This window comes from Lactuca sativa, chromosome 7 (assembly GCF_002870075.4).
Source record: "Lactuca sativa cultivar Salinas chromosome 7, Lsat_Salinas_v11, whole genome shotgun sequence".
NCBI classification, from domain to species: Eukaryota; Viridiplantae; Streptophyta; class Magnoliopsida; order Asterales; family Asteraceae; genus Lactuca; species Lactuca sativa.
This window is the reverse complement of record NC_056629.2, coordinates 48,426,996-48,499,084: the sequence shown is the minus strand read 5'-3', so window position 1 is coordinate 48,499,084 and position 72,089 is coordinate 48,426,996. Positions and strand designations below refer to the sequence as shown.

Here is a 72,089-nt window from a genome sequence, read left to right as displayed (position 1 = left end):
TTTTCAGAGATGAGAGATGCCTAGGTGCTACCAGAAATTTAAAACCCTAGAAGCAAACAATAACTCTGATAAGAAAAACTCATGATATAGTTATTTTGTATTGAGATGGAACTGTGAGGCTGTGAACCAAGAGCTTGAAAAGTATATTAGGCATGGATGGCGTGTCTTTTTTTGCCATCCACTTTTCTTCTTGTCTCCTTGTATTCTTCGACAAGTCTCCTCGTATTCTTATGCTGCAAAAATTAGGCGTGCGATTTTACTTATAAGTTTGCTTGAATTCCCGCTTTCACCTCCCCCCTTTTCATAGAATGGACTTCATTATGTATCTTGGATCAAACCCAAATTAAAGAATACTAATAACACATTCTAAAAAATTGATGCCTCTATTTTTTTTTTCTGCCCTGGACCATGACCCAGCCCGCCCTGAGTTTTGACCGGCCCTGGTTATGTGTTATTTTAATGTATTTGGATTGATCTACAACATATTTTAATGTGTATTTTTAAATTTGAATTTGTAGACGTCAAATTTATGATTTATGTATGAATGTTTGTGTAAGAAGTTAGGGAAAAAAATGAAAATTAGAGAAATTGGTTGACCCGACGCTCGAACCGGTTAAACCGGGAACCGATCACCTTACCAACTCAACTAAAAAAACATTTTTTAAAACATTATAAAATACACTAAAACATAACATATTATTACAGTTTTATCAATTAGGTCTCTCAATCCTTTTAACAATTGAATCCTTAAACTTGATTAATTGTCGAATTCAAAAGTATATGCATTTTACCGATAACCGGTTATGTGGGTATAATTACGTAATTTTCGGAGAGAAAAAAGTTTAATCATTAAAATAAGTTGAAAGACTATATAAAATAGTAAAATACACTATCTTTTTCTTTATTTTGATCTTTATAATAAAATGAAAATCTAGATTTAATTATATTTATTTAATTATTTTGGATCAAGACATAAAGTCAATTCTTTATAAAATAAAGTTTTGCTTACTTTAAATTTATATAATGATAAAATTAAATGCTATAGCCTATAAACCTAGTGTTATTTTCTTTATTTATAAAGCAGCTTCAATGTTTAAACATTATATACTAAAATATGTTGTTGTTCAATGATTTACCCCTAAGTAATGAGTAAGAATAAATTGTTGTTTGGATAACTAATTTTTAAATATATTTAAGAAAATTAGGATGTAGTTGAAAAAAATGTGATAAAAAAATAACAAGGCAATTTATGAAGTGCTAATATTTAATGGAGACAACCTTCTTTCCTTAAACCTTTTTATTAAATCATTTACTATATTAAGTGGAAAATATAGCTATATATAACATAAATTAAATTCTATCTCCATTAAAATGGGTGTTTGACAATTTTTATTTATTTATTTATTTATTAACTTATAGTTTGTTAGCTTATTGACTTATAAGATAATAAGTTAGAAAAAATAACTTATGAAAAAAAATCTTATTAACGATTTCCTATCAAAATAAATTATTTTTATTAAAATATTTTTTTTAAAAATGTAAAACCACTGTTAAAGTTTAATAAGTTATTTTAATAGCCAAACACCTCGTATAAAAACAACACATTAATTGTTAAACTTTGAGGACAGGGTTTTTCTTTGATGCACGATGGTTTGGCCCACATTGTTACGTCGATGGTTTTGTAAACTTTAGCTTACTTTTGGTAAAATGACTTTACAGTTTACATCTCCACCAATCTATAAAACTTATTTTTCATTCCATACAGATTTTTATTTTTTCACTTTTTACACGCATATCAATAAATTTATTTTGTATGTTTAAAACATTATTACAGGTTATTATTAGTCATAACTCATACGAGTATTTTTTAAACATAAAAAACAAATTCATTAGTAAAAAATATATAAAAAATAATTAAATATGAACAAAAATATAATTCGTTATCTTCATATTTCATCATCCCTTTTTAATATATATAATTCTTTATTTTAATTTTATTATAAACTCTATGAATCTATAAATATTTATTTATTTATTTTTTAAATTTATTTCATAAATCCATTTTTAATCTCTTTCTTATATCCATCAAATATAATTAAGCAATTGAATGTAGTTTTTATTTTTATTACAAACTTCATTTTTTTTTAAAAGTTTTTACAACGAAGAATGTCAAGTGGATAGAAACATCAAACACTTAAAATAATTAAGCAATTGAATGTAAGTTTTAATTTTATTACAAACTTCAATTAATTTTTTTTTAAAAGTTTTTACAAAGAAGAATGTCAAGTGGATAGAAACATCAAACACTTGCACCAACATTTGAGTGAGATATAAGTTATAAGAGATAAAAAAACCGTTCTTAAACTTTTAAGATTAAAGAGCCGATGATTAATGTTCTAAGAGAGAACAATATTGTTCTTAAACTTTTATGTATCACTCAAATGTTTGTGCAACTCTTTGATGTTATTATCCACTTGATAATCTCAATTGTAAAAACTTGAAAAAAATTGAAGTTCTAAGTGAAGATAATATTCATCAGATTAATTTTCATTTATAATAATTACGATGGTTGTTAACTCATATTTTAACGTTTAATTATTTTTGGTCAAGACAAGGAAGAGATTTAAAAAATAAAATTTTATGGAAATGAATATTTTACAAACTAATAGTTTTTTAATAAAATTAAAATGAAAGATTAAGAAGGAATTGCAAATTTCTTTTTGTTCATATTTAGTTATTTTCCTTTTTATGTACATAATTTATCAGTAAAATTATTTTTGAAGTTTAAAAAAAATACCCTTATGACATGCAATAATCGGTAATAATAATATTTTTTGAACGCAAAAAACAACTTCATTGATTAATGATAAATGAAAGTGACTAAATACCAAAAAAATAATACTATTATTAACTCCAAAATGGAATAGAAATCATTATCCTTTCCCAATATGCACTAATACTATTATTAACTCCAAAATGGAATAGGAATCGGTTTTAGTTCCTGCCATTTTACTTTTATACTATTTTAGTTTTATTTATTTATTAGTATAATAATTAATATTTACAATATCATGCTATATTAAATGATGTTAATTAATAATAAATATAGATTTTGATCTTAATTTATTTATGTATCGAATTCATATAAAAGCTTAAATGAATTTGAATAAATTAAAACATAATAACATATTTTTATAAAACCTTATGGGAAATTTAATCTAATGGATAAATATGTATTAAGTTTGTCAAATGTATTTGTATTTTTTTTTTTATAAATGAATATATAATGTTTATTTAAAAAGTTTTTATAAATATAATTTTATTTTATTTAATAATTTTTGCTTTAATAAAGTCATATTTAATTATATACGAATAATTAATTTTGTTATAATTTAGTCTTCAAATCATTTATAACATTAATGCAATAAAAAAATGGAATACATATTTGTTAGAGCTAATTAATAAAAGGGATTTTTTTTTGACTATTTATATGATTACGCAAAATGAATATACTAGGAATATATTCTTTTGTGATAAAAATAATGTGAAAAATTAAGTAGAGTTGGAAATATGATTTACACATCATTTTTTTTCTCCATTTTGGTGGTAAAAAATAGAAGTGGGTTGAAAATGATTTTAAGAAAATGATAAAGGGGCTATTTGATAAGTTTTTTTAATGGAACTATCATGAATCAACTTTTAAAAGAACCATTAAGAGACAACCTCAATGGTTTAACATTAAGATTTTCATGTTAAAGATTTTTTATCACTTAATTTGAACCATTCATGGAAGAAGCCTTTCTTTGAACCATTCATTTGTAGAAAATTTGTGCAACTACCATCCTATCTTCTATTCTCTATTTTATCATAATTATATATAAAGAAAAAAAACCTTTCCCACTTATAAACCCCTCCTCTGCACTTACTGCCGGTACAATATCACCTCCGGTGAACAACTCCTCCCGAATCTCCATCTCTTCATGTCCTATGAGGTAAGTTTTTTTTAGTAGAATAAAACTCGTTAATCTTCGTCATAGTTTGAGGAAAAATAACAATCATTATAAAGTCGATAGGTTCATCCGTACCCTTTTGGATCACGCTTCTTATAAAATTCTCTATGCAAGATATAATTGCCTTCTCCGAATCATAAACCTTTTTTTTTCCCGAAAAATCATAATATTTATGATAAATTTGAAATTGGTTTTGGATGGTATATGAAGAATCGATTTGCAAAAGACAAAATTGCAAGAATGGTCCCTGTGATATGTCCAAAATTGCCACTTTGGGCCAAACAAGTTTTGACTAGCAGGTCCAAAAGTTTTCATTTTGTTGCGATTTTGGTCCATTTTGGTTTGATATTTTATAAAATGACGATTTTGCCCTTTTCTATTTGTTTTTTCTTTTCTTTTTGTTATCTAATTACTTTCCTAACTAAAAAATAAAAAATAAAAGAAAAGAATCTCTCTCTCTCTCTCTCTCTCTCTCTCTCTAATTTTCACATAGAAAAAAAATACCACCACAACCACCACCTGTCGGAGTTATAGAAACCACCATGACCACCGATCAGTACCACCACCGCCTTCAGTCCCACCATTGATATGAGTTACATCTCCCGACCACCGCTGGAGAATCAGAACGTCACCGTCACCGTCACCATCCTCAGCAAACCCATTTCACTTTACCTTCTTAAGCAACCATCTTCCTTAGCAAACCCATCTTCCTAAGCAGATCCTTCGATTCCGACCACGATCTAATGGGTGTTGCAAATCTGTAAGGAGGAAGGCTACGAGGTCTGAAGTCCGACGAACATAAAGACGACGAGACTGAGGAAGATGAGACGCCATTTTTTTTTGACAAAAGTGAACTTACCAGGTCTAAAGTCCGACGAACAGATCAAAACTCTTGTTAACGATGAAATGTCGGAGATGGAGAGAAACGAAGGCGACGGCGAGCTAGGGTTTGCTGACAAAGATGGCGATGTTGTTGGTCCGACGACATACGCCGGTGACAAACAGATCTAGTGGCTAAAATCCAAATCAATCAAGATGACGATGTTGTGGTTAGGTGGGAATCCAAATCAATGAAGATGATGGCAGTTTCAAGATGAAGAGAACACAAGACCTAGCACCACCGGAGTTCGTGGGTAATGAGGGTTTGCAAACGAGAGTTTCAGATCTGCCGCCTCCTGAGAATTGATAAGCTTCGTCTTTTAGGGTTAGGGTTTCGGTGCCAGAGCTTTGACCCGGTGGTATTCATCTTTTCTGCCAGTGGTGTTCATCTTTTTTGTCGGTGACGTTCATACATTCCAACGAGAGTGAAGATTAGGGGTAGGAGTAAGGGTGGTGACGTTCTAGTAGAAAGAGTGAGAGAAAGAGAGAGAGACTCTTTTCTTTTCTTTTTATTTTTTTATTAGGAAATAATTAAATAACAAAAAGAAAAGCAAAAGCCAAATAGAAAGGGGCAAAATCATCATTTTATAAAAAATAAACCAAAATGGACCAAAATCCCAACAAAATGGAAACTTTTGGACCATTAGTGCTAGTCAAAACTTGTTTGACCCAAAGTGGCAATTTTGGACATACCACAGGGACCATTCTTGCAATTTTGTCTTAGCAAAATTTTGTGATGGATTTTCATTTCATAACATTGATTTCTTATAAGCCGTTAGGATTTAACGATGTCTCTCGTTCTTCTTTAATAAGGCCCGTCCAACAAGAACATCATGTTAAATCGGGAGAAACTATAAACCAACTAAGAACATACACAAATCATCATGAGATAAACATCATTCTTTCCTTCTTTCTCTTGGTGATTTCATCCAAAGAATTGTTGCATGAATATTTCTTAATTCAAAATTGGCGTATTGGTCTTGAATTCAAGAAATATGTAATTTTGGAGATTGAGGGGTTTGTTATGGGTTTTGAAGATTAAGGAGTTTGATGATTTGATAATATGTTTTGTAATTTTTTATTTTGGATAATATGTTTATTTGTGGTTGAATTTATTAATATGGGAACTAAATTACTAGTTTGTGCTCCTTGAAAGTGTTTTTTGTTAGAAGGTTAAAATATATTTTTATTCGTTAGATCCGTTCAACAACATTACCAAACAACACTGAATGGTTAGTGACTCTTAAAAGTTCATTACTAAATCATTCAAGTTCAAAACCTATTAAAAACATGATTAAGTTACTTATGTTCACTTTAATATTTACCTTTTAAGCATAAAAATAAACATTTTCAGAAAGACATAACATTTATTAGTTTTTATCTTTTATTGCTTTGCAACATATGATATATGCTATCTATAGGTTTTTTGTATCCGTCTTGCTCTTAATGTTGGGTAGTGTGTAGTTGCTCTTAATGTTGTGTAATGTATAGTTTGCTTGGGATATGTTAATTTGAAAAAAAAATCATGTTTCATTGTTTATTTATATATGACGATGTATTTAATCTAAATCCAGTTTTATCTTTAAAATTAATTTCTTTCATCCAAAAAACAACATTTTAACTATAAATTGATTCAGAAAATATAACACATTGATTCTAACTCCAAAAAACAACATTTTAACTATAAATTGACTCAGAAAATATAACATAATGATTCAATTATTGATGAGTCTCCAAACTGATATATGTTGTTTCACTGTTAACACGAGAGAGATCTATATCATAATGTTTTCACTTTTCAGGTCTCGTTTGATAGTTGCTATCTGGGAAAGTGTTTTATGGGAAAATACTGTCCGCAAAAGTTTTCTGATTGGGAAAAAACCGTGTTGTTTAATTGTGAATGTGACTGACTGTGCTAAATGATTAAAAATAACCATATTATCCTAAAGATCTATATTGTGATGGATAAAATTGTTGAATAATTAAAAAAACATACAAATTGTCATACAAAATCAAAATTACACAATAATCATTTAAAAATCTAAATACAAATTGTCATAGAAAGTAATTAAACACAAATTAATTAAAATCCAAAAAGACTATCGATTGGGTTGTTTTTAGTTTATTATTTTTCTAGTTGAGTTACGTTGTTATTTTTTCTAGCTATTTTAGTTTTTTTTTATAGTCCAATGTGTGATTCTTGACCCGGTTTATGTCCGATAGCGGAGTGATGAATGAGATTTTTTAAAATAAATTAGGTTGGTGGTGGTGTTGCCCAAAAAAAAAAAAGAATTCATCCAATAAAAATGAATTAAAAAAATTAATTAAAAGAATTTGATAATCCAATAAAATAACATGTATTAATATATAAGTATTATATATTATAAATAATATTTATTAATATATAATAATCCAGTAAAAAATAAATTAAAAAAAATGTTTTAAAAAATTAATAATCCAAGAAAGAAAGAGACGAGGTTTGAAACATAATTGTCTTTCAAGTCCATTTAGCCAAAAATATATGGTTTTATGGCTTTCTTAGAAAGACATATCATATGGAAAAGACCTATTTTTATTCAAATTACACAGTTTTTTCGGTCGATTCAATCAAAAATATATGTTTAGACCTAGAAAGATGTCTATCAAATAAGACCTAAGATTTATGTTGCACATCTTTGAATGTAATAGCAATCATGAGAATAAGAAGCTCGTTGAACCAACTACGAATTAACGTCTACAATGACATGAATATGTATAAATCATGATCATGAGATATTAAAATCATTTGGAAATAAAGAATATTATTAAATAGTACTTAGGGACACCTCATCAATAAACAAAAAGAAAGTATCTCACAAGTTTAATTAAAATATTAATCAACACAAAATATGTTACAAGCTCTCCATATTGGTGGTCATTACTCATTATTGTGAAATTACTATATAGGATACCGTTTATCAGAAGTTGTTCAATTGTGGATTCTAGATTTTAAAAGTATCAATTTTGTACTTAAATCATAAAACATTTGCAGTTTAGTCGAGTTAGAACATAGTTTTCTAATGTAGATGATTTAGTCTATTTTATCTTATGGCTGAAATATTTGTTTATGAAATTACAGTTCTTTCTTTCTTTACCTAAATTTATGCTCGCATTAACTTATTTGTGGTCTCGTTTGCGTTTTTCTTGGATTTAAAAACTTGTTTTTATTATACTCATGTTTTTGCCTTACGATGCACTTTGTCTTAATACTCATGTTATCTGTTTCACCCATGCCAAATGTCTAATACGTGATGCATTCATTTTTGGAGGCACGAATGCCCACGTCTACCTCCCCATATCCCATTCTAATGCGTTTCAAAATCTTTTGTAAAAACGATTGAGAGATCGTCGTGCAGTACTTTATGATGAAATTTATACAATTCCATTTTTACTCGTATATAATAGATGCAAGTTTTTATGAGTTCTTCAGATGCTTACCGACTCCATAACCTACACAATGAGTGTAAAGGGCTTACACCATTGATCGTAGTTGAGGCGTTCGAGGTCAAGAATTAAGGGAACGAACACACAAATGTTGAGTCCGTATGTTTTTAGATGCAATTGATGCAACATTGGGGTGTTTGTGTACATGGGTCGGTTTATGACTAAAACCAAACCAAATCGTAGAAAGTCGGTTTTTCGGTTTTTAAACCCATATAGGTTCGGTTTTTCAGGTTCCGGGTTGGGTTTAGGGGTTTTTAGTTTTAAACTGTGAGTTTATGAGCTCTTATTTTTTTTTTCTAGTTTTTGGGTTCAAACCCAGTAAAAATACTTTGCGATAAATAGTATTGTATATACTTTAAATACTCTAAAATAAAGAGAATGTATTATAGTATTTTAAAAGCATAAAAGTGTTCAAAAGATCAAAGTTTAACACCATTAATGGCTTGTTGAAAATAAACATAAAATACTAAAGAGATAAAGTTTAAAGTCTAAAACTAAAAGTTTAAAACATAATAAATAATATATATGTTGGTTGGTTCAGTTTTTATAGTTTTTATAGGCAGTTTTATATGTGAAAATCGAACCAAACCGTTATTTTTCGGTTTTTGTAAAATTCAAATCTAAACCGTCGGTTATTGCTTTGGTTTTGATTTTTCGGTTTCGGTTATGTTTGTTTTTTCAGTTTTCGGTTCGGTTTTTGCTCATCCCTAATACCAGTCATCGAAAGCAACAAAAAGAAAAGAAGAGGCTGACGACCGCAAGTTAGATTTAGGGTGAAATAAAGGCAAGATATGTGACATATATTATTGGATAAGGTCTAACACCATGATAATGTATTAGTTCCCATCAAAAGATTTCATTCTTTTATATATATATATATATATATATATATATATATATATATATATATATATATATATATATATATATATATATATATATATATATATATATATATATATATATATATATATATATATATATATATATTAAATTCTAAAATTATTCTTAACATGATACATTTCATTCTTAAAAGAACGTAAAAATTATGGGATGACATCAAACTTTCATGATAATTTTTGTAACCAGATTAGTCGCAATGAACTTTTTCTATTCTCAAAAGAATAAGGTTTTCATCATGTAAGAATATGAGCTTTTTGTTCTTGTAAGAATAGAAATTTAGGCTCACATAATTTCTATTTTTATATAATTTTTTAACTCATATTTCATTACGGTAATGATGATTTAAAATAAAAAAAATTACAACGGAACATTTAAAGATTTATTCTTTAAGAATCATATTTCATTCTAGCAAGAATGAAAATAAATGACACTGGAACATATAAAAAGAATTAAATGATTCTTTAGGATATATTTTTAAAAGAATTACATAAAAGCAAATGATGAATCTACTAATTTGTAAGCATTATGAAAAAATTACATTTCGTTCTCGAAATAATAACATCATTTTTCAAAGAATAACATCAAAACTATGAACCATTTACTAAAATATAACAATTCTTAAATAAAGTTTACACATCATTATTGAGAGAATAACAACAATTTTTTTAACAACCCTAAGCATGCTTCCTTTTGCTAATTAACGTGTAAAAATTCAATTTCGCACCAACACTACTTTATTCTCTATGTTTTCGTACATGAGATTTTAATATTTTCTTTCTTTTCAGAATTTAGTCCCATGATAACGTAATTTGAAAAAAACATTCTTTGATTGCATCCCCCACCCTTTGTAGTTTTTGATTCAAAAAAGAATCGAAATCAATAATGGCCTCAAAAAATCAGAAACAAGCACCCCTTCCCCCATTTGATCTCTGATTTGCAGAATCTTCTTGCTGATGGTGGGGTTGCATACCTGATAGCGATGAATAAAACATGAGTAGATGACACACGTGAGAATGAAAAGGAATTATTACATAATAATTTGAGAAAACTTCATACCTTAAAAAGTAATAAAACATGAGTAGGTGACACATGTGAGAATGAAAAGGAATTATTACATAATAATTTGAGAAAACTTCATACCTTAAAAAGTTCAAATCTATGATGAGATGGAGAGTGCAAGAATATGTCATGTGATAAAACAATTTGGTTAGCTGATGAATTTCTTGAAAAAAAAAAACCAAGAACAAGGTCGACAACTAACATAGATGATGATGATGATGATGAGTGGGGAAGGAGGCGTAACCGAGGGGGGGGGGGGGGATACGAGTTTATAGAGAAAGAGAAAGAGGGAAGAGGGTTCGTTACCATATTAATAGTCTCATTTTTGGTTATTTACATAAATTAGTTGATTAATTCAAAATATAACTTATTATTTATTATGTTAATTTACCTTTATGTCTATATCGAGGTTTTTTAAATGATTGAACTGAATTGAGTTACACATTGACACAATAATTGCTACAGTGCTACTTTACACAATAATCCAGGATCCTCAAAACATAATTATTTCTCTAGTGTGTACAATCGAGCCGGTGCCTTCCCGTGATCCTGAGAAAACCTGAAACACATAACACATAACACGGTAAGCACGAAGCTTAGTGAGTTTCCCAAAATACCACACACATCTCAGTAGCCTGTCATGGCTATACTCAGATAAGACCCTCCGGTCAATGTGTCTCAGTAGGACCCTCCGGTCCCGGAACTCAGGTGGACCCTCCGGTCCAAACTCAATAAGCTCATAATAACAATACCCAACATAAATCACGGAGACATAATGCAGAATATGACAATGCACAAATAGGCACATAAGACTTCTCAGTCACACAAGGATACCACTCATGGTTAGTATAGTGAGAAGACTCACCTCGAATGATGAACAACCCCTAAAACACTGTTGCCACGCACTAGCCTCTAACTTTGATCCAAATCCACAATTAACCCAATTAGGAACTAAGTCCAAACTCTCACTCATTAGGTCTACAGGAGGTCCACTAACCAGAATATCAACAACCTAGGACCCGTTTGGCCCACCAAGGCCCATTAATAAATGGGCCCTCCTGAGGCCCAACTCTCAAGTCTAAAAGGCAAGCCCAACTCAAGGGCCCAAAATGCCTATACATAATCCTCTGGTCCGAAACTCTATTTCAACAAGCCCAAACTCAGACCTAACACTCAAGGCCCAAAATGAGACGTAGCCCATAAGTCTACAGTGAGGTTACGCGGGGCGTACCTCTCTTGGTACGCTCAGCGTACTCACGAATCTAGATTGGCCATAGGGACACTGGGGCAATATGCGGGGTGTACAAGAATTATGCTTAGCGTACTTCCTAGAATTACTCTTTCCACTCATTTGGTCTTAATCAGTTAAGACATCACCTCAAATCCCAGATCTGGACTCCCTAATGGCTCTTACTCCATAAAGTCAGTAACTTTAAGCCTTTGCATGGCTGAGGAGGTCACACATTGGCGAATCTAGAACCAAAATCAACGTGGTTCCTTATATAAATGAAATGGAAAAAAGTATGAAAATGTAGGTCTTTTGGTAAAAATAAGGTAGTTCCTTATGTTTTTTTATATATAATTGTTTTATTAAAAATGAAAAAAGGTAGGTCCTAGGACCCACCTTCACATAGTGTAGCTATGCCCCTGAGGTCACAACTCCCAAATCACTCACTCTCTTATCTCAAAAAGCTCATAACTCATGCATGGTTTGATTCCAACGTCCAAGACCTCATTTTTATGGATCATCTCCACTAGAAACACTTTAGAGGAAAAACATTAGGCTCTGGAGTGCAACAACTCATAAAGCTTCAAGCTTTGGGACCAAAAACCCTAAAATGGACCATAACATGCACAAATCAAAAGGATGGGAAAGCTTTGAGCTTTATACCTTCAAATGATGCTCCATCCATAGAAAAGCTCAGATCCAAAGCTTGGACTCCAATTCTATTCTCTTCCATGCTCCTTCTCCACTCCAAAAATCTCACAAGAACACTTAAAACACTCAAAGGCTCACAAATGCATCCACAAACTCCATGAATGAAAGTTAGGGTTTAGGAGGGTTTGAAATTTGAGGGTGGTGGCCAGGAATGAGGCCATCTCATTCTTTATATGGGGACACACCCAAAATTAGGGTTTTCACTATGTGCCTAGTACGCCCAACATACCCACTAGTACGCCCATCGTACTAGGTGGCTCCGTTTAAAAACTACGCGCATGAGTACACTAAGCGTACACACACGTACGCCCAACATACTCATCTGCCACCTTTCTCAAATTAAGGGACTTATCCTACCAACACTTCAAACTTCCAACACTTCCTCATTATGAATCCGTTTCCAAAGAACCTCATACCCACAGAAAGGTGATGATATGCCTTACGCTTCTAGTAACTCGTCGAAACCCCGAGAATTCCTCATGTCCGAGTTGCAGCCCACAAACCCTAACCATTAACGACCCGAAAGAAGATGTTACAATTCTCCCCCACTAGAATTAGATTTCACACTCGAAATCGATCCTTATCATCACAAAGATCGAACCTAAAACCCGCGGAGAACCACCGAAAGGGCCTCAAATCATTCAACAATCTCCTCCAAAGACACCTAGACCCAACGGGAAATCCCGACCCGAAGAAATAACAAACCCTTCTGCCGCTGCAGTACTCGGTCTGACTCCCCAGAACTTGAAAGATCTAGTGGTCTGTCTCCCTATCAGAGCACCCTCTCAAAATATCATCATGTTAACCGCTCATCGAATAACAGACTCTAAGAACACTCTACCAACTCAGATTCTCTAATCGATCCTTATCGAACTCAGGAGGAACGGAAAGGTCATATCCCATTAAGGACCCACCACCTGAACAACTATCAGAACTCTTCTGAAGGAGTGATTCTCAAAACTCTATCCTCAGGCACAAGAAAACGGTCAAGACAGCTCGAAACGATCCTCTGGTACGCTTAACCATAAGCCCCATCTTCTCTCAATTATCCCTTCCAACAGTGAGCACCAAGTCAACTCTGACCCAACAAGTGGAACCTCCAAAGGTTACCTACTACACGCCCAAAAATGACTTACCGACTTTCACCTCTCAATAACTATCTCAGATCATAGTGACATACAAGTCACGAAGTTCGCTTTACCCCAAGCGAATGCTACAACTCATATGAAATCACCTCACCTTCGACATCTGTCGTCTACCACCCACTGGTTCCCTGCATCTCGCGGTACTTCTCATACCAACGAAACTGATCCACTTCAGCCTAAGATACCAGATGGAAGTCAATACCCCCCTCCAAAATGAAACCCATCCACGAATCCGAAACCTCATCCCGCTTATTCAATACATGAATGAATCTAAACTCGAGCTCGAGAGTCTGATTCAATAGCAAAGTTGAAACCACTCATTTCCAATATGGTACTCAACTCATGACCCAAAATTCGCGGATTATGCACACACCATCTCTCCAATTCCTTCTGATTACGATAATCCCTCCTCATCACAGGGATACAATGATCCCGAACCGACACGGAGACCCCCGTCTCGCCCCTGGTTCGACAACCAGGCTCCGAAAGACTTAAGCGGTAAGGCTACCCAAGCCTAAGAACTCCTCTGTGCCATACTCTAAGTAGTGAATAGTACATCTCTCCACTGAACAATATTCACCCTTGTCGACTACTGAGTGCTACGACCTCCCCCGTAGACTTGCGACACTTTCTCATTGACTCGTGAATGCTACGGTTCCCCGTAGTATCACAACACACTCTCTCTAATAAGTGAATACTACGGATCCCCGCAATATCAAGACACACACTCTCTAACTAGTGAATACTACTACTCTCCGCAGTATCACGACACACTCTCTCTCTAACAAGTGAATACCATGACTCCCTGCAGTATCACAACACTCTCCCACTATCCAGTGAACACTACGGCTCCCCGTAGTATCACAACACTCTCTCCCACAGACTCACCATGGGCTCACTCCACAGTTTCTCCTGATAATCCCACGCGAATACCCCCACTCGGATCACTTGCTCTCTTATCCCCCATATTCTCATCATCAAGTCATCACCACACTGAGTTCACCAACTCATGTTCCACAGCTCAACATTGATAGGTGCTTACACCCACCCAACTTATGCACCACCACTTCTGATGTAAGTTCTTGCAGGCAAGGCACTAGTCTCAGCACAGATACACCCTTAAACAATCTCACTCTGGTGACAATTAACTGATGGGTTCCCACTGGAACAAAATCACTCGGTACTCCACTCGCCATCTCACAACTCGAGTCCTAACATGAACACAAATTAGGACATCATACTCGGGTACCTCGGTACACCATCACAACGTCTCACACGGTCTTTCCTTAACCACTGATCTTCCACCTACACAACTTGAAACCTCGAAATACTCTCATCTCCCAATTGAAACACGGAGGAAACGTCAATGAATGAATACATGTTGATGAAATCCGAAGCTCCACACTCTACTAATCACCACCCATACAAACTACTCATACTGTATCTGAAATTGGTTGACAATTCGACTGCTGCCCTTCTGGAGTATAGATCAAAATCCATACCTACACCCACGAATCTCAGCTATTGCACCCTGAACTCAGCGACTCAACAACCTCGAACTCAACATTTGCAAACCCGGAAAAATCTCTAGCCATAATAAATCCTCTGACCAACGGCCACCTTCCGTGGATTCACTCATCCTTACTTAAGCACATACTCATACATCATCCCGCCTCGCACCTCGCCGCATCCACCAATATCCCAGGTTTCACGTGTCCGCACCACATATCTCCATAATCAGCTCTCTAACCGTACTTGAACGAATTGTTGATCTTCTCAATTGAATACCCGGTTCTCGCCCACTTAGGTTCGAACCATTACCAGACGGCATACTGTAACGCCCGTGTTTCGAGGCTAAGCATTGATGCGCTGATGTAATAGTTATGGTCAACAAATATAACTCATTATGAAGTAATAAAAAGGAATTTTTCGAGTATTATGTGAATTATGTGAATTTATGTGCTTTATGCTTATGATAAATCAAGAATAAAAATAAGCGCCAAAAAATAAAAATATATGTCGACTCGATATCTATGAACAAAGTTGTAGTGGTCGTGACAAGGATTCCGGGGACATAAATGTTGGATTAGTGTCTAAGTCCATAACTATTTTGGTATGTACTTGACCCGATGGTGCATGGTCCTTTTGGGTTGCCTTCACCAAAGCAACTTGATAGGATAAATTATGGAGAGAAAGGATTAAATATGATTTATTAATATATTATGGGACTAATATATTAAAGGAGAAATCATATTGTTTAATTAATATTAGTCAAGAATTAATTGGTAATTAGTTTTGTGACTAAAAGAGATTAATTAAACTTAAGGGACTGGAATTGTAATTATAAGATAAATGCAATTTGGGCTATGGATTGCCTTATATTAAGGAGTGGACAAAATTCTATGGGGAAACCCATTAGAAATCGTCCAAGGCCTTAAGGAAAGGAGTCCATGGGTTGCTTAGGGCTTAAGCATCCAAATTAGGGTTTCCTTGTTAGATAACCCTAATAGCCTCACTATATATAGAGTCCTTATGCCTCAAAAACGTGGACATGATTCTTTCTAGGGTTTGTAGACATTTTTGGGCAGCCTCCTTTACCTCTCCTCTTCATCCTCTTGCTCTTGGTGTTTGTGAACCATTAGAGGAGTGACATTTGTGACTCTAAGCCTTCTAAAGTCATTACAAGGAGGATTTGGGATTGTTATTGCTACATAACAATCAAGGTAATATCTTAAACCCATTCTTATGTTAATATGATTACTTGTATGCTAGAATTAGGGTTTATAGTCTTGGATAAATGCATGTACAATAGAGAAACCTAGATCCAAGCATTAGGGTTTGTATGAGCACATAGGATGTTCTTATGACCAAAACCCATCAATAAAGAACGCCGAAATCCGAGTTATAGCGAAAAAGTTATGGCCTGTCGAAGTTTCACGACAGAATCAACACGACACTACGTAACATAAATATTGAATTTACGATTGAGGACTTTTTAGCCTTAGTGATCTAAACAAAAGTCATAATATTCTTTAAACCGAGAACGTGCATAAAAAGAACGCCAAAATCTGACTTCGTATGAGGAAGTTATGATTTTTATAAGTTTCGGATTAGCAGTACACGACCCGAAGTTCTAATGTTAGATTGAGCGGTTTTTAGCCGACACAACCTAAACGAGAATCGAAGATCTCGTTAATAGTAGTGCAACGGTAAAAAGATAGACGAAAACGCACGTCGAATGAAGAAGTTATGGTTTTTTAATGAATTAATCTTGTCCCGGTCTGTTAAATAATATAAATTTAAAATTGGTCGAGAATTAGCCGACAAAGTCTAAAGGAAAGTCGTAGATTACGGTCCCGCATACGCGTGGATATAAAGAACATAAAAAACGGAGCTCGGATGCTAAAGTTAAGAATTTTAGAAGTCGAGTGTGTAAATTGCGAATCTGGTCCGAAGGGTACGCCCCGCGTACGCGAGGACTTGGCTCTAGAGGTGACTACGTAGCCCCATCAGACTTCGGATGCGTGGCTATACGAATGCGCATCGTAGACTAAGAACGCCCTGTGTACGAGGTACGCCCCGCGTACCCTCGCACGAATGCCCAACATAGCGAGGCTTCTCAGCCTATAAAAGGGACCGAGGGCTGCCACTTTTTCTCACTAATTCACTTCTACTTTCTCTCTCTACTCTCTCTCTAAGCCACCCTAAACCCCCTAAAGCCTTGGAAAACCCCCTAGCCCCCGAAGGAAGCCCAAGAGAGCCCAAAGGCTCCAAGAAAAGAGTTTTTTGGTCTGAAACACTGCCCGTGCAAAGCCCCGTTTTCAAGCAAACTTCCCGGTTTCGTCAAAGAGGATTATTTTAAAAAGCGAAGTGCTGTCCGAATCACTCCTTATCAGGTGAGTGCATAGTTACTTTTATCTTACACATAGATATGAAGTATTTTATATGAATTACGTGCTATGTGTGCATATTTACTTAAGATCCATGCTAGATGAAAGATTTAAACTTCTTGTTTTCAGATCTACGGTATATATGTATTTTATACTTTGAGATCTATGTTGGATGAAAGATCTAACTTCTTTCTTTTTAGATCTGAACATTTTTCTTCAGATCTAGGCTGTAGATGTATTTTGTTTACAAACTTGAACATTTTTCTTCAGATCTAGGCTGTAGATATATTTTGTTTACAGATCTGAACCTTTTTCTTCAGATATAGGCTGTAGATATATTTTGTTTACAGATATGAATCTTTTTCTTTAGATCTAGGCTGTAGATATATTTTGTTTACAGATTTGAACCTTTTTCTTTAGATATAGGTTGTATATATATTTTGTTTACAGATCTGAACCTTTTTCTTCAGGTCTAGGTTGTTGATATATTTTGTTTACAGATCCTCTCAATCTGCTATGAATCATGGTACTCGAACCATGTTATCTCCTCTCAATCTGTGATGAATCATGGTACCTGAACCATGTTATCTCCTCTCAATCTGCTATGAATCATGGTGCCCGAACATGTTATCTCCTCTCCATCTGCTATGAATCATGGTACCCGAACCATGTTATCTCCTCTCAATCTGCTACTTAGAACCTCTGGTATTCTCCCTGTTTCGAGTACGGGTCCTTTGCTTTCAGTAGTACAGACCCATACTACCTGCCACATCTACCCATACTTTCCACACGGATCGTCTCAGAATTCCTAAGTAGCTCCTCAACTTTCTCGATCACCAATCCCGTTAAACTTGGTCGCTTCCCAGCGAATACTCTCCTCTATCAGCGTACTCATCTGACTAAGGCCACTCCAGGCTCTTCCTAGGTTGTCTCACTTCTCTGCCATCAGCTGCTGAAGAACCCCTTATGATGCCAACCATCTACCTCCTGAATATCGTCGTATTTACTTAGTAGCTGACTCCCATCATCAAGAGTTCCACAAAGCACGAAGCAAGAAACATTTGGGCATCGAATAATCTCTACAAACATATAAAACCACTCTAGGTTACCACTCCACTTACACTCAAAAGGTATCACCGAAATTAAGCAAATCTACCCCCTCGCGGATATCTAACTACTCTCTTAGTAGGCTCCTCCAATACTCATCTAGGTATCTCGCCTAGATTACACCTCTACTCAAAGTTCTTTCTAAAAGATTCCTACTGGATACTCTTACTCAGCACATATTCAAAGCACATCACAAATAGCAAAATTCCTAGGCTAAGGCATCACAAATCAGGCAACTCTAGCCCTAAAATATGAAATACCTAGCCTATCATCTAGCATGCATCACTAATATCTCAATAATAACTCATAACACAATTAAGTAAGGGTATTTTTGGGAAATCACCGTTCGGGCTCTGGCTAATTGTACACACTGCTCCTTCTCGTTTTTCTCTTAGAAACTCTTGCTCATTTTAGAAAATCATTTTTTTTGAAATTTTTTCTCAAATCCTCAGTTTGAATCCAAATTTACTCGAAGGTGCATCCGAATCCCTCAAACCAAGGCTCTATTACCAACTTGTATGTAACATCCCAAAAATATGAGCCAAAAATTTCATTTTTAAAACATATACTTAGTAAAGCATTTAGAAGTAAAAGCGTCACCGAACATAACATTTCATAAATGATATCACATGTCTGGAAAAAATTTTCATAAACATAATAATGTCAGAGTACAAATCCACAGGAAGATCTCATAGTGCGGAATACGAGGCATGTGTGTGATGGGCCGCTACCGCGCCGGCTCCTTCCCCTTCGAAGAAGAGGTACCTGAAACAAAAACTGAAAACTGTAAGCACGAAGCTTAGTGAGTTCCCCCATAATACCTCATACCCTACAAACATACAATGAACAGCTAGGAGATACGGGCCTCGCCCACACTCATGAAGGTACGGGCCTCGCCCACACTCTGCTAGCTGGGAGATACGGGCCTCGCCCACACTCCGCTATCAGAGAGATACGGGCCTCGCCCACACTCCGCTATCAAGGAGATACAAGCCTCACCGACACTCTGCTATCAGAGAGATACGAGCCTCGCCCACACTCCGCTATCAGAGAGATACGAGACTCACCCACACTCTGCTATCAGAGAGATACGGGCCTCGCCCACACTCAGCTGCTAACCCTTATACAAGTATCACACAGACAACGAGTATAGACAAATCTATCATACTGGCATATATCATAATCAAACTCGACCATGAGATATGGGCTTTGCCCACACTCCGACACTAGCATATCGTCTAATCGGCCTGGCCTTGGTGCCTTAGACCCGTTACTACTGGAAGGAAACTCACCTCGAAGAGTAGCTACCGAAAGTCCGACTGCTAGACGTCTGGCTGCTGCACCGGTAATCCTCCGGCTACAAACCCATACATACAGATTAGCCACTCATAAATATCCTTAGGTCAATTGACTGGCTCATCCCTGGTCCAAGGTTAACTCCTTGGTCAAGGTCAACTCTCAATTGACTGGACTCGCCGAGTCGTGGCACAGATCGCCGAGTCCTTCTCCTACTAACCCGGTCCTACTCGCCAAGTCTCTCTTTCCACTCACTGAGTCACCCTTAACTCACTACTCGGGACTATGGAACCGACTCGTGATCCGACTCGTCGAGTCCGAGAGCAACTCGCCGAGTTCCACGAGCAGATCCCCTACTCGCTTCCAATCCTCACCAGAACATCCCGCAAGAGGATTTGGGGTTTTGGGGCTACGTTACACTGCTAATTCCGCGTGTAGATACGAAGGGTTGGACCTTCAACACTTAAACCCCTCTTACTCAGTGAAAGTTCATATGACTCGCCGAGTTTGTAGAACGACTCGGCGAGCTCCAGGCAATCGTCATAGGACTCGCCGAGTTGTTCATCCAACTCGCCGAGTCTAAGACCATCTTCATAGAACTCGCCGAGTTCCACTTTGGGACTTGCCGAGTCCCTTTGACCTACTTCCCATACAGACCAAAACTGAGACATGCAACGCTTCTAACCCATAGATCTATGCTCCTAGAGCATGCTTATCACGTAAAGTTGCAAACTTTATGTGCATGCATGGCCCTATGAGTTCAAGAAGGCAAATCCAAGCTCTTTAAGGGGGAATACACTCAATAGGGACCTCAATAATCCCAACCACATAGACTTTATACTTCTAGGATGTCCATAAGATCCCAATCTGAAGTCCCTTCAGAACTCAAAGCATAAATACATGGAATTTGAGGTTTTAGGGCTTGAAACCACTAATTTGGGACAAAAAGGGGATCTAATGAACTAATGATCAAGGTAAGAACTTTTCTACCTGAATGGAAGCTTCTCACAGTGTAGATTCCGGATCTACCTCCCCTCCTTGCTCACTTCAACCTCCTCTTCCTTCCTCTAAGCTCCAAACCTTCTCCACAAAGCCAAAATCACTCTCAAGGACAATATGGGGGCTAGGGTTTCTTTCTACAGTTCTCTGGAAGTGTTAGGGACTAAGGAGGCCAAGTTAGAGCATTTAACTAGGGTGCAAACGCCCGAATTAGGGTTTTTATCCAAACAGGGTCTACTCGCCGAGTCCAGGGACCGACTCGCCGAGTACAAAGTTCAAACCCCGCGCCTTATCCCGCTCCTACTCGGTGAGTTGGTCCTTCAACTCGCCGAGTCCTAGGAAAAAAATGCATAAAATTAAAATATTAATCACAAGGAGTACGTACCAGGAACCAGGTGCTACAAATCTCCCCCACTTATTTCAGACTTCGTCCTCGGAGTCTGCTGCTCGATCCTGAAATAGCTCGGGGTAATGCTCCATCATCTCTTCCACCGGCTCCCAAGTCCACTCCGATCCCTTTTGGTGCTGCCATTGCACCTTCACGAGTTCCACCCTCTTGTTCCTTAGATCCTTCGACTTCCTGTCGAGGATCGGCATAGGCCGCTCGATGTAATTCAGGCTGTCATCGACCTGAATATCCTCCAAAGGCACTACTGCCGAGTCGTCCACCAAACACTTCCGCAACTGAGAGACGTGGAAAGTGCTGTGAATCTGGCTGAGTTCGACTGACAGATCCAACCTATATGCCACCTTGCCCACCCGGGCTACAATCCTGAATGGCCCGATGAACCTTGGGCCCATCTTGCCTCGCTTCCTGAATCGGATGACGCCTTTCCACGACGACACCTTCAGGAGAACCATATCCCCGACTTGGATTTCCAAGTCTGAACGACGCTTGTCGGCATAACTTTTCTGCCGACTCTGGGCAGTCTGGAGCCTACTCCGAACATGCTGGATTTTCTCTGTCGTCTGGAGCACCACTTCGGTGCTTCCCATGACCCTCTGGCCAACCTCTCCCCAACATATCGGGGTCCTGCACCTCCTTCCATACAACATCTCGAAGGGAGGGCGGTCGATGCTTGCATGATAACTATTATTATATGAGAACTCTGCCAACGGGAGGTAGGTATCCTAACTACCTCCGAAATCCAGAACACATGCCCACAACATATCCTCTAACGTTTGGATGGTCCGCTCGCTCTGACCATCCGTCTGCAGGTGAAAAGCGATGCTAAAATGCAGACGAGTACCCAAATCGTCATGGAACTTCTTCCAAAATCTGGAAGTAAATCGCACATCCCTGTCTGAAATTACTGATACGGGCACCCCGTGCCGCGCCACTACCTCCCTGATATAGATGTCGGCCAACTTCTCGGCCGAGATGCTCTCCTGAATTGGGATAGAATGGGCGCTCTTGGTCAACCGGTCCACGATGACCCATATAGAATCCACTCTCCGCGCGGTCCTGGGTAGCTTTGTGATAAAGTCCATCGTAATATCTTCCCATTTCCACAACGGGACATCCAACGGCTGCATCTTGCCGTGCGGTCTCTGATGCTCAGCCTTGACCTTCCTGCAGGTCAAGCACCGCTCGACGTACCAAGCCACATCCCGCTTCATGTAGGGCCACCAATAGTCCAGACGAAGATCCCTATACATCTTCGTCGCCTCAGGATAAATGGAGAATCGAGATTTGTGTGCCTCCTCCATCAAGACCTGGCGCACGCCTTCGAGGTACGGCACCCACACCCTGCGGTGTAACGACAATAATCCCTTGCTATCATAGTCGAAGGAGGAAACCTGACCCCCTATGCGCTCACTCTTCCGATGTTCCTCCTTCATGGCCTCCTGCTGGGCCTCCCGAATCCGCTCTAAAAGCGGGGTCACCACTGTCATCCGCATGCAAATATCCATGATTGGCGCCACCTTGCGGCTAAGCACATCGGCCACCACATTGGCCTTCCCCGGGTGGTAAAGGATCTCACAGTCATAATCCTTCACCACATCGAGCCACCGACGCTGCCTCATGTTCAGATTCGGCTGATCCATGAGGTACCTCAACTCTTGTGGTCCGTGTAAATGGTACACCGAACCCCATAGAGGTAATGTCGCCACATCTTGAGGGCGAAGACCACCACCCCCAACTCTAAATCGTGCGTCAGGTAGTTTGCCTCATGAGGCTTCAGCTGCCTCGAAGCGTAGGCAATGACATGACCTCTCTACATCAGTACTGCGCCCAATCCCGAAATGAACGCGTCACAATATACCACAAAATCCTCTATGCCCTCTGGCAGGGCTAAGATTGGTGCCTCACTCAATCTCTGTCTCAGAACCTCGAATGCTGCCTGCTGATAAGGCCCCCATCGAATGACCACGACTTTCTTAGTCAGCCGCGTCTGGGGTACGACTATCTTGGAGAAGTCCTGAATGAATCTCCGATAGTAGCCCGCTAATCCCAGGAAACTCCGAATCTCGGATGGAGACTTCGGGACCTCCCATCTCATCACGGCCTCCACCTTATCCAGGTCTACTGAAATCCCGTTCTGATTGACGAGGTGCCCAAGAAACTGCACCTCGTGCAACAAAAACTCATATTTGGAGAACTTGGCGTACAAGCTCTCCCTCCTCAAGGTCTCCAAAACCTCTCTCAGATGCTCCCCGTGCTCCTCCTGTTGGATTAGTGTCTAAGTCTATAACTATTTTGGTATGTACTTGACCCGATGGTGCATGGTCCTTTTGGGTTGCCTTCACCAAAACAACTTGATTGGAGAAATAAATAAAGAGAGAGAGGTTATTATGATTTATTAATATGTCATAAGAATAATATATTAAAGGAGAAATCATATCTGTTTAATTAATATTGGTCAATAATTAATTAAGAATTAATTTTGTGATCAAGTGTAATTAATTAAACTAGAGGGGCTGAATTGTAATTATGTGATAGTTACAAAATAAGGTAAGGATTATCTTATATATATGGTGAACGAATTTGAGGTGATAATCACTTAGAATTCGACTAGGATAAGGGTTTCTAAGAGTTATCTTATGGTTGCTTGGTGGACAAGCAACTAGATAAGGATAAGGACTGAAAACCTAATCCCAACCCTATATAAAGACCCCTAAGGCCTTAGAATTCGTGTATTTCTTCCCAAGAGGATCTAAGGACGAATTCTAGCCTCCCTCCTCTCTCTTTATACCTTCTCCACTTGCTTATGGTGTTTGTAAGCCATTAGAGGAGTGACACTTGTACTCTCAGCTTTCCAAGGTCAATTCAAGGAGGAATTGGATTGTTATTGCTATATAACAATCAATGTATGTTCTTAAACCTAATTAAATGTGTATTCTGATTTCCATATGCTAGAATTAGGGTTCAAAGTCTTGGATTCAAAGTATGTACAATAGAGAAACCTAGATCCAAGCTTTAGGGTTTGTATGAGCACATAGGATGTCTTATGACCAAAACCCATCAGTGGTATCAGAGCCATGATTGGTTTCTATTGTATTGATGCTTGATGTAACTGAAAATCGAGTTTTGGCCTCACTGTTCGACCTGACTCGGCGAGTCACTCTTGGACTCGGCGAGTCAGCCCTACTCGGCGAGTTCCAGAGGGTGACTCGGCGAGTCGGTGCGTCAGACAGTGCTTATCTTGGGATTTCTTGCTGTTTTTGCATTGGGATAATTACCTAATCATGTTAGATTAATATTAATCCGATTATATGATATATTTGACTATATTTTTAATCTAATTGAAGATATTTATCAATTAATAAGATAATTGTTTCCTTATAAGATAATTGATTAATTATTTTAAGTAAATTGATAAATTATTTTGCAAGAAATCATCAAATATGGATAATTATGTGATTAAATGTTAATTTGAATAATTTTTTATTTGATCCTTGTTGTTGTGAAAAGTTTCATATTTGACCCTTTAGGTTTTATAGTTTAAATTTGAACCCCAAAAGTTTTGTTGTTTTGAAATTTAAATAGTTGAAACCCTATGTTTTGAAAAAGGTTTCAAAACTTGCCCTCAAGTTTTGGAATTTAAATTTTGATTAAATAGTTTAATTTTGATGCATATTTAAATTCTAAACCCTTATGGTTTGAAATGTTTCAAAACTTGCCCTCAAGTTTTGGAATTTAAAAGTTGATTAGGAATGTTAAATTCTAAAAACTTAGTATAGTTTTGAAAAATTTCAAATCACACCCTTATGGTTTTATTAATTAATTAAGGTGTATAATTAAAAGAGGTTTAATAAATCCATAAAAGTTTTGGTTTAAAATTAATTGAATTAAATGTATAACTATTAAATTTAACGACATAGTATTTTAAAAGTGTTAAAATACACCCTATACTATATATATAACATTAAAAGTCTAACATTATATATATGTATGAGTAAAAGTCAGTCTTACCTTTAGTAGGCCTCATTCACGAAGCTAGTCTATAAGGGATGTTTAAGGAAATTGCCTATAAAATGGCGATTGAATGGGTATCCACTCTTACCCACCGCACTCTTGACTAGTGAAGGGTCGTTAGCCGAACGGGTAGGATAGGACGAAACCTTCCATTATAAGTATAATGAATTATTAAAGTAACTAAATATTCTCATAAAATTCCCAATCTAAGTTACTTAGGCAAAAGTGAATTGATGCAATTCCATGAAATTACACTTTGTGCCCTTGCGAAGACGTTAGTGGAGCATGTGTGGTTTACCGGCACACTAATTGGTTCTAAGCAAAGGTAGCAAAGGGTGACTCAATGTTTGTCATAGTTCGGTGGAGCATGTGTGGTTTACCGGCACATCGAATAGGTGATTGTAACATGTGAGGGCACCATGTAAGTTTGCATGGTTATTCACACACGCTTTGTGATCCTCGGCATCCCAGTCACAAACAAGAGGGGCATATCGAGATTTAAACATGCCATTGAAAGTTCAATGAATCTAAAAGGATCTAGGAGTTTTCATAGGTTTAAAACTTAAATTTCTTTTTCGTTTTTCGTGGTGAAAATTAGTGAATCGTCATTCACTTACCTTCAAATGTTCTGCAATTAGGGTTATGGCATCCCTCTCCCGAGTTGTAGAATATTGTGTTGGCTCCTAGCCTTAGTATCTCATTTGGGTGATTTACTAAGGACTCAATCTATCAACTAACTTGAACTCGTTTTTCTCCTGTTTTGTAGATGTCAAAGTTCGACAACTATGGTCTTCTCAAATCCCGTGGAACAAGCATTCCATATGAAGATGATATTCCACGATTCGATCGAGGAACAAGAAATCATGCTTCACTTCCTCATCATCCTCCAATTATTCTCCCTAAATCCACAAGTTCGAAGGCTTGAAAAGTTCAAGATCACTCAAGCCCTTTTGGCAAGTAAACATAAAGAAGGAAAGTCGGTGTGTACACACGTCCTAGGGGAAGTCACACATTGATAGGATCCGTTGTCTGTGAAGAGATGGCTGTTGATTGGGTTCTTCAGTCACTTCCCAACTCATATAGTGAGTTGGTAAGAGAGTACTATATGATGAACTACGACGTGACCCTTATAGATCTCACCTATATGCTTATTGTTGCTGAATCAGAAATGATTTGGCGCAATAGAAAAGCAAAGTTGATTGGTGAATCTGCCTTCGAGACCTCTATGGATATAGACAATGGCAACGAAAGACATGTTATGATCGAAAAGTTTGATCATAAGAGAAAGGCAATGTCTGAAATAGTTCCATGTCATGTTCCAAAAGAGTCAATTTGCTTTTATTGCCAAAAGAAGGGGCATTGGATACGAAGCTGCCCTATTTACCTAAAAGATCTAAGAGATGGGAGAGTCGAAACGTATGACTCTAATTTAGGTAAAATGCATTGACTAACTCCTTTAGGCTTCTATTCTAGATTCTTAATGCATAATGTGATGAGATTACAATTGATGTTTTGTAGGATCGAAGAAAAGAAAGGAAGCTTAAGGAAGAAGTGAGCAGAATCTAACCGTGAAGGAATGGATTTCGATCGCGTTTCTCGAAGATTAGATTCTTGAGCTACTACTTAGAGTTAGAATTAGATTGCTAAGAAATATGTATTAGCATAAGTTTTTCAATGAGTTGCATTGTAAGGACAAATTTTTCCGCAATAAAATAAATTTTGACTTTAAATTTTATTTATTTATCCTTACAATGGCGTGTATGAAAAATTGATGTTAAAATGTTTCTATTATTAGCAATAATGAATTTGGTTCTTATTATGTTATTTATGGAAAGTCGAGAATTTACCAAATAGGGAGAGTTTCTCATCGCCCAAGTTTCAATTGGACAGAAACTTGGAATCATGCATCTTGGTTGCAAGATGAATGAGAAATTTCATATTTGGAAATTAGACTAATTCATTGACAAAGAGTCAAGTGAAGGACTAGGAGATCGAGTACACAAAGTTGTGTGTTGATTAAAGTCCACCATAAGAGTAACAAGATATTCGTCATAATTTATTAAAGGTTTAGTAAATATGATTATGCTTATAAGATTAAGTGTAATTCTGAATTGATTGAAAATGTTTAAATCAATAGCAGAACGAATAAGAAGAATCAAGTAGGCAGAAAGATAAAAGTTTCTCCATTCTAAGAAGAAGGGAGAGTACCTTTTATGCTTTATGATAGGTCTTAATGATTAAGAACCATATCTCAATTGATCCTCTAAGTGAGTCTTAGTACAATTGTATGTTTAAGAAGAGGAATCAAGAATTGAAGAAATGGTTAAATCAAAAAGTCAATCATACTTCGTTCCAATAACAAGTCTTAAAGTTAAGATTGTGACATCGAGTGAAAAAGTATTAAAGGTTTACAACATTCATTAAATGTGGTAAGTTGTGATGTCTTGGATAAGACAAAGACCAACTAGTACCAATTTATGAAGTGTTTTGATTAAAAGCTACACTAACTCTTGAATATTTGTTTGTCAAGAAATGTTTTGACAAGAGAATCGTATATGTAAAGGAGTCAGTAGGAGTTTTTATAGTCTTGAAAAGTTTCAAAAACAAATCAAATAAACCTTATCGATCATCACTAGCACACGAGTTGAGGCTTACAACCTATCGTGATGACATTACTTTGTTTCTATGCCAATCCAATCGAGTTAATTATGCATGAGAGTTCTATGAGTTCTCATTTTGAACGCATAAAAGGCAAAGCACCTTAATCAATGAAAGGTACATTGATAGGAAAGGGTGAGCTGCTTAACTACTTGGAAGACATGGTGGGCAGCTGTGCTACCATAAGGCAAGAAATCAAGATTAAGAAAGTTCGGTCCATATGAGTTTGAATTTTGTAGTAAACTTTGGTTTTTTAACAAATTCACATGGATAAGAACACATACACCGCTCAAATCTAAGTGTCATAAGATTTCTTCCTTCATGAAAATGATTGTGAGGAAATGCTTTCACTAAGAAAGATTTTAAGAAGATAGTGATTGTAAAATTGCATTCTCGAATTCGATTATGGTTACGGTATCCCTTTCCATAATTTGAATTGTGAGGTTTGGCAATTAGTCTTAAGTGTTTAGACACACATATGAACTATCGAAGGCAAAGGTGTATAAGTTCAAAAAGCCTTGATAAAAGATTATCAAAGCACTAAGTATTAGAAACATGAACTTAAAAAATTCAATAAGTATTGATTTTTGAAAGTTAAGATGTTTATGAATACATGTCGAAGCTAGTGGGAGCATAAGTGTTATGTTTTATAATAATCATCATGATAGTGGGAGCATAAATGTTATGATTGTATGATTATTAAGGCACGTATTGCAAAGTTGGCAATATTAATTATAGAAAACAAGAGTCATACTTTGCAAAGTTGTAAGAGTTGAAAGGTTGTTTTGCTATAATTAAGGGAGAGAATATTATGCTTCATTTCAAATCTAAAGGATTAGGTTAAGAAATGTTAATAAACTTAGTCAAAGGTACATAGTTTGTTCTTAAAATTTCGATTATGATTACGACATTCCTCTTCACAATTCGAATTTTGAGAACATAGCAAATAAAACATTATGCGTCGTGTCCCATACGCTTCGGATATAGGATCGATTGCAAATGCTTTAATGTTTGACCATTCTAAATTTTTTCCAAATGTCTAGCGCATTTAGAGGGAAAAAGGACTAGAATCGGTTTTGATTAAAATAATTAAACAACTATCAAAGGACAATCCAAAGTTCGACGAGGATTGGTTGCTTGTGAGTAGTTGGAAGTATAGTATTGGAAATTATGGAAATGTTTCCGTATTGGATGGACCATATCGACATCATTACGAATAGATAAGATTCTATTAAGAATGTGTTGTCATATGGAACATATGGAAGTGTGTCCATATTGGGAATTGAATATTGAGAAATCTATGACTAGATTAGAAACTTCTATGCAAAAGGATGTTCAAAGAATGTACTTTGAGTGAGAGACATCACGTCTATGGAATTGTATTGTAACAATCTCCGATAGAGGACTTTGTAATATCATTGGCAATAGTCTTTGTGACTTTGGTATAGTGACATTACGAAAGGATAGTTGCATAGAATGTTAGAATCTAGCACATTCTATAAGTAGCAAGAATTTGATATTCTTTAAGTTATGGAAAAAGGATTTGGAGTTGTGAAATGAGAAAGATTGGAAATGTGTTCAATTTGATCTATTTCACAAAGTAAGAACCATAGGTAAACATTGTGTGCATGCTAGGAGCATGGGACAAGTGTTGTAATTCAAGTAAGAAGTTGATTACCCGAAACGACAAATAATGAGTAATCGATATGGTGATAAATAAAAGGTGTTTTATTTATACCCAAAGGTTTGAGGCCATATGGGATTAGTATTATTCTTGTGTTTCACTTTGCATGTTTTGACTTCCAGAATAATTGAGTTTATTAAGAATAATCGAATTATTCAAGCGGTCCACAGTCGTTCATATGTTGGAAGTAGATATGAATGAAGACTGTCGTGAATTGGTGTGTGGATTGTCTAGAAAAGTATTAGACATAAGCAAATGTTTGCTGCAACGTTCATGAGTGCTTACGGATATGATTTGAGCATTGGATTAAACCCACGCTCACTTGGATCACTTCATGAATTGTATCACGAGTGATTAGTGAGACGATAACATCTTATATTCTTGAAACCGAGATGTGTGAGTTGTATCTTGCAAATCGGTTGCACATTGATAATATGTAAACGCACCAGTAACTTGGTGTTATAAAACATATTGTTGTGTGTAATTCGGTGGGTGAGTGCAAGCGAGCATTGTATCAAAGTTTATCCATTCCTTTTATCCAAAGTAGGATAAAAGTGATATCTTTGGGCCCCTCGATGGTTTAGTGATGACAAACGTAAATGCTCGGCCGGGTTAGGGCTAATTTGATTTGTTCAATTAGTCAGTCGTCATAAATCGGAAATCGAGATATAGTACAAAGAGAATGATTTGAAATCATATCTCATATGATATCTAGAATGGAGGAATATATGATCCCTTATCTAAGGACACGCGTATCTGATATGATCAGAGTTGACAGCGGCTTTGGAAAGCTACGATTGCAGATCAGGATCTGAAGTCATACGCAGAATAGTTATTAGACTTATCCAAGTGGGAGACTGTTGGATTAGTGTCTAAGTCCATAACTATTTTGGTATGTACTTGACCCGATGGTGCATGGTCCTTTTGGGTTGCCTTCACCAAAGCAACTTGATTGGAGAAATAAATAAAGAGAGAGAGGTTATTATGATTTATTATTATGTTATAAGAATAATATATTAAAGGAGAAATCATATTTGTTTAATTAATATTGGTCAATAATTAATTAAGAATTAATTTTGTGATCAAGTGTAATTAATTAAACTAGAGGGGCTGAATTGTAATTATCTGATAGTTACAAAATAAGGTAAGGATTATCTTATATATATGGTGAACGAATTTGAGGTGATAATCACTTAGAATTCAACTAGGATAAGGGTTTCTAAGAGTTATCTTATGGTTGCTTGGTGGACAAGCAACTAGATAAGGATAAGGACTGAAAACCTAATCCCAACCCTATATAAAGACCCCTAAGGCCTTAGAATTCGTGTACTTCTTCCCAAGAGGATCTAAGGACGAATTCTAGCCTCCCTCCTCTCTCTTTATACCTTCTCCACTTGCTTATGGTGTTTGTAAGCCATTAGAGGAGTGACACTTGTGACTCTCAGCTTTCCAAGGTCAATTCAAGGAGGAATTGGATTGTTATTGCTATATAACAATCAAGGTATGTTCTTAAACCTAATTACATGTGTATTCTGATTTCCATATGCTAGAATTAGGGTTCAAAGTCTTGGATTCAAAGTATGTACAATAGAGAAACCTAGATCCAAGCTTTAGGGTTTGTATGAGCACATAGGATGTCTTATGACCAAAACCCATCACCTCCTGTGTCTTGGAATAAACCAAGATGTCATCAATGAAAACTATCACAGACCGATCCAGCATTGGTCTACATACGCGGTTCATGAGGTCCATGAACGCGGCAGGAGCATTGGTGAGCCCAAACGGCGTCACCACGAACTCATAATGGCCGTAACGCGTCCGAAACTCGGTCTTCTGTACATCCTCCTCTCGGACCCTCATTTGATGATACCCTAAACGCAAATCGATCTTGGAGAACCAAGATGCTCCCTGCAACTGATCAAAGAGGTCATCAATCATCGGGAGTGGGTAACGGTTCTTCACTGTTACCTTATTCAGTTCCCGGTAATCAATACACATCTGATGCGACCCGTCTTTTTTCTTCATAAAAAGGATCAGGGCTCCCCAGGGTGAACTGCTCGGTCGAATAAATCCCTTGTCTAGCAACTCCTGCAGCTGCGTAGACAACTCTTGCATCTCGGGAGGAGCCAACCGATAGGGTGCCTTGGCTATCGGAGCCACACCAGGAAGTAGGTCGATCCTGAACTCTACCTGACGCTCCGGAGGTATTCCAAGAAGCTTCTCTGGGAACACATCAGCGTAGTCTCGCACCACTGGAACCTCGCTCACCGTCGCCTTACCCGCCTCCCGGGTATCCATAACATACGCGACATATCCCGCACAACCCTGTAGAAGGTAACGCCTAGCCCTTGCTGCTGAACATACCATGGGTCCACGCTGTGGCCTCTCGCCGTGGATCACCAACTCTCCCCCATTTGGGGTCCTGATCCGCACTAACTGCTGCGCGCAATCTATCACCGCCTTATTAGGTCTCAACCAATCCATGCCTATAATTACCTTGTTCCCCCGCAAAGGGATGGGAACCAAATCCACCAAATAGCGCTCCTCAAATAACCTTAGGACACAATCCCTGAATACTGCCGACGCTTGCACCGATCGATCATCGGCAATCTCCACCTCTAAAGGGCAATCCAACATGCCCGAAGACTCAGTAAACCTCTTGCTAAGCGCAAGGGAAACAAATGATCGGGTGGCACCCGAGTCAAACAACACCTGAACAGGAATACCGTTCACATGGAACGATCCTAACGCATATACACAGAGTACATATCAATATCATAACATCATAAAAATAAGATAGAGGGAAAGAATCATACCCATCACCACATCGGGTGCGGCGCGTGCCTCCTCTGTCGTCAGCTGAAACGCCCGACTCCTCACCACTGGAGCCTCTGCGTTGCCCTGCTGACCATTTGTGATCCTCAAAGTCGCTGGAGCTGGCGCCTTCACTGGCGCTGATGCTGCCGTCAACTGGTGGCAATTGGCCCTCTTGTGGCCCCTCTGGTTGCAGTGAAAACACAGCAACTCAGATGTCTGAACAACCGAGACAGGGGCAGTACAATCCCTGCTAAAGTGCCCCGCCTTGCCGCACTTGTAGCAGCCTGATGATCCCAAACTACATGCTCCCTCATGCGACCTGCCGTATTTTCCGCAGCGGGCCGACCCCTCTTGGCCTTTCGGCCTACCATCTGATCCCTTGGGCTTCTTACCCGAAGCCCCAACCACCTGCCCCGTCTCTGCCTTTCTCTTTCGAATGTGCTCCAAATCAATCTCCCTTTCCCTCGGCCTAACAATCATGGACTCTAGGGTAGGGCAAGCTGAAAAGCTAACATGCTCCCGGATGTCGGCCCGCAGCATATCATGATAGCGGGTCCTCCTCATATTCTCATCTCCCGCATATTGGGGCACCAACAATGCTCTCTCCCGGAACTTGGCGGTGATTTCCGCCACAGTCTCCGTCGTCTGTCTCATGTCTAAGAACTCTCTGGCCAGCTGCTGAAGCTCGATAGCCGGCACAAACTCTGCCTTGAACCTGGTCACGAAGTCCGACCAGGTCATTGCCTCGACAGCCGAGGCTCCCAACGAGTCACCAATGGACTCCCACCAATCCCTAGCTCGGTCTCGTAAACATCCCACTGCATATCTCATCTTCGAACCCTCGGGACAGAAGCTGGTCAGCTGTGCGGACTCAATGTCCTCAATCCATCGTCTGGCAGCAATGAGGTCCTTCGCCCCATGGAAATCCGGCGCACCACTGCCCCTGAAGTCTTTAAAGGACAGTGTGCGAGATCCTGACTGGCCAGATGCCATGTCACTCCTGAACGCCCTGAGGCGGTCCTCCATCAGCTCAACTATCCCTTCCTTGATCGACCCGAAAATGATGGGGGTCGACTCAAGGATGCCTCTGGTGATCTCTGACGCGATGAACTCGCGTAGCCTCTCATCTACTGGCTCGGAACCTGATCCCGAACCCGATCCCTCTCCAGAACTGCCACCAGCTGGCCTCTGGCGTAGTACCACCATTCTGCAATACACACAGACAACCATTAGTGATACTGATACCTCTAAAGGGGTCACATTTACTTCAAGTTCCCTGGTCTTGTCTCAACCTTTCTTAGTTCGGGTACGAATCCTCTGCTTTCAGTAGTACGGGCCCATACTACCTTCCACATCTATCCGTACCTTCTCCAAGGACTGCCTTGACTCCACCAGGTCCCTTTCACTACTGCTAATCACTGTTATACTCATCCAAGGCTTGCCCCAAGAAAATCTCTAACTCCACTCTACCCAGTCCTCAACTGCTGAAGGCCTCCTTGTAATGTTAATTAGTCATTACCTAAATACCATCACATGTGGTGAGGCTTAAATAATCCTTCGAGTGACAGACTCGGCCCTTCAACGGTTAGACTCAGACAAGAACTGCGCAATAGGGCCAAATCCAGCACTCTAAGATTATTCAACCCTGACCACATGTGACGTGACGTATTCACCTAATGTCTAACTCCCATCACTCAGAGTCCCACGAAGCACAAAGAAAGCACCATTTAGACAAAAAGGGAACATTCTCAAGCAGATCTGTCCTCATAGATAAAATCTGAACTAGCATACCATGCTAAACTCATACTATCAGGCATAATCCTATTAGGCTATCCTACTGCTGTCTACTCAATTCTAGCATGCAATTTTCATAAATTGAAACATATAAAGCAGGCACATAAGGCATCACTCCTAGATCCTTAGTCCTATTCTTGCATGCTGTTCTACTGAAAATGATAAACATAACATAAGCTGGTATGGGTACTTTGGGGAATACTTACTTGAGCTCGGCCGGTCACGCACATCACACACTTCTTCTTAAAACTCTTTACTTAGCTTTTTAGAAAATATTTTCTGTTTTAAAATATTTTAATCCCTCGATTTGAGTCCAGACACCCCTGAAAGTGTGTCCGAATCCCTTAACCCAGGGCTCTGATACCAACTTGTAACATCCCAAAAATACGAGCCAAAAATTTCATTTTTAAAACATATACTTAGTAAAGCATTTAGAAGTAAAAGCGTCACCGAACATAACATTTCATAAAAGATATCACATGTCTGGAAAACATTTTCATCAACATAATAATGTCAGAGTACAAATCCCCAGGAAGATCTCATAGTGCGGAATACGAGGCATGTGTGTGATGGGCCGCTACCGCGCCGGCTCCTTCCCCTTCGAAGAAGAGGTACCTGAAACCAAAACTGAAAACTGTAAGCACGAAGCTTAGTGACTTCCCCCATAATACCTCATACCCTACAAACATACAATGAACAGCTAGGAGATACGGGCCTCGCCCACACTCTGCTAGCTGGGAGATACAGGCCTCGCCTACACTCCGCTATCAGAGAGATACGGGCCTCGCCCACACTCCGCTATCAGAGAGATACGGGCCTCGCCCACACTCCGCTATCAGAGAGATACGGTCCTCGCCCACACTCAGCTGCTAACCCATATACAAGTATCACACAGACAACGAGTATAGACAAATCTATCATACTGGCATATATCATAATCAAACTCGACCATGAGATACGGGCTCTGCCCACACTCCGAAACTAGCATATCGTCTAATCGGGCCTGCCTTGGTGCCTTAGACCCGTTACTACTGGAAGGAAACTTACCTCGAAGAGTAGCTACCGAAAGTCCGACTGCTAGACGTCTGGCTGCTGCACCGGTAATCCTCCGGCTACAAACCCATACACATAGATTAGCCACTCATAAATATCCTTAGGTCAATTGACTGGCTCATCCCTGGTCCAAGGTCAACTCCTTGGTCAATGTCAACTCTCAATTGACTGGACTCGCCGAGTCCTTCTCCTACTAACCTGGTCCTACTCGCCAAGTCTCTCTTTCCACTCACTGAGTCACCACTGACTCACTACTCGGGACTATGGAACCGACTCGTGATCCGACTTGCCAAGTCCGAGAGTAGGGGTGCAAACGAGTCAAACTACTCGTGAGCTACTCGGGATCAGATCGTTAAAAGCTCGACTCGAAATCGATTTTAACCGAGCCCGAGCCGAGCTCAAGCTTAATATTAAGCTCGTTTATTAAACGAGCTCGAGCCCATGTCACTAAGCTCGATTAGGCTTGCGAGCCTAAACGAGCCTTTATATAATATAATTTATTATTGTTTTTATATATTAAAATAAAAACATATTTGGGAATTAAGGATTTAGGGTATTAGTAAACGAGCTTCTTAACGAGCTCAAGCCGAGCTTAAGCTTATTTAGACACGTCAGAAAAAAAACAAGTCGAGCCCGAGCCCGAGTCGAGCTTGTATAATTATTTACGAGCTCGAGCCGAGCTCAATACAAGAAACTCGAATTGAGTCGAGCTCGAGGTCGAGCCTCGTATAACTTAAACGAGCCCGAGCCGAGCCTGACCAGGCTCGGGCTCGGATCGAGTCATTTGCACCCCTATCCGAGAGCAACTCGCCGAGTTCCACGAGCAGATCCCCTACTCGCTTCCAATCCTCACCGGAACATCCCGCAAGAGGATTTGGGGTTTTGGGGCTACGTTACACTGCTAATTCCGCGTGCAGATACGAAGGGTTGGACCTTCAACACTTAAACCCCTCTTACTTAGTGAAAGTTCATATGACTCGCCGAGTTTGAAGAACGACTCGGCGAGCTCCAGGCAATCTTCATAGGACTCGCTGAGTTGTTCATCCAACTCTCCGAGTCTAAGACCATCTTCATAGAACTCACCGAGTCCCTTCGACCCACTTCCCATACAGACCAAAACTGAGACATGCAATGCTTCTAACCCATAGATCTATGCTCCTAGAGCATGCTTATCACGTAAAGTTGCAAACTTTATGCGCATGCATGGCCCTATGAGTTCAAGAAGGCAAATCCAAGCTCTTTAATGGGGGAATACACTCAATAGGGACCTCAATAATCCCAACCACAGAGACTTTATACTTCTAGGATGTCCATAAGATCCCAATCTGAAGTCCCTTCAGAACTCAAAGCATAAATACATGGAATTTGAGGTTTTAGGGCTTGAAACCACTAATTTGGGACAAAAAGGGGATCTAATGAACTAATGATCAAGGTAAAAACTTTTCTACCTGAATGGAAGCTTCTTACAGTGTAGATTCCGGATCTACCTCCCCTCCTTGCACACTTCAACCTCCTCTTCCTTCCTCTAAGCTCCAAACCTTCTCCACAAAGCCAAAATCACTCTCAAGGACAATATGGGGGCTAGGGTTTCTTTCTACAGTTCTCTAGAAGTGTTAGGGACTAAGGAGGCCAAGTTAGAGCGTTTAAATAGGGTGCAAACGCCCAAATTAGGGTTTTTGTCCAAACAGGGTCTACTCGTCGAGTCCAGGGACCGACTCGCCGAGTACAAAGTTCAAACCCCGCGCCTTATCCTGCTCCTACTCGGCGAGTTGGTCCTTCAAATCGCCAAGTCCTAGGCAAAAATGCATAAAATTAAAATATTAATCACAAGGAGTACGTACCAAGAACCAGGTGCTACATTGTAATACCGTAAATTTCCAAACAAAATTTTCATTTTAAATTCTTATAAATCTCATAACGCATTTCATAAAATCTCATTTATTTATTTTACAAAACACATCTCCATAATTATTTGTTTAATAATCCAGGATCCTCAAAATATAACTCTTTCTCTAGTGTGTACAATCGAGCCGGTGCCTTCCCGCGATCCTGAGAAAACCTGAGACACATAACACATAACACGGTAAGCACGAAGCTTAGTGAGCTTCCCAAAATACCACACACATCTCAGTAGCCTCTCATGGATATACTCAGATAAGACCCTCCGGTCAATGTGTCTCAGTGGGACCCTCCGGTCCCGGAACTCAGGTGGACCCTCCGGTCCTAACTCAATAAGCTCATAATAACAATACCCAACATAAATCATAGAGACATAATGCAAAATATGACAATGCACAAATAGGCACATAAGACTTCTCAGTCACACAAGGATACCACTCATGGTTAGTATAGTGAAAAGACTCGCCTCGAAAGATGAACAACCCCTAAAACGCTGTTGCCATGCACTAGCCTCTAACTTCGATCCAAATCTACGATTAACCCAATTAGGAACTAAGTCATGACGCTCACTCATTAGGTCTACAGGAGGTCCACTAACCAGAACATCAACAACCTAGGACCCATTGGGCCCACCAAGGCCCATTCATAAATGGGCCCTCCTGAGGCCCAACTCTCAAGTCTAAAAGGCAAGCCCAACTCAAGGGCCCAAAATGCCTCTACATAATCCTTTGGTCCGAAACTCTATTTCAACAAGCCCAAACTCTAGGCCCAACACTCAAGGCCCAAAATGAGACGTAGCCCACAAGTCCACAGTGAGGTTATGTGGGGCATACCTCTCTTGGTACTCTCAGCGTACTCACAAATCCAGATTGGCCATAAGGGACACTGGGGCAGTATGTGGGGCATACAGGAATTACGCTCAGCGTACTTCCCAAAATTACTCTTTCCACTCATTTGGTCTTAATCAGTTAAGACATCAACTCAAATCCCAGATCTGGACTCCCTAATGGCTCTTACTCCATAAAGTCAATGATTTTAGGCCTTTGCATGGCTGAGGAGGTCACAACACCCAAATCACTCACTCTCTTATCTCAAAAAAGCTCATAACTTATGCATGGTTTGATTCCAACATCCAAGACCTCATTTTTATGGATCCTCTCCACTAGAAACACTTTAGAGGACAAACATTAGGCTTTGGTGTGCAATAACTCATAAAGCTTCAAGGTTTGGGACCAAAACCCTAAAATGGACCACAATATGCACAAATCAAAAGGATGGGAAAGCTTTGAGCTTTATACCTTCAAATGATTCTCCATCCACAGAAAAGCTCAGATCCAAAGCCTGGACTCCAACTTTATTCTCTTCCATGCTCCTTCTCCACTCCAAAAATCTCACAAGAACACTTAAAACACTCAAAGGCTCTCAAATGCATCCACAAACTCCATGAATGAAGGTTAGGGTTTAGGAGGGTTTGAAATCTAAGGGTCGTGGCCAGGAATGAGGCCATCTCATTCTTTATATAGGGACACACCCAAAATTAGGGTTTTCACTCTGTGCCTAGTACGCCCAGCATACCCACTGGTACTCCCAGCGTACTAGGTGGCTCCGCTTAAAAACTACGCACATGAGTACGCTAAGCGTACACACACGTACGCCCAACATACTCAGTTGACACCTTTCTCAAATTAAGGGACTTATCCTGCCAACAAACTTCCAATGCTTCCTCATTATGAATCCGTTTCCAAAGAACCTCATACCCACGAAAAGGTGGCGAGATGCCTTACGCTTTTAGTAACTCGTCGCAACCCCGAGACTTCCTCATGTCCGGGTTACAGCCCACGAACCCTAACCACTGACGACCCGAAACAGGATGTTACACTGGGGAAGCTTCAAAAGGTATAAAGTTCCTACCTTTGTGCTTAGATCGGTTAATTGTAAAAAATATATTGAATGAACCATATTCTACAAGAATAAAATTGAATGAACCATATTCTGCAAGAATAAAATAAAAAATATATTTACTAGTTTAAGTTTGACTCTCTGTCATTCTGACAGAATAGAATCGGTTAGTATTAGAAATTATAATAGAATTAAATTTGAATTAATTTAAAAATTTCAGATTAAAAAAAGAAAATTGAATATCCTTTAAAATCCGGAAAGTTCATTTTTTAATGTAGGTTAACTGACCAAAACCTCATTCTGCTGAAATTTGTGTGATTATATAGTACATATTACCCTATTGTAATATTATAGATCCTCAGATCATGACCATTGATTTTATTCATCCATTGGTCTAGAATTATGCTTTACGGGCACACAATAGATGTAAGAAACAAAATGACTCAGCCCTATATATATATATATATATATATATATATATATATATATATATATATATATATATATATATATATATATATATATATATATATATATATATATATATATAGCTAAAGCTTTGTTTCTAATAAAACCTGCCATTTCAAAAAGAACAAAAGTTCTTTAAACAATAAAAATAATCCCATAAAAATTAAAATGGAAAGCTTTTTAATATTATTATCAAACTTAATTGAATTTCTACATGTAAAAAATATGATTCGATACGAATTTTCTCGTTTCGAAAAATAAATAGGGAGACAACTAGTACTATTGCCAAAAAAGGAAAAAAATCATAATATATCGAAACTACCTTAACGCAGTTTGTTTTAGGGGGGTGAGCAAAAATACTGATGGTACCAAACCGAAACTGGTACCGGGTACCCAATCGGTGGCGAACCATATACTTGGTTTCAAAAAATCATAATATACCAATTGGGTTCAATATTCGATTCTTACTTTTGTGTCATTTTGGTTTAAGTACTTTCGGTTTGATACCGGTTCGTTTCGGTTTCATACCGAGCTCACCCCTGGTTAATTTGTTTGGGGTGTTATACTTGGAGATAGTGTGAATGATTCGAGTCTTAACCATTGCACATCTGTTTTAATTCCATGGATTCATCTTCTTATGGCCAGGGTACTAAATTTGAACATTCCTGAAAATATGAAGCCTAAAGTGCAAATATTCATATTTTAGTGGTCAATTATTTGTGTTGTTGCCCGCGTTTTCTTGTTGATTAAGGCGAGTTAGGTAATGCCTCTCTCTCTCTCTCTCTCTCTCTCTCTCTCTCTCTCTCTCTCTCTCTCTTTCTCTTTCTCTCTCTCTCTCTCTCTCTCTCTCTCTTTCTCTTTCTCTCTCTCTCTCTCTCTCTCTCTCTCTCACACACACACACACACACAGTGTGTGTATATATATGTTTGTTTTCTTGCAAGTGTTTCTCTTTTCAGCAGAAAGCTTTCCGCATGATGAATCTTTTTTGTGACTAGTGAATCGTTCAATGTGATGATAAAAGCAACTTTTGTATGAAACTTTGCGCTTCATTTATCTGGTAAGTTCAACATCCTCTTCTATTTTGAATGATCTTGTAATTTAGTTGCTCTGTTTAGCTGTTTTTAATCCTGTAAGTTTCTCCACACAAGGGTTTTTTGATCAATAAATTTCCAGTTTTCTGATGAAAATTTGAATAAATTTTCGAGGGGTTTCACACAAATATGATTAATGGATTTGGTTTGTTGATCGAAGAGCTTACAAATTTCCAGTTTTCTGAGAATTGAAAGATGCATGGCTGATGGTTTTCTTTTATGAGATGCTAGTTTACTTTGTCAAATCTATTTGCTTTTGGAAAGTGATTCAACTATATAAAGTTGTCTCGTTTTTTGGGCTTCATGCAAGAAATGATAATGTACTTTGATTTAATGATGTATTATAGCATAAAAGTAAACTTCCAAATTGTTTATTAAAGCTTCTTTTTAAAAAAAATACCCCATTTTAGCATTATACTATTAGTTATTTTTATATAACACTTTAAAAAAATCCACCAACTTATAGCAGTGAAACTATTTTGTACTTGGATAGGATTACAACTATTGGATTGACTTTTCAAAATAAATTATTGTAATAAGATGAAATAAAAGTAAGATACTATAATAACAAACCAATGATAATACCTCACTATTTCTTGGATATAACCTTGTTTCAAACCATCAAAGGCTGAGACTCGAAGTGTAAAAAGTTGCTGGCTATTAAATATTTATTCTCTAATCAATCCAAGCTGTTTGATTTCACTTAATTTCACAAATTCAATTGTAAGTAATTTTTCCTTGGTGATTTGATATATATATATATATATATATATATATATATATATATATATATATATATATATATATATATATATATATATATATATATATATATATATATATATATATAAAAGTAAAATATGTCAAAATGTAGAATATATGAGATTAGTCTCCACAAGCTTTCTAGACATATTTTAATGGCGATGATGAGGAGGATGACACTCCTTTTCTATAGTGATTAGATAAAAAGCGAGTTTTTGTTGGGCCTTTTTCGGTTTTTACTTTTTGGATGGGATAAAAATTGCAATTTTTATTTCATTTATATTAGTCTCACTTATGGATAATAAAAACTCGTTAAAATATCGTTAAAATACAAATTAGTTAATAGTTATAATAAAAATATTACTTTTGGATACTTACATAAATAAAATTTTAATAACTTTTTTTGAATGGCATACCATCTAAAAATTGAAACCAATGGGATTTGCACCTGAAAATTTACATAAATAAAAATAAATTTCCAAACATTTTTGTGATGGATTGGAAAAAATATCCTTACCTAGCCAATGTCTGAAAATTAACAAAATGGACAAAATGATGCTTTCAAGTTTCAAGAATGGTCATTCCATCGGGCAAAACCTTATTTTTGTTCCAATCGAATGAACCATTCCGTTCCTTATTCGACTGTACCATACCAAACACTATATATATGATACATTTTTTTGTGGTCTTTTGGTATTTGGTAATGATTTTTTTTATCTTCATATAATATATCAAAAGGTGAACATAAACTAGTCTCTAAGAAGGTCCGAGATAAACAATGGCCAATAATCGAAGAAGGTCTAACGAGCAACCGCCTACTCGGCTGCTACACACTCAATCAATCGGCGGTAGTTCGAGTATTGAACCTATGATGGATAGCGAGGTGGTACCTTCATCTCTTGTTCAAATTGCACCTATTCTTCGTGTTGCTAATGAAGTTGAACCTACAAATTCAAGAGTTGCCTACTTATGTAAGTCTCAAACCTCTTTATAGTGGTTATTTTTAATTTCCAACACTAAATAATTAGAATGGTAAATTCATTTGTGAATCCAGTGAACTAATACATGAAAATGAACATTGTACCTGCTTTCTCAACATATCATTCACATGTGAATTTGAATAAATTTATTTGTAAATCCTAGTAAACTTCATTTGTGTTTGATCAAAATGTTAAAATAGTAATAATATCAAATGAATTTACTTATATTCCTATATAAAGTTAGTTCAGATTCACATGTAAATGTGAATATTTATTCGAATTCACATCTAAATGTGATATGCCTATAATAATGACAACCCCCCCTCCCCCACCCACACACACACACAATCATGTAGACTAAATTGATAGACGGTGTATGATATTTGTACATGATACGGTTCAAATTCACAATGCGAATATAATAGTTGCCAAAATTTTATAAATTTTAATATATTTAGTTTTTTGATAAAACAATTCCTAGAAAAAAAAACGAAATGATTTTTGTTTCTTATAACTCAAAACATATGTGTGTCCATTGAAAATAGATAAATATATAGATGGCATTGATGCCTTGATTTTATTTTTGTTCTCTGTTAAACTTTTATCATCTTATTAATACATCTTACTTTCAAATATATACAATTAAAATATTGAGTTTTTAAATGCTCTCTAGTTGGAGATATTTTTATATTTAGTTAGGTTTTTGAATTTAATATAACATAATAGAAGAAATAAAAAAGTAAAGTAGTATATAATAACACATCAACAATAAATACATTTTATAATTTTTTGTAATGAACCAAATAGTCCCTATGGGTCCGGGTCAACATTCAGACTACTTCTTCCTTGTCGGATGCTCCATGTACCAACCCGACAACCATCGCTACTCCGGGTTCGGGCGTGGCTCTTCTTCTTTACCCACTCAAACGGGTCTACAAAATACTTTCTCACCGGTTCGCTTTCTTGGTTGTGATTGATTTAATTTTGTTTTAACTGCAAGTTTGACCCTTATGGGTTTTGTTATTTTGTTGAAACTGGTTTTGGAATTAGGTTATAAGGTGAAGATAAATTGTCATTTTCATTAATCAAGTGGCTGATATTTATGTGTAAAAGGGGGTATGAGGGGATAAGTAAAGTAAAACCCTAATATAATGTAGGGACCATATATAATATTTTCTGGTATGAAAGAACAAAATTTTGTAATTTACTTTAGTTTCAATTATAGTAGTGAATGCAACTTTGATTTTATGAAATAGTGGATACCAAACAAAGGCACTTGAATGGTCTATAAATGTGGCATAGTAAATAGTAACGATACGAGAATCGATAAGATTGCATTTGTTACATGGAACAAGACTGGGACGAAAAAATTTTCTAAGACTTTTTATTATAGAAATGAAGAGGGCATTCACGTCTTTGTCTTTTATGCAGAAGAGAGATTGAAAACGAGTCCATGTCCCAACTTTTTGGGCAAGGCAAAAATTGTCATTTTGTTCTATTGACACCCGTCTTAGTATAGTCCAAGCCTAGAAAGATGGGACAAAGGGCCACTTTTGATCTTTATATGTGCAAAAGACGTAAATATCTTCCTCGTTAAAATCATCAAAAAATGCCTTAAAAAGCTTGTTCAGTCACATTCAGTCCTAAGTAACAAACACAACCTTAATGACAGCTTGCTTTGCATGCATAAATGAAACGAGAAAAAAGCTTATTGTGTATGCACTTAGGTCGGTTCTATGCCTTTGAGAAAGCCCACAATCTAGATCCAAAATCAAGTGGACGTGGTGTTCGCCAGTTCAAAACTGCTCTACTTCAACGTCTACAGAGGGTATGTGTTCGTTTCTTTTCCATCTAACAACTTCCATACTTTGTGCAATATATTCATTTCCATATATTTAACTTATTTTTTTAGCATGCTTATCATATAGTACTAATGTTATAAAAAAACAGGATAAAGTATTTCTAATCTTTTCAGGAAGACAAAACCACATTAGAAGGACGAACACAGAGCGATGCACGTGAAATGCAGAGTTATTATCAAAATTACTTCATGAAATACATTCAAGCCTTGAAGGCCGAAAAAGCTGACCGGTTATAATAATAACAACAATAAATAATAATTTTACTCTCTTTTTGTGATATGTGTCTTTCTTTCAATTTGCATTATTTATTTTCTGATTTAAGAAATTTACTTGTTTCTTCAGTACTCGCCTTACAAAAGCTTATCAGACTGCTGCTGTGCTGTTTGAGGTTTTAAAGGCTGTTAACTTCACAGAGTCTGTCGAGGTGGCAGATGAGGTAAACACTGGATATTTTCTCTTCCCTTTATAGAATTTTATATGATGATTCTGAATAATTACTGCTTCTGTGTGTAGATTTTGGAAGCTCACACTAAGATTGCTGAGAAGACAGAGATGTATGTTCCTTATAATATACTTCCACTTGATCCAGATAGTTCAAATCAAGCTATAATGAGATATCCTGAGGTTAGTTCCAGATTTTTTAAGAATTGTAATTTATCATATGGTATATTTAATTAGAGAAAAGTTCAAAAAGCCCAATGTATTATCCCTCAATGCTCGAAAAAACCATTATGTTATTTACGTGTTATTAAGAACATTATATTTTCTGATTTTGATTAAATAATGATTCACATGCCGAATATCACAAGAAAACCGGTTGCATAATCCACATGGAACTAAAATATAATGGTTTTAGTGGATACGAAAATAATATAATTGTTTTTTTGAACATTGAGGGATAATAAGTTGGGTTTTTTTTGAGCTTTTCCTATTTAATTTGTTCATGCTTTAATTGTTCGATTTGTAGATTCAAGCTTCTGTTACTGCACTGCGTAGTACCAGGGGACTTCCATGGCCGAAAGGCTACAAGAAGAAAGTAAATGAAGACATTCTTGATTGGCTACAGGCTATGTTTGGTTTTCAGGTGGTTTATTTGGAACATATAGTTTTCACTAAATTACAAAAATGGTCCAAGAGTATTTCGATTTCTTGCAATTTTGGTCCCTTTTCCACATTCCATCGGTTAAATACTGCACATGCCTTGCACAAGAGGGCAAATTGGTCTTTTTTCCATTCTCTCTCTCTCTCTCTCTCTCTCTCTCTCTCTCTCTCACACACACACACACACACACATTTAGTTATCGTTATGTTTTCGTAGGTAGTCTCTTCCACATGCTCATCTACTTCTTAGTGTTCTTCATTGACAATTACCCTAATCCTAAAAAAACATTTTAGGAAACAATGGTGGGTGGGAAATTTTTTTAATAGAAATAAAGGGATCATGTATGAAAGTATAATCCTAAAAAAATTCAAACAGGTGGAAGCTAATGTGTCAGGGGAGAGGAGAGCAAAAGGAAAAAGACCAGTTTACCCTCTTGCATAAAGCACGTGCAGTGTTTAATAGATGGAATTCAACTCCTTGAGCAAAAAGGGACCAAAATCGTAAGAGAAGCGTAAAAGTAAGGACCAAAATTGCAAGACGAAACATCTTGGGACCAAAATTGCAAAAGACAGCATTACTAAAGGACCATTTTGTAATTTAATCATCATACCCTATAAATAAATATTAAAAAAAAATAAACAAGGGTGTACATTTAGTAATAGGGGTGTATGAATAGAATCACCAATTATAAATCATGATGATTCTCAATTTGACTTAGTCTTGACTCACAGAAAGATAATGTCTCAAATCAGAGAGAGCATTTAATCTTGTTGCTTGCAAATGTTCACATTCGCCGGTTCCCAAACCCTGATCAACAACCTAAGGTATTATTATATTCTTTAGATGCAACATAACATTATACACATTTTATTTTTTTACATATTTTTTGTTTATAACATCGACTCATTGTCTTTTTTTTTCTTCAAAAAGCTGGATGATTGTGCGCTTACCGAAGTTATGAAGAAACTTTTTAAGAATTACAAAAAATGGTGCAAATATTTGGGTCGCAAAAGTAGTCTTTGGTGAGTAAAGTTTAATTTGAGGTTTTGAATCTAAAAGCTACATTTAGTTGTTTTTAGATATTTAGTCGTCACTCATTTCATAAGATTAAATCTTTTTACAAGTAATATGTGACCATTATCCTCCATTTATAGGTTGCCAAATATTCAACAAGAAGTGCAACAAAGAAAATTATTGTACATGGGTCTATATCTTCTCATATGGGGTGAAGCTGCAAACTTGAGATTTATGCCAGAATGCCTTTGCTATATATATCATCACGTATGCATCATGATTTTGTTTTTCAATTTTCTGTATTTCCTTTAAATGTTACAAGAGTACAAACACACAGACAATTAAATGATTCAATGTTTTCTTTGTTTACAAAGATGGCATTTGAAGTATATGCTATTCTGGCTGGTAGTGTTAGTCCTTTGAATGGTGAGAATATTAAACCTGCATATGGTGGTGAAAAAGAGGCATTTTTGAAGAAAGTAGTGACTCCTATTTATGATACAATAGCACAGGTAATATGGTGTAAATCTGGAGAGTTTTTCAGCTTTTTACTTCAAAGTTAATAGTTTATATGCGTATGTTTTTCATTATTGTCATGTACAGGAAGCTAGAAAATGCAAAAGGGGAAAGACAAAACATTCTCAATGGAGAAACTATGATGATCTAAATGAATACTTCTGGTATCATGCTCTCTATTCATGCTTTATTCAATGATAAATTCAATTGAATATACGATTAATTGCAAGAAATAGCAACTACTTTGATTAATTTGTTGATTATAGCATCCTACTTTCTTTTCATTCAATTACAACATTATACTTTGAAAAATGCACACAACTATACCAATGTTATTCAAATTTAAAGCAATTTAATGCTATAATTGGGTATTTATTTTTTCAAATCATAAAGTACAATGCTCTAATCAGGTATTTTTTCAATATACAATGCCTTCATAAGAAAAAGTTTAAAATTACAATCATACAATGTTGTTACAGAAAGAAATGAAAGTAGGATACTATAATACATATATAAATTCCATATGTTGTTTCTTGCATTTAACACACACACCACACACACACACACACACACACACACACACACACACACATATATATATATATATATATATATATATATATATATATATATATATATATATATTCATTGGGATAATGTTGTAGGTCAGTTGACTGTTTTCGTTTGGGATGGCCAATGCGTGACAAATCTGATTTCTTTTGTCGGCCTGATGATGATGTAAGCACTAAATTTACATTTTTAGCCCCACATATTATGCTTACTACATCAATAATAATAATAATAATAATAATAATAATAATAATAATAATAATAAAACCCAAGATTCTATCAATTTTGTTTATATACAATATATATTAATTATTCAGGAGAAAAAACCCGATACAAGTGATCATTGGATGGGAAAAATCAACTTTGTTGAGATAGATTCATTTTGGCATATCTTTAGGAGCTTCGATAGAATGTGGAGCTTTTTCATTTTGTCTTTACAGGTAATTAGTTAATTATTAATTATCTTGTAATTAATTAATCTACTGGTTTATTAACTATTTATTATTATTTTTTAATACAAGGCAATGATTATTATAGCATGGAATGGATCTGGTGAACTAAATTCTATCTTTGATGGGGTTGTGTTCAAGAAAGTATTAAGCATTTTCATAACTGCAGCAATATTGAAACTTGCACATGGTGAACACATACATACATACATATATACCTACAATCTACATACACTGCTTACATGGCAATATAATCTGATTTTTGCCACCTCATTTTGCCAGCTGTCATTGATGTATTTATAATGTGGAATGCAAGATTCTACATGTCATTCCATGTGAAGCTTCGATATGTTTTGAAAGCTCTAACTGCAGGAGCTTGGGTGGTGATTTTACCGATAACATATTCGTATAGTTGGAAAAATCCATCTGGATTTGAAGAAACTATTAAGAATTGGTTTGGAAATGGAGAAAGTTCACCTTCTATGTTCATCATAGCAGTTGTTATTTACCTATTTCCAAATATACTTTCTGGATTATTATTCCTCCTACCCTTTATACGAAGAAATCTAGAGAAATCAGACTATAAAATTGTGAGGTTTGTGATGTGGTGGTCTCAGGTATGGAAAATCTTCCTACAACTTATGTCACTTTTATTTTATTTGTTACTATTATTCCTTGCTATTTTTATTTTTATTTTTGTGAATAAGGTCTTTGTTTCTTTTTCCCCATTAACTGTTCTCCACAAAAGATAATAATGTACTTTTATTATTTGTTTATTCTAATATCATACTTTCATTTCTTCCTGTTACAACAACATTGTATTTTGAAAAGCCTACCTAATTATAGCAATGTCATCCAAAAATCAAACAATTTTTCACTATTATAATTCGGTAGATTTTTTATGTACAATGTCCTAATAAGAAAAGTAATTTAAAGTACAATACTATAATTGGGCAGGTTATTTTAGATTACAATGCTTAATAAAATAAAAATGAAAGTACAATGTTGTCATAGATAGAACTTAAAGTAAGATGCTATAATACACAAATAAATAGAAGTCCGTTACCATTTCTTGCGTTTAGCCCAAAAAGATCTTAGAAAAGGATGGCACACTGGGGATCTGAAAGGAAAAATATAAATAAAGGAAAAGTTGTTAAAATATAGGACTTAATTGGAAAAACCTCATTTTCCTGACTTTCTCTATTAAGTCGTTCTTTCTGCAGTATGTCAAAAAACAAATACCCATAACATATCATTGAATTTTGCAGCTTTCACTTTATGTTGGGAGGGGAATGCATGAAGATCCTCTCTCCCTTATCAAGTATGCTTCCTATTCTAATCGCATGTATAGATTGCTAAAATTACTTGTACCATGCTTTATGTTTTTTTTTTCTTTTCTTCTAGGTACACTATATTTTGGGTTCTCCTTATAGCTTCAAAGTTAGCTTTCAGTTACTACTTAGAGGTGCCTTTCTTGTCCCTCATATTTTTCTTATTATAACGTTGTACTTTCATTTCTTCCTATTACAACATCTTACTTTGAAAAATCTATCTAGTTGTAGCAAATGTCGTCCAAATACAAAGCAATTTATTCAGCTATAATTTGCTAGATTTTTCAAAGTATAATATGTCTTAATAAGAAACACAAAGTACAACACTATAATTAGATAGATATCTTCAAATATAATGCCTTCATAAGCAAAAAGAACCGGAAGCACAATGTTGGAAGTTGTAATAATAAGAAATTATAGTACAATGCTATAATAAGCAAATAGATGCAAGTAAGTTGCTCTTTCTTGCATTTGTCCCTAAGAATAAGTAATTATATACATATTTCAGATAAAGCCTCTAGTGGGTCCAACAAAAGCAATTATGCGACTTCACATTAGACGTTATGAATGGCATGAATTCTTCCCTCAAGGTAATCAAGATTAAGAACCATATATATACTATATTCATAACGTTATTAGTATAATAAGAATTGAAAATTTTACAGATTGTCATTTTTCTTTTCAGCTAACAGCAATATTGGCGTTGTCATTACACTATGGGCTCCTATCATTCTTGTATGTTATTTTGTATTATTCATATTCTATTAATTTCCCTTTGCCTCCAAAACATGCTACATACAATGTTATTATTATTATTTTTTTAAAATCTTTATAGGTCTATTTTATGGATACTCAAATATGGTATGCCATCTTTTCCACAATATTTGGTGGAATTTATGGTGCATTTCGGCGTCTTGGAGAGGTTAGTGCTCTAATTTGCATTTATCTAAAATTTTACTTACTTTGATTATATTTTTTTGTGTTTTTTTTTTTTTTTAATTTCTACTTCTTTAGATTCGAACTTTAGGGATGTTGAGAAGCCGGTTTCAGTCACTGCCAGTTGCTTTCAATGACTGCTTAATTCCAGAAGAAAATAACCAAATGATTGAGCATAGGCTCACTGTTACTCCATCCCATAGAATGACTAAGGTTTAATTTCTTTTATATTTTTATACCTATTTGGGTGGTTGATGGTTTACAAATAGTTTTTTTTTTTAATTAATTTTGTTTATTTCAGGAACCAACCAATAATAAAGAGGAGACAACAAGGTTTGCTCATATGTGGAATAAAATCATTACAACTTTCAGGGAAGAAGATTTGATAAGCAACAGGTATTTTCTGTTTTGAAAACGGTTTCAAATATTTCCAATAACTGGCCAATTGTAAAATAATAGAGAAAATTGAGCACAGATATATACGTGGAAAACTCCTAAACCAGAGAAAAACCACAGGCCACCACAGAGAAAAAAAGTCCACTAAATGACAAAGTATTACAACCACATATATAAATATCTCAAGCGAAACCCCCATTACGCGCACACTCTCCAAAGATATGATTCACTTTTCTACACTGTAAAACAAGAGAAGAAAAGAAAAGAATCAATTACTTAACGTTTGTCCCACCCAAAAAGGTGGAAAAAGGAGTCGAGAGATCTTATCTGTGCAAAAGACAAAAATGTCCTCCTCATCCTCATCTCGGTCTCTTACTTGTCACTGATATGTGCTTGTATTTTTATGTTATCAGGGAAATGGACCTTTTACTTATGCCATGTTGGGCTGATTTTGACTTGAATCTTATTCGGTGGCCACCATTTTTACTTGCTAGCAAGGTTCATTACTTCGTGAAACACTTTGTTTCATGAACATTGATAATATATATATATATATATATATATATATATATATATATATATATATATATATATATATATATATATATATATATATATATATATATATTGACTATTCAACAATCATTTTATAGCTTCCAATAGCCTTGGACATGGCAAAAGACAGCAATGGAAATGACCGATTACTACAAAAGAGGTTGAATGCAGACAATTATATGCTTTGTGCTGTTCAGGAATGCTATGTTTCAACCCAAAATATTTTAAATTTTCTTGTTGAAGGGGGAACTGAAAAGGCGTAAGTAATGTAATTTTTAATATGATATGATGTATTTGTTAATTGATGTGGTTTGTCTTTTTGCAGAATTATGAAGGAGATTTTTGAAAAAGTTGATCATCACATTAAGGAGGGAGATTTACTAAGTGTGTTTGATATGAGTTACTTGCCTAGCCTCACTAATCATTTCATCCGGCTTATTGAATATCTGGTCAAATATGATCTCTTTGTTTTTTTTTTTTAGAATGTTTTCTCTTATGAGGTGTTAATATTAAATCCTAGTACTTTTTTTTTTTTTTTTTTTTTTTGCTTTTAGAAAGAAAATAAAGCAACTGACAGGGACGAGATTGTCATTGTGCTACTTAACATGCTGGAGGTGGTAAACATAGACATCTTGGATGAGCCATTATCTAGGTAAATGAAATGGATATAATGTCTCTTTGGATATTGTTGGGCTGAATGCAAGTAATAATAACATACTTTCATTTATTTGTACATTTTAGCATCCGACTTTCATTTTTTTTTCAATTACAACATCATACTTTCAATTGTTTTCTTATTAAGCTATTATACTTTGCAAATCTACCCAATTATAGCATCGTATTAGGACATTACTTTAAAAAACCTATCCAGCTATAGCATTGTATTAGGCTATTTCTTGCACTAAACTCAATAATAAAACATTACTAACTAACTTTGTTTTGCTTTTGACGTGTAGCATGGTAGAATCAAGCCATAAGTATTTCGCAGATCTAAATTTTCCTGTTATAGGAGAGACTGAAGCTTGGAAAGAGAAAGTAAAAAGCTTCTACTCTTTATACACTAAATTACAAAAATGCCCCTGTGGTATAATGAACTGAAGTTGTAATTTCCACTAAACCACAGATCAGAAGGCTTCATTTGTTGCTTACAGAAAAAGAATCTGCTATGGATGTTCCATCAAACTTAGAAGCCAGAAGGCGTATCTCTTTCTTCTCAAATTCTTTGTTTATGGATATGCCTAAGGCACCCAAAGTTCGAAATATGATATCTTTCTCGTAAGTTTTCTCTCAAAATATGTTGCTTTTTCTTGCATTTTGTAGATAAGTGGACTTTGTCTTTACGATAAATTCGCTTTTATTTTAGGGTTTTGACTCCTTATTATAATGAGGATGTTCTTTTCTCTATGGATGCCTTGGAAAAGCCTAATGAAGATGGAGTTTCCATTCTTTTCTACTTGCAAAAAATCTTTCCAGGTCAGTTATTTTTCTTTCTAAAGTTGTATGTTTCATGATACTAAGTTTAGTAAATAATTTTCAGATGAGTGGAACAACTTTCTAGAGAGGGTGGAATATAGCAATGAAGAAGAAATGAAAGGAGATTTAGATTCAGAAGAATTGTTGCGCCTTTGGGCTTCATATAGAGGCCAAACACTTACTAAGACTGGTAATTGAGTGTGCATACGTAAAGGATTAGATGCAAGGAATAACAATGTGGTTTCATTGATTTGTTTATTATAGCATCTTTCGTTTCTTACTATTACAACATTGTACGTTGAAAAATATACCTAATTATCCAATGTCATTCAATTGCAAAGCAATGGTTATTGCTATAATTGGGTAAACTTTTCAAAGTATAATGTCCTAATAAGAAAAAATAGAAACTAAAATGTTGCGATTAGGGTAAATTTTTGAGTAAATTACAAGAATGGTCCCTATGGTTTGGGGTAATTTGCGCGCTTGGTCCCTAACTTATTTTTTTAACTCATAAGGTCCCTACTGTTTGTTTTTGTTACACACTTGGTCTCTGTCTTACCTAAAAAGATTATTATTTAAATTTGGAAAAATAGTGGGTTATGTAAGGTATTGTGAGGGGGTGGGGTTTGAGGTGTGTTTATTTAAATAAATTAAAGAATCAAGGGCAAAAATAGTCTTTTTAGGTAAGATAGAGACCAAGCACGTAACAAAAGCAAACAGTTCCGAGTTAAAAAAATAAGTTAGGGACCAAACGCGCAAATTACCCTAAACCATAGGGACCATTCGTGTAATTTATTCTAAATTTTTTAAAGTACAATCTCTTAATAAGAAAAGATTGAAAGTATATTCCTTTGATAGATAGAAATGAAAGAGGAAAACTCTAATGATGCTGATGAAAAAACTTATATCAACCTTTTATTATCCATTTCAATATTCTGATCATAATTTTATTCTTCTCTTAACTTAATATAGTACGAGGCATGATGTACTATCGACAAGCATTGGAACTTCAAGCTTTCATTGACATGGCAAATGATGATGGTACATACAAGCAACATCAACATACTTTCATTTGTTTGATGATTTAGTGCATGCATGCATGCATACATACATACATACATACATAACTATTGATGATTGTTGCAGAGTTAATGAAAGGTTACAATCCTGCGGAATCTAACACGGAAGAATATTTAAGGAATGAAAGATCAACACTAGCACAATGTCGAGCAGTTGCAGATATGAAGTTCACATATGTCATCTCATCTCAGCAATATGGAATCCACAAAAGATTAGGCGATGCTCGTGCTCATGACATTTTGAGGCTTATGACAACGTAAGACTTGAGCACTTGTATTCAAGAAATATCAACATATTTTTCATTTTTGTTTCTATTAAAAAATTCTTCTTTCATATCGAATTGCATTTTGAGAAATCACCCAATCATAGTAATATACTTTCAAACTTTTTCGTATTTAGATATTATACTTGTCAAAAAATCTACCCGATTATAGAAGTGAAAATTGCTATAATGTTATAAATGGATAGTTTTTTCAAAGTGCAATGATGTAATTGGAAGAAATGAAAGTAGGATGTTGTAGTAAACAATTCAATGAAAGTAGATTGATCTTTCTAGCATTTATCCCATTTTACTTTCATACATGAAGTGTTTCTCTATTTTTATAACTAATGTTGGGAAATCTATATGTTTTTGAGGCAGGTATCCTTCTCTTCGAGTTGCCTATATTGATGAGGTGGAAGAAACTAGCATTGATGAATTAGAAAATGTGGTTACCAAAGTTTCTTACTATTCAGTTCTTGTGAAAGCTGTACCAAAGTCTGCTGATGCCTCTGACCAATTTCAGAGCTTAGATCAGGTACAAATTTCAATATTTGTAGCCTTAAATCAATCCATTTTGGAATATATTTTTTCACCTATTTGATATCATTGTGACAACCGGTAAGAATGTTGACCAAAGACTCTAGCAACTTCTACACAACTCATGAGTTTTCAAGGAAACCAGTTGAGACTTCTACTAGCATCATTTTATGGCTAAATGCAAGAAATAACAAAATACCAAAGACTACTACTTATTTTGAAAATATACTATTTGAAACATACGTATATCATGAAGGTTCATTGATGTAAATATACCATTTTTGTTATTCAGGTTATATATCGTATAAAACTTCCAGGAGCAGCCATACTTGGTGAGGGAAAACCAGAGAATCAAAATCATGCCATCATTTTCACACGTGGAGAAGGTCTACAGACAATAGACATGAACCAGGTATTTGACTTAATACAGAAAGAACAACTTAATAGAGAAAGTCATGACTTTTTTACAGATTTACCCTTGAATAAAGTTGTTTAAGTATTATCTTATGAACAGGACAACTACATGGAAGAAGCCTTTAAAATGAGGAATTTACTTCAAGAGTTTCTTATCAAACATGGAGTGAGAACTCCAACCATACTTGGACTTAGGGAGCATATATTCACTGGAAGGTAAATATGCATTTCTATTTCTTTTGTATCATGTAATGTTTTTAATAATTTATTATATGGGTTACTCTATTGTGTGATTAATGACTTTTTTTTATTTGTTTTTTTATGATTTTAGTGTATCTTCTCTTGCGTGGTTCATGTCAAACCAGGAGACGAGTTTTGTAACAATTGGACAACGATTATTGGCTAACCCATTGAAGTAAGTTGCAAGATTGATTTTATAGTATCGATGTACGACTTTAATTTGATATGCTTCAAGTTTCATGTGGTTTTCATAATTTATTTTGTGAATTTTATTACATCATTGTACTTTCAAAAAAAATCTTATTAAAGCATTGTACTTTGATAATTTTTGCCAATTATAGCGGTGAAAAGTTCTTTGTATTTGTTTGTCATTGCTATAATTAGATAGATTTTTCAAGAGTACAGTGTTGTAAATGGAAGAAATGAAAGTATAAAGTTGTAAAAAAACAAATTAATGAAAGTAGTTGCTATTTCTCGCATTTTACCCTTTCATACATATTTGCAGGGTTAGATTTCATTATGGGCATCCTGATGTGTTCGAAAGATTATTTCACTTAACTAGAGGAGGCATCAGCAAAGCTTCAAAAATCATCAATTTGAGCGAAGACATATTTGCAGGCATAATTTTTTTTTCTCTTTATCCACTTCATCATAATTAGTGGTCCCCACATGCTTGTTTTAGAATATCACCTTTGTGCGTCCTAGTACTAGTAAAACCACTCCCTTTAAATGTTAGATACCAAGGGGTGAGAATAGAATCACCCCCTTTTCATGATTTATCTGTCAGTGGGACCCATTGGTGGTTTGATTTTTTTTTTCAACAAATGTTTTGTGTTGACATTTTCCCGAATTGATGGCAGGTTTCAATTCCACACTACGTGGAGGAAACGTGACTCATCATGAATACATACAAGTTGGTAAAGGAAGAGATGTGGGCCTCAACCAGATCTCTTTATTCGAGGCAAAAATAGCACAAGGAAACGGTGAACAAACAATGAGTCGTGATATATACAGACTTGGACACCGTTTTGATTTTTTTCGTATGCTTTCATGCTATTTCACCACTATCGGATTCTACTTCAACACATTGGTAATAAATATTTTTCTCAATTATTTTTTAAACATCATTTCTTTTCTACGGGCTTAATATGTTAACAACAAATATACATTTGTTTTTGACTTAATCTTGATAGAAAGACTCAATGGGTTATTATATTTTAAGACACAACCTTTTACCTATTTATCTTTCTCCTTTCCTCCTCTCACTATTGATGAATATTATGTATACAACATTTTATTTATACAACTACTTTAGGAATACATCTAATACCCATCAATCTTACGTGGCAGCTGACTGTGCTCATTGTATACGTATTTCTCTATGGTCGCCTCTACCTCGTACTAAGTGGACTTGAAAGAGAATTAAACACAAATAAAGCAATCGCAAGAAACAAACCCCTTCACGTAGCTCTCGCATCTCAATCTTTCGTTCAAATCGGATTCCTCATGGCACTCCCAATGATAATGGAAATTGGACTCGAAAGAGGATTCCGAAGTGCATTAACCGATTTCGTCCTCATGCAACTCCAATTAGCTTCGGTTTTCTTCACATTCTCTCTCGGAACAAAAACCCATTACTACGGTCGCACTTTGCTTCACGGCGGCGCACAATACCGCCCCACCGGCCGTGGATTTGTAGTTTTTCACGCTAAATTTTCCGAGAACTACCGGCTATATTCTCGTAGCCACTTTGTAAAAGGAATCGAGCTTTTGATATTGCTTGTTGTGTATGAGATATTTGGAGAATCGTATACAAGTTCGGTTGCGTATATGTTGATTACAGTTTCGATGTGGTTTATGGTGGGAACATGGCTTTTTGCTCCGTTTCTTTTCAATCCTTCGGGGTTTGAGTGGCAGAAGATTGTTGATGATTGGTCGGATTGGAGTAAGTGGATAAGTAATCGAGGTGGAATCGGTGTTTCCGGGGATAAAAGTTGGGAATCGTGGTGGGAGAAAGAGCAAGATCATCTTGTGTCTTCGGGGGTAAAGGGTATTGTTATAGAGATTTTGTTGGCAGTTCGGTTTTTTATTTATCAGTTTGGACTTGTATATCATCTCAACATCACAAAGAGCAAAAGTTTTCTGGTATTTTTTCGTGTTGATGAACTTGCATTTGATTATTATTATTATTATTATTATTATTATTATTATTTGGATATAAAATGGGATTGAGTTTAATTAAAAATTTTGATGTTCACTTGTTATTTTGCTATTTTGCAGGTTTATGGAATTTCGTGGCTTGTAATCTTCGCAGGACTTCTTGTAATGAAGGTGATCTAACTAACATGTAGTATAATAATTTCTAATTATTAAAGTCCAAGTAGACACTTTTTTCTTTTTTGGGTAAGACAAAAGAATTGCAATTTTTTCTCATTCACATTAATCAAAGTCCCGGTCGATTGCATTCCAAATGCAGTACAACTTTTTATATCTTCTACTGTTATGTCTCGTCCTGCATATCTGTCCTATTGTCCTACTGACATCAATCCTAGTCCGAGTCAATTGTATGCCAAATGTAATACAACTTTTGTGTGATGTCATGTAGTGCAAAAAATGTTCCAAAAGTACCAATGTACCTTTATGGAACATATACGAAAAATTACAATTTTTTGTCCCATTAACATCAATCTTAATCTCAGTCTAATGCAAACATATTTTGTCCTATTCAACCTAAAGTCCAAGTGTACATCTTCGTAGCACAAATGAATAGATAGTATGAAATCAATTTTTTACACACATGGTAATTTTTATGTGCTTATTAATTAATTTATTATTTTCTATATTTTCCAGGGGATGGCATATTGTAGAAAGTCTCTTAGCAATGACTATCAGCTTGCATTCCGATTGATCAAGGGATTAATTGCTATAACTTTTTTTTCTATACTAATTACCATAATAGCACAACCTCATATGTCAATAAAGGATATAATTGTATGTGTCCTCGCCTTAATGCCTACGGGTTGGGGAATGCTTCTGGTGAGCCATCCCTTTATTACATATTTAACATGTGCTATTTTTTTATGGAAAAAAAAAAATTAGATAGCTGGTTTTAATTAACATTGATTTGTTGTGTAGATTGCACAAGCTTTGAAGCCATTTTTGAAACAAACTGGATTCTGGTCATCTGTTAGAACATTAGCACAATATTATGAGATAATAATGGGTTTGCTTTTATTCACTCCAATTGCCTTTTTGGCTTGGTTCCCATTCGTGTCTGAATTTCAGACACGAATGCTGTTCAACCAAGCATTTAGCAGAGGTTTACAAATCTCTCGTATTCTTGGTGGCGGCCAAAAGAAAAACCGATCATCCCGCATCAAGGAGTGACTTTTTGTCCTTTAGCATAACTATTTTCCATTCATATGTATATATGTATAAATTTATGTATGTATGTTATCACAAGCATGGGATCAACATACATCTATACAAACTAGTAATGTGAATTGATTATTTGTGTAGAAGATGCATCACCATTAGGTAGTAAGATGTATAGTTTTATTTACTTTTTCTAGGTGTGTTTTGTGATCATTTGACTACTATTTATTCATATTAAGGGTAGTGGAAGTCATTTTGCATCATATGTTTAAATGTTTTTAAAAGTTGGTCCAAAAAGCTCAAGCAAATTCTTTGGGTTGCATTTAGGACATTGGTCAAAGTGTTTGTGAAACTAAAAGTCTTCATAACAACTTGCAACAATAGGTCAAATTACAAACTAGAGAAGCTAAAACACAATCCGAGTTTAACTTTTAATTGCATTACAGATGGGAATAAAATGAAACGTTATTTATTTTGAGAAAATCAAACCGAAAAGACCAAAAACCCACGACACAAGGGATCCTACGACCCAAAGCAGGAGGGCAAAAACGACAATCCCAGCCAAAATAGTAAGAAAAGGAGGTCCTTGGGCATTTCCAGTGTCACTACTTGTAATTGCTTCTGTCTTCCCAATGGGTTCTTCTGAAGACTTGTTTGATGCATGCAGCAAAGGCAACTTTCTTTTTGTCATCAATTTTGCACCATTTTTGAACCTGTGGCCAAGTGTAAATGAAATAATTTGTCTGAATAAATAATGTTTAAAAAAAAGACCACCGAATAAGGATTGAAGATTTACAAAATGGATAGAACCATGTTCCTTTATAAATTGCAGAAATTGTTCATTCCTTAAATAATAAGACTTTGTCAAACATTCAACATCATCAAAAGTGATGATTACAACTTCAAGCAAGCATATTTTTGATAACTTGCTTCTACTTATGATTACATAATCAGGTTTTTTACTAACATCAATAAAACTCATTACTAAAGAGTAGAGTAAAATTACTTATATACCCTTACTTACGTTTAATTTATAGATTACTTATATGATTAGAATTCGTTAAGCATTCAACATCTTGAAAAGTGATATCACAACTTCAAGAAAAAGCATACCCAAACACTATTTCAAGGAGGGCAATAGAAAGAAATGATAAATGGAAGTGCAATGCGTTTTTTTCTTTCATTTTTAGCCTATCGAATTCAATAGGTAGTATTTGAAACTTGAAATGACACCAAAATAGTTCAATTCGCCATATGATTTCGCACTTGCACCATTACTAATTCCAGATTCATAGAACAGGATTTGGCAGGATCGATTAGGATGTTAGCAAGGGAAGCTCTAATTCTAATTTTAAAGCTGGAAATTTATACTACCAAATCCTACCTAGAATTTCAACATTGCAAATCCCACGAAAATACGAAGAAATGATGTGTATTGTTAGCATTGAGGAACTTATCGAAACACGATTAGGGCATTTAAAACGAAGTTAATTTGCAAATGAAGTTAAAAAGAGAGCAGCATCGATGAGTTGATGATGAAATCGAATAATAGGGATTGTAAAGAACCTGAAAATTGAAGATAAGTGGAGATTGCGTGAGGAAGAATCAGCTGAGGAGCAGGGAATTTGATGAAACCCTAGTTTGGTAGAATGAGTAGGACGTGCATTGCAGGAGAGGAAAACGGATGCCATTCTTTTTCTGTATCTGTCTTCCCCAAAATCCAAATAAGACCAGATTCATAACAACCACAACTTGGGAAATGAGAAGCACTTTGTTAGTTTGTCATAATATCGGCTTGTTTTTATTCAAAATTTCTTACCAAAGTCACTTAAGATCTCATAATATTAAATTAGACCACAAAATCTGAAATTTGGTTTGTTTTGGCCCTTACGACCTTCCGAAGTCGGTTCCATTGCATATGTTGCTAAGGGGGGTCTCATTTATATATGTAAGGCCGGACGGAGTGGGGAGCGGGGAAGCCGCGGGAAGGCTTCCCGCATGGTGAAACACCGCACCGGGGGTGCGGGAAAGAAGCAGCGGGAAGAGGGTGGGGGGAGAGAGTCCCGCTATCTCTCTCTTCTAGCGATTGGTTATGCATTTTTTTTTTCTTTTTTTATTCCAAAACGGGGGAAATGAGTTTTTATTGGACCAAAAACTGAGGGAAAGGTTTCTCACCAATTTCTTGGGTTTTTAGTGATGGAAAGGAAAGTGAGGGAAAGGGGGGTATGGCCCACCAAAAGTGAGGGAACTTTCCCTCCCACACCCTCCGGTCTAATATATGTAGTGCACAATTTATCCCGCTACACTTGTCTTCAATAAAGGTGCTCGATTTCTCCCACATCCCCTATGGCTTCCTCCTTAAATACACATAGTTAAAATCGAAACTTGATGTGCAAATCCATGTGATTATGGCTACCCCTTTCGACATCACAGACCAAAGAAAATCCTAGAACACAGTTTAGGGTTGTCATAGTTCATTGGTATGTGGGTTTCAATCTTTATCTAATAAGATTTTCTTCACTGATTTGTATTGTTTGTTTTAGAGTAAGGCAGAGGTTAAATGCAAATTTTGGCAATGGGTTGATGATAAAGAAACAATCAACGAAAAGAATGAAGATGAAATGGTAGCACGATCTTGTGAAGTAAGGATTGTCATTTTGGAATGTGAATTCGATATGTACGAGGAGAAGACAAATTAAAAATGGGATAAGATGAGTAGGAAAAGTATGTAGTCTAAAATGTTATGTAATTGTCTTATTTATGTTGTTTGTAGTGTTACTTGTAACAAGTAAAAGGGTATATAAGTCAAATGTAGTTGGATCAAATTAAATGTAAATTTTGTTGCAACTTGTGGTTTAACCTTATTTTGTTTATTACTTGGTCATTGTCATGAATAACTAAATTTAAAAATGCATATACTTATGATTGTTGGGAAAAACTGGAAGGACAACTTACTTTCATTCTAGTCAGTGTGATGAATTTTGGTCAAGGGCATACATATCCAAAACTGGAATGACAACCTACTTTCACTTCTCAAGGGTATAAATGACTAAAACAAGACCAAAACTAGAATGACAACCTACTTTCACTTGTCAAGGGCATAAATGACCAAAACTAAAATGAAACCACTTTCACAATGACCATATTTTAACAAGAATATGAAATTTAAAGGAAAGCAAGTCCATACATGCAAACTTAAGATAGAAAAAGTAAAGTTCATCTATGAAAGTTTGTTGCATACTTGATAAAATAGGCATTGTTTACAAAAATATGTGTTTAGGTAAACATTTCCCCAAAAGACCATTGTTGAATGGCCATAACTAAAAAATATAGATAAAATATTTTTGACGTCCACCTTATGTCAGACTATGTAATAATCACATTCGGACCATTCCTAAACATTGCCGTTGTAATATCCGTAATCAAGTACAAGTCTTTTGATTTTTTTAGCTAAGATTTGGGATTTCTTCGCACTACAACGTGGTGACGGCTAAGGTTCAAAACCCTAGATCTCGGGCCTTGGACCTTATTTAAAGGTTCTAACTTATAGGGTTACCTCAATTGGCAACCCCCATTCTTTAAGAACGACCCCCTCTCAAACCCTAGCCTCAATTGATGAGTTTTGAGTATTTGATCTTGTGAAGCTTTGTGAAGAGGTTCCCTCTTGGTGCAAGAGAGTGAAGTATCATCTTTGGTCCAACTTTTTTATCAAGTTTCTGGCCCTCTAGAGGTTAGGAGGTTCATATAGCAGTTTGGCAAGTCACCGAGTGTTGATCTTTTAGCCTGTGTTTCATGTGACTTTTCTCACTATACTATTTACTATAATATGTGACCTAATGTGCTAAGATTAGATTAGACTATGGTATGTCGTTATTTAGATAGACTTGTAGACTGTTACTTGTGATGCTGAGCTGTTTGTTTATTTGTTTTATGTATATATCGACATATGTGGTGGTGGGCTAAGGTGTTCCGGCTTTGTGTGGAAGGCCAAGATACGGGCGGACCGAATTTATGTTGAAGGCAAAAAGGGGTGAGTTGATGACAAGACTAACATTAAATGTTGTGAGTCTAGACACTCATAAGGAGCGAGTTGATTAAAAGAATAACTAAAGTGTTGTGAGCCTAGATACTCAATGTTGTTCATGCGGATCAATTCTGGACCTAAGAACCTTGCTTGCATGCTTGTATGTTTAATATTGTATATGCTATTTTGGAGAACTCACTAAGCTTTGGTTTATAGTTGTCGATTAAATGTTTCAGGTACTTCAGATAATTGTGGCAAGGTGAAGGTTACATTAAGGGTACATAAGTGTAATCCATGAACATCATAGGCAATGCTTTGATTAGGATATCATATTTCCAATTGGAAAAATCCCCTATTCCAGCTCTTGAGATTTATTTCCATCAAATATAGATAGACATCACCACTTAGTGACTTGATCACATCCATCACTCTGTTGAAAGCATTTTATTTGAACACTCCGCAACCATCTAAAACAAATTCTTGAAAACCATTTCTTAAAACTCCTTTTGGAAATTAACATAGATGTGTCGGGCACATTGCCCATGTTTAGCCATGAGCATTAACTCTCTAATAGCTTCCATAATTCTCTACAAGAAAAAAAAATTATGTAACATCCCCAAATTCCAGAATAAACTTTTCATTTAAAACAAGTTTGACTAATTAGAACCTTTTACTTAAAAACAATAAGTGACATTCGTTTGTTTAAAACCATAATGTTATCAGAGTCAAGTTACAAAAATGCTGAACAAAATCTTCGATGCGAGTTTATAGTTCCGTTGAGCTCTTCTCACGAACAACCTGCAAGACATTTAATCCATAACTGTAAACATAAAGCGTAGTGAGTTCCTCAGTTTACCATATATTCAACCATACATACAATGCATACAAGCAAAGTCCTCATCCCTAGCATCGAACAACCAAGTCTCTTATTTACATACATATATCATACATAACAAGCCCAACCCTAAGGAGTATACGAGCCCAAACCAGACTCCATTTCCCAGGGCCACACAATGGTCTTCTGTACCATTTCTATTACTCCAGCCATGGTCTTTCCCAACAATGCCATGAGCCACATCGTGGTCGTATATACAAGTGTTAGGGGCCAAATCTTGGTCTTTCATACCAATTCCATGGTTCCAACCATGGTCTTTTCCTGTAATGTCAGGGGCAACATCCTGGTTTTTCATATAATACATAAAGTTATATGTAGCCAAAGATCAAATAGACAATCGAACAAATCATCCACCCGAGAGAAATAAATCAAACAAGAACCATGCAATAAGGCTTTAGACTAAGAGTTCTTAAGTTATCTAATTTAACCACATACAACCCTCAATAAACAATCAATACTATCATACAAACCACAAACAAGACTCTACTAGTTTAGCATATCATGACACCAAGTGTCCTACACTGCACATGCATAACAAGGAAATATAGTCCACTAGCATACTCATACTCTAACAGTACCACTATCCTATCATACAAAAGATATACAATGTCATAGGTGGCATAGTGAGAAGACTCACCTAAATCGTAGAACCAGAGAAACACCACTTCACTCTCAACTCCTCACACTGATCAGACCCGTAAACCAACTATCACCAAATAAAGATCAAACCACTAGAGTTTATAGGTTAAACTCCCTCTCTGGACACCTACACCCCATACCAATAACTTTACTTATATCATTTACATATAATATGCATATTATACTTTATTTATACTTTTACTTCATAATAGGGCTGACAATTCTCGACACGACACGCGACACGACACGAAATAAATGGGTTTGGGTTGAGTTTTTCAACCCGCCAACCCGCTAACCCGCCAACCCGTTTATTAAACGGGTCATATATGGGTTTCTCAAAAAATAAACAGGTTGACCCGCCAACCCGTTTATATTCTTAATAAAAAAATTATTTTATTTTTAAATGTATTTATGTATCAAGTATTAATATTTAATAAGTATTATATAATATATATAATTGATTCGTAGACCATTTAATTGTTTTGACATTTTGACTCGTGGTAGATGGTCTAAGGTCGTAAGTTGTAACCTATAAGGCTAAGTCTGTAACATGTTTCTATGAATGTTTTTACTTTTCATTTGGATGTTTAAAACTTAAATGTCTAAAATTCTGACCTACGAACCCAAATCTGACCCATGAACCCGCCAACCCGTGAACCCGTATAAATAAATGGGTTGGCGGGTCATATATGGGTTTATGTTCCAAACCCGCCAACCCGTGACCCGCCAACCCGTGACATGTATATATAAATGGGTCGTGTTTGGGTTGACATATTTTGACCCGCCAACCCGCGACACGCCAACCCGAACACGACACGATTGTCAGGCCTACTTCATAACCTTCTTGTATTATCATGTTGTACACACCTCCTTTTATATGATTATATAGGCGTTAAACCACATACTGTTATACATCATTTTATACATATATTAGGGTAAGAATGATTCAACATATTCTTGGGTTTACACACACACGAAACACATACCAAACATACACAACCATAAACTAAGCTTATTCTTTGTTTTAAACATTCACATCCAACCAAACTTATAACACATGATATGGGTTGTGTTTTAACCATTAAACTTAGTTCAAAATCATATTTCATAGACCAAAAACATTCAAAAGTGTAGTTCCGCGGTTCTAGGATTTTTAGGGCAAAATCGAATAAAAGATGTTGTTTTCTTGGTCCTAGACATCAATACAAGACCAAGTAAAATTTAAGGGAGTCAATAATCCTAGCAACCTTAAACATGTCATAAAACAAATCCAAAAGCTTCAAAAAAAGAATTGAACTTTTCTTCACAAAAAAATCCGGAAATATAAGCATTAAGAGATGATATTCATTTTCTAGTTGACAATACCTGATCCTAGATGCTCTAGGGACTAAATAACAGCATTATAAGTGGTAAGCATGCCCAAAACTCGACTAAAAACAGTTAAAAAAAACATAATTCCCGCTATATGCATTTTCCGGTCGATTTGGAGGCTGCCGGAGGCAGCTCCGACCAACACAGTTGCAGGGAGGGATTGGGAGTGAGACTAGGGAGAGAATGGGCCTCGTACCCGCTTCAATGGCGGCCTGAAACGATCTCTACAGTTGCTTCTTTCTCAGAAAACCCTCACCGGACCTCAAACTTTTCTCGTGTTTTTCTCTCGGTTTTGAAGCTCAAAAACGGGAAGGAAAACCTTTAATCGATCAAGGGGAAGGTATTTTGGGGTAGGGATCAGTTTACTTTCACCGATTTCGCTCGCTGGTCTAAATCGAGCAAAAGATCTCTTCGCTATGCTGCTTCATGAATCAGACTCCAAGTTTCCGATTTTGACACAACAGGTCGCTCGGGTTTGGCTTTTAAACGGCATCTACCCTAAATTTGTTTTATATTCAAAATTGATTACTGAAAATGGCAGATTAGACCCTCGACTTATATTCCATAATAATATTATTATTATATAACACCTTTACATATTGTTTTTATTTAATTAATTCACACAACTATATTTTAACATTAGCTATTCTTTTACTTATTTATTTTTCTCTTTTCTTTTCTTTTTAATTGTATAATCATCATCTTTATTTGTTAAACCCTTTCTAAAAAGTAATAATACGAAAATAAAATAAGACGTTACAAATTCTGTCATCACAATAACATCGTAATACTAGATCAAGAGTTACAAATAAAATAAGACATAAAATGTAATACTAGATCAAGAGTTACCTTGTGTTACATGAAAGTGGTATCACCGCCTCTTCCCTCGATTAGATCAACACCATCCATCAAGTTATGAAGAAACAATTTCCATTGCTTGTGTTGTGGTGCCGTTGTTATGAACGATGTATATTTAGGAGTAGAGTAACGAGTATGTGTAAGTCGTTCTAAAAAATAAATTATAATTGTTTATTTAAGAAAGTCAAAATTTCTAAGTTTGATCGAGTTTGACCATATTGACTGAGCCTGAGTGATTTTCTCCCAATTTAATAAATTACACTATTTTTGGTCAATTTCTAAAAAATCGTCCTAGTCCTAGTATATATCCAATTTCAAATCTACTCTAATAAATGAAGATTTTTTACCATTTTTCATACTCTCATTTAATTTGGTAAATGTTATTTTGTAGTTATTTTGAATTAATTTGTTTTCCAAATGTCATTATAGTTTTTCTATTTTAATAAATTTCATATGATACTTTAATGTAATAATTACAATAAATGTAGTAATAAATGAATATCAATTTCATTAACGGACTTACCTTCTTATTTCAAAAATCTAAAATTAAAATGCATTAGTTTATTTTGTTTATTTATTTAAATTTAAAATGAAAAAAAATCATTTTTAATAATTCATTATTTTTCTTATTTTTTATAAATCTAAAGTTTTTCAATATTTAAAATTTATATTTAATTTTTTTTAATTAACCCATATAATATATGGGTCTTACACATATTATCTAACATGTTAAAAACAAATGTTAAAAATAAAAATGAAAATGGAAGTGGAACACAGTTAGTATTTAATAAGTTAGTATTTAATATTATCTTAAAGGATAAAATAAATAATCAAAAAATTAGAGGAGAAAAATACTACACGCTTATTAGACGGCTATTAGGGAGAAAAAAATGCAAAAAAAATAAAATAAAAATACATGGACCGTTCTACTAAAAAAAGTTATAAATAAAATGCATAGATCATTTATGTAATATATTCTATTAATTTTTTTTTCAGCTTGAATCTGTAATTTTTTTTAGTAATATTTACATCGGTTTAAAAATATATAGTTCAATACATAGCAAACGGAGAATAAACTGCGCTGCTAATGTCAAAACCAATTTTTTTGAAAACAATAAAAAATATGAATTTTCGTGTTTTAATTTGAAAATAGAACAAATTCACAAAAGAAAATCGTAGTTTTGGACGTACGCACACGGACACAATTCTGCTTCCAAGCACGTTGTGTCTGGTGGTGCTGCAGATTTTATTATTATTATTATTATTATTATTATTATTATTATTATTATTATTTTGTAACTGTGCTGCAAAAATGATGAAACCAACTATATTATGTTCGTAGAGATGTCAAAGAAAGAGACCCTTAAAGAAATGGTTATACACGTTTTTTTCAGGAATTATGAAATTAAAATGAAATTTTGATCGTCATTACTCATTAGAGAAGGAGATAAACGGTTTTAAGAAATAAAGGCAAAAGGAGATAAATAGTTTTAAAAATAAATATAGTGGGTGCCAATGGTTTCGAGAAAAATACACGGCTGCCGTTTCGTTGTAGGTGGTTTCACAAAGATAAAATATTAAAAAGATAAATTTTGATGTGTGTATATTTTTTAAAAATGTTAAATAATAAATTAATCATTGTCGTCCTAAGAACATCTAAAATGTGATTTCAAAATATAAAAAATTTACTCTAATAAATAAAAAAACATTTTTATAATTTGTCACATTCATATGTATTTTTTGGTTAATTTTTTGAAATTAATTTCTACATGATAATTTTTAATTTTTTCAATTAATTATTTTAATTTGCAGGTTATAAAAAATAATTAATATGTCATTAATATATTTGTTTATATTTTCAAATTTTAATATGTTTCATTCAAAATACATAATTTAAAATTGACATGGTTTCTTTTAAAATTCATTGTCATTTTCAAATTTTATATTTTCATATATAACTTTTTTTAAAATCAATCCGTTTAATACATGAGTTTGAAACCCAGTTAAGACATGAGGGTGTGTATACGAAGATTTCTTCACTTTTTGTTTGCCACATCATCATTTTCTCTATTTTTTTTGTTCACCAAAAGTCAAGGTACATGTGGGAATAATCTTTCATTTTTTTTAATTAACTATATATATATATATATATATATATATATATATATATATATATATATATATATATATATATATATATATATATATATATATATATACACTCACACACACAAATATTATACTCATTTTGTAAGGAATTAAATGAATTTTGATCTATTTTTTGTAATTTTTAATAGGTGTATAATTTAATAAATATTAAAAAAGTTGAAAAGAACACTGACCAATCCCATGAAGAGAAAAAATAAGGGATCGACTCCCCTCATTTTTTTTCCTTACCTTTTTTCCTCACTCACCGTATGATGTTCTAGGGTGGGTTTCCTTATCTTTTTTTTTCCTCACTCACCATATGATGTTCTAGGATGAAGGAAGCTTCCCCTTACTCTTTTTCCCAACACACTGTCTAACGAATATACCAATTTACATAATGGAGTTGAATAAGTGACAAAAGTCAACAAATATAAATTTCTAATATTAGCCTTAATCTTCTCGTAGAGTATAATATGCGGAAAGAATATACTTGTGGTTTTTTAAAATTCATATTTTAAATAAAAATAAAATGGAGATTCACAATCGGTTTTGGATGCTATATCCAAACACTATCACATACAGTTCTTTTCAGCTGATTACTTAATCCTATTACACAAATACTCAAAATCAGATAATTTCCAAATTCCAATTCCAATTCGTTAGTAAATGCAAAAGCTTACCATAATCGAACAAATGATTAACTTGAAAAAAAAAATCAGGTAGGTTGACATAGGTACCGAAATTTTAGAGCTATGTACCTTAGAAATGGGGGGTAAGGCAACCCACGTTACCCCTTTTGTAGTACCTCAGTAAGACTTGTTTCAGGCGTGAGAAGAATGACCAACTCAACATGTTAACAGTGTTACTGCTATCATTTGACTGTGAACTGCCAACAACATCACAAATGACGGATTACAATGAGATTTGTGAAGACAGAAATAGCCTTGATCAAACCAAGCACGACTTCCACACCAAACATATGTTACGGAGATAAAGCTTTTTCAAAAGGGTACATCTGGAAATTACGTCAGACAGAGCAACACCCCCTTCAGAGCCAACCCTAGTGAAAGAACATAGAAAATCCTTAGAAGGTTCATTTAGGCATTTCATAGAACACTTATGCATGTAAGATAGAACACATATTTGAACACCCCCCCCCCCCCCCAAGTCAGAAGCAATCATGTTTGAAAGTTGTTGCACCTGTAATTTCACGAAAAGTAAAGGTTTAGCAGTACTAATCAGACCCTCATGTAGGACTCTTTTAATGAGAAGTTAGGAATTACTGCCTCGAGCATCGATTCAGTAGAGAAGCATGGGACGTTAACTTGTGGAGAGATGGAAATTGGAGTAGAACACAAAAGACTTGTATAGTTCAAAATCGACCCCCGATTGTGTCTACTAAGGCTTCAGACCAGGTAGGTGGCGTCGTCGTTGGTGCGTTGGCGATAACGGTGGTGAATCAAATTCCTTCAACCTTTCCTGATACAACCATGGTTCATCGACTATCGTTTTATTGAGATGGTAGATATATCTACCTAATGTAGATAGAAACAGAAAAGGCGGTGACCATGGTAGTAACCACAGAGGCAGAGTTGGTGGTGAGCGATCGCTTGTAGGGTGCTGGTGGAGAGACCCTTTTGCGTGTTTATCTGAGACGAAGAATCTAGAAGCATTGTAATGAAAGAGAAGAAAAGATAGCTGAAGCGGTTACCATGGTTAGTTGACTAACCCATGTTAAACCCCATAAACAGTACCCTGAGTCAGGTACTGTTGCTAAGGAGGGATAACTTTAATTAATATATATATATATATATATATATATATATATATATATATATATATATATATATATATATATATATATATATATATATATATATAAAAGCGAACTTGAAGAATAATTAGTAAAAATTCTAAGACTTGTAATGTATGCATGATATAAAAGTAATAAATACTTTTTAATTTTTTTTAATTTTATATTTATTTTTTTTTAATAAATAAAACAAAAGAGAGAAGAATATTCTCAAGATATAATAACGGACAAGTTTAAACTAAGACATGTCTTAGCCGCCTTGCTTTTACGACTTTTAATTATCTTGGTCGATGCTAGTGGATAAATGGCAAACAACCTCCTAAAATGCAATGGTTCAAAGAACATTCAAAGAAAAACATGTCAATCTAAGTAACCAGAAACCATTTATATTAAAATGAATATATTTATTGATTCCATCATCACAAAACCAGTCATGTATTTCCAAAATCGAGAAGCTTAAAGTTCACGTTTCGAATGAGAAGACCTCCGTGAAGAGAATTGTGAAACCTGACACAATCGTCTTATAGAAGACTATTTTTCAAATGACACCGTGTATGCTGAAAAGTTTTGACAACGATTCCGGATAAGGAAATAGTTATTTTGACGTATTGTTGGTGACTTGGAGGGTCGATTTTCATATTTTGAGTTGAAGCGGGATGGGAGAGGTAGAAAATGTTTTTCTCCATTTCAAAAATGCACAGTCGCAGTTTGTCAGTTAACATATGAAACGGGAGCAAGGAAACATGATGAGTATTTGAGGATGTCCAGGCGGACCACCCGGGAAAGTGTGTACATGATAACGTCTATGTTTTTGCATATATTTATGACGTTTTCTTATTATTTTATACTATGTTTTTATGCTATTTAGAGCTAAAAGATACTTAATACAGTTTGAAATGTTAAATTAAATTTAAAATGGGAGCTAGAATGCAAACGGAGGAGAAATGAGTTAAAAAGACGCAAAACGGTGTTGTTGGACTGCTTGACCCCCTTTCATTGTTTTGACCATATCTCATGACTCGTAATTCTGATTGACGAGATTCAAAATTTTCTGACAACTAGACACAATTTCGGACAACTTTCATGTTTTGAGAAAATGTTGATTCCAAACGAACTCATCGAGTTGGGTCATCCAACTCGACGAGTTGATAAGAAGCTTTGCGATTCTTGACGCTGACTTGGGGAATACGAGATTTTAATGAAGAACTCGCCGAGTTGGTGTCCAAACTCGTCGAGTTGACGTTGAAAACTATACATAGACCCGGAAATTAGCCCTAAGGAGAGATCTTACACTCTAGATTGATTCTTGCGATTATAAACCCCCAAGAAGCCGTTTTGAGGGTCTAGGAGGCTACTAGAAGGCCATTAAGCTGACATGAGCGAAGATGTGAAGGATTAGAGAGCATATTCATGTCGGTAATCATGTGATTCGTTGTTCCAACCAAGATTAATGTTCAAACATGATTCTGTATGCAATTACTTGCTGATTTGGGTGTTAAAACCCTTTGCTTTGTGTTTATCATTAGATGAAACCTTGATTATGTGGATTAATTGCTATTTGGATTGTTTTATTCGTGTGTAATTAATCTTGTTAAAATATCCTCATGTGTTAATGACAATTATTTTCTGTTAATTACTAAGTATATTGATTTGTATGAACATCTGCTTGATTGCTTGCCTCTTATGGTTTTGATAACCATCAAGATTGTAAGCCTAGTGTTGTGAACATAACCTAGAGTTAATTAGAAAATAAGTAAATTAATATGATCATGTGTGATGACCAACCACTTATGATTTAATTAAACCCACCAATTTGATTAACTATTATTACAAGTCTTGCTAGATTCGAACTGAACACTAGGAAACTTGTTAGTTTAATCAACTGATCACTGCTTAAATTGACTTGTTTGCTAAATGATTAGTAATAGTGAACATGAACATAATCATTTTAGAAATCGTTGAACATGAATAATTAAATTTGTTTGTGCAGTTA

The 72,089-nt window shown here is 35.6% G+C and overlaps 2 protein-coding genes and 1 non-coding gene across 3 annotated transcripts in view; 1 reads left to right on the top strand and 2 right to left on the bottom strand.

The window, feature by feature from the left end:
- The window catches only part of LOC111891487 (small nucleolar RNA snoR134), a 158-nt gene extending 128 nt beyond the window's left edge, over nucleotides 1–30 (bottom strand). The window contains exon 1 of the small nucleolar RNA XR_002850220.1: nucleotides 1–30. This exon is cut by the window's left edge and continues 128 nt beyond it. This is a non-coding gene — a small nucleolar RNA (small nucleolar RNA snoR134).
- Nucleotides 31–40,297: 40,267 nt separating this feature from the next.
- Nucleotides 40,298–59,064, top strand: LOC111890481 (callose synthase 2-like). The gene is made up of 43 exons (XM_052765551.1): nucleotides 40,298–40,460; nucleotides 41,995–42,227; nucleotides 43,964–44,064; nucleotides 44,212–44,327; nucleotides 44,441–44,534; nucleotides 44,612–44,722; nucleotides 45,066–45,182; nucleotides 45,932–46,024; nucleotides 46,131–46,222; nucleotides 46,355–46,481; nucleotides 46,589–46,726; nucleotides 46,818–46,894; nucleotides 47,396–47,468; nucleotides 47,618–47,740; nucleotides 47,822–47,939; nucleotides 48,032–48,366; nucleotides 49,018–49,070; nucleotides 49,154–49,214; nucleotides 49,589–49,670; nucleotides 49,766–49,815; nucleotides 49,916–50,002; nucleotides 50,095–50,229; nucleotides 50,318–50,412; nucleotides 50,826–50,910; nucleotides 51,066–51,226; nucleotides 51,293–51,416; nucleotides 51,522–51,619; nucleotides 51,924–52,002; nucleotides 52,091–52,242; nucleotides 52,331–52,440; nucleotides 52,505–52,630; nucleotides 53,413–53,481; nucleotides 53,587–53,776; nucleotides 54,161–54,317; nucleotides 54,612–54,731; nucleotides 54,834–54,949; nucleotides 55,065–55,148; nucleotides 55,479–55,591; nucleotides 55,834–56,063; nucleotides 56,324–57,118; nucleotides 57,254–57,304; nucleotides 57,824–58,009; nucleotides 58,109–59,064. Exons 2-43 carry the CDS (start codon nucleotides 42,035–42,037, stop codon nucleotides 58,358–58,360), a joined length of 5,769 nt encoding a protein of 1,922 aa, XP_052621511.1. The 5' UTR covers nucleotides 40,298–40,460; nucleotides 41,995–42,034; the 3' UTR covers nucleotides 58,361–59,064.
- On the bottom strand, nucleotides 58,692–60,113 carry LOC111890470 (uncharacterized). Its single transcript, XM_023886589.2, has 2 exons — nucleotides 59,915–60,113; nucleotides 58,692–59,061 (listed from the first exon to the last, which is right to left on the bottom strand). Exons 1-2 carry the CDS (start codon nucleotides 60,037–60,039, stop codon nucleotides 58,818–58,820), a joined length of 369 nt encoding a protein of 122 aa, XP_023742357.1. The 5' UTR covers nucleotides 60,040–60,113; the 3' UTR covers nucleotides 58,692–58,817.
- Nucleotides 60,114–72,089: the final 11,976 nt, after the last annotated feature.

Bases quoted from the DNA above. Each gene is read 5' to 3' on its own strand.
- LOC111890470 (XM_023886589.2), bottom strand. From the start codon at position 60,039: ATGGCATCCGTTTTCCTCTCCTGCAATGCACGTCCTACTCATTCTACC. The intron at 59,062-59,914 runs GTTCTTTACAAT...ACTTGGCCACAG, and splicing joins CACTTATCTTCAATTTTCAG to GTTCAAAAATGGTGCAAAAT.
- LOC111890481 (XM_052765551.1), top strand. From the start codon at position 42,035: ATGGCCAATAATCGAAGAAGGTCTAACGAGCAACCGCCTACTCGGCTG. The intron at 42,228-43,963 runs GTAAGTCTCAAA...GTATGCACTTAG, and splicing joins TTCAAGAGTTGCCTACTTAT to GTCGGTTCTATGCCTTTGAG. The intron at 47,940-48,031 runs GTGAACACATAC...TCATTTTGCCAG, and splicing joins AATATTGAAACTTGCACATG to CTGTCATTGATGTATTTATA.